We start from the raw sequence: 72,089 nt of genomic DNA, 5'->3' as shown, positions 1-72,089 counted from the left end.
GTGACACCGTTTTGTTGAGGAGTATACAGTGCGCTGAATTCATGAAGAATGCATTTATCATTGCAAAATTCGAGCATACGGTTGTTCTTGAATTCTGCGCCATTGTCGCTTCGAATTCGTCTGATCGGCAGTTTGTAAAGATTTTCCATCTTTCTGAATAGCTTCATCAAAGTATCAAACGTTCCGTCCTTTCTTTCTAGAAACATCACCCAGGAAAATCTTGAAAAGTCGTCAGTAACAACTAAACAATATAGATCTCCACTTATGCTCTTCACATTTACTGGTCCGAAAAGATCCATATGGAGTCTTTCGAGCGGTAATCTGATGGAGTTCAAGAGCTTTTTCGGGTATGATTTCTTCGTTTGCTTCCCTTTCTTACATTCAATACAATCATTGTTAAGATGGAAGTTCTTCAAATGAACACCTTCCACAAGATCATTATGAACTAAAAAGTTCATCTTTCTTAAATGAATATGCCCCATTTTAAGATGCCACATGATGGATTCTTTCTCTGTTGCCTTCGTCTTACTTACAAAGTATTGTGCCCTTTTACCTATCGTTGTTGCAACGCTCATGTCTAGAACATAAAAATCATTTTCTCGAGGAGCACGCATCAACACCATATCTTCTGGGATCTTAAATCCTGGTTTCAGAATCAGACATTCATCTTTTGTGAAATGAACTGTGAACGACTTATCACAAATCTGAGAGATGCTCAACAGATTGTTTTCTAACTCTGCGATATAGTTCACTTTATCAAACGTTACGACCCCGTTAGTAAGAATTCCTTCACCGACAATTCTACCACCTTGAGTTCTAGCAAAACCTACATAACCTCCATTGATTGATTTGACGTCGTAGAGCAGTACTAACATTCCTGTCATGTGCCTCGAGGCACCGCTATCCATTATCCATTTTGAAATGATAGAATGTGGAAGCCCCTGCACACATCAAATGACAATTACTTAAACAACGATGCCCAAGAATTTTCAACATTTGGTACAGTACCAAACACAGTATCATGAGCTACTTTGTTTACTTTTGGAGTGTTAAACACAACATTTGGAACATCAGATTCTGATTTTGATTTAAGAGTTCCTTCCTTGATAGGTGGGAATTCTTTAATCAACTTGTCTAGCTCAAACCCAATTTTCTCATCAGTGGATGCACAAATTTTTTATTCAGATTTTAAAACCTTTTCCATTTTCTTTTCTTCAAAAGATTGTTTAGGTTTCACCACCCACAGTTGACTTTGGGAAGTCTTTGTTTTTGGATAAATCTTTGAAGTCTTTTGAGATTTATAAGATTCACCAATTTCAAAAGTTGATTTTGGTTTGTCCTCCGACTTCAAAGATTCACCGCGTTTCAGAATACGCACGGGGGATACCATCGGTGATTTTTCCTTAACATCTTTTGAAATGTTTGGTTTTGGTTTTTGGAAAACTGGTTTTATCTTTTTGACACATTGTTTTGCCATGTGATCGATTTCATTGCACCGATAACAGATTCTTTTGTCATATTCAACAAAAGTGGATCTCTTGGTCTCGTCTCTTATCTTTTTGGCTGCAATGAAGTCGTCAACTGCTTGTTTACTAAAGATATAATCTTTTTCGACTTCTGTGTTATTTCCAGCCACAAACACTTCACTCAATTTTTCTTTTGGCTTAAATTCTTTCTTAGCCATTTTCTTCTCAAAACCAACACCTTTCTTTTTGTAATCATTACCCCTTTTACCCACCCATTCTTTTTTCTTTCCTGGGTTGTTTGTCGGTTGTTATTTCACAAAAGATTTTTTTGGTTTTGAAAGAAATGAGTTGTTGTTTACTTCTGAAAGATCAATTTCCATAAGTTTAAACACTTTTTCAACATTTTCCAGGTTTGCATTCTGAATCGGATACTCAAAATCAGTATACAGTTTGTCAGTTCCGCTAATTATGTAAACCTCAATGATCAAATCGTCATCCAAGACTTTATCTGATTTTGGTATGAACTTATCAAGAAAGTTTCCGTCATCTTCAGAATCTGAACTAGAATTCTTCAAATGAGTTTTAACCGTTTCGAAATTAGTGTTATCACTTTCTTCATCCAACACTTGGTCTACAACTGTTTTAACCAGTTGTGACTCGTTGTCGGTGTCAGACGGAGAGAATGTAACATCAATGTTTTTCGGTAACTCATTCTCCTCTGTTCTCAGTTTGAGATTCAAAGCCTTTTCCACCCCGTCTGGATATTTCTGAGTGTAACGATTCCACATTGGGGGTGGAACATTGTTAAAAGCTGGTTTAACATCAGGTTGTTGAGGAACGATCTGATCAATCACATATGACGATGAAAGATAACTGATCAACTTTTTGTCGACTCTTTCTGTCTCAATATGCATCAGTTCAAGTTCCTTCTTTAGAGATGCGATTGTGTGTAGATGGATGTTAATTGACGTTTGCTTATCCATGACCGTAGCTTTGAGCAAACTTACAATTTTATCATTTTCTAGACTCTCCTTTTGAATCATTTTGATTGATCGTGACAAAGTGTCATAAGCCTCTTTAACATCATTAAAATCAAATTTTAATTTGTCATTAAACTTTTTCAACTCTTGAAACTGTTTGTCTTTTTCAAGACAATCCATGCATGGTTTTAAACAGTTTTCGCATGGTTTTTCAAGAAATGGATCAACCTTTTCTAAAAACTTTTCTTGTTTGTCAGTTTTACTTTCTGGATTACCAAAGTCTTCGGACACTGACTCAAATTTCCCTCCGGATTCGGACTTCACTTTTTCAGATTTGTCGTCAGACTCTGACTCCTTTTCAACTGACACTGACTCTTGGGTTGCATCTTTGGTCTCATTGTTATCAGAAGGTGTTTTGGTTTGTTCTACCTCTTGCAGCTTGACCATGAAAGCTTTGTCTGCTATTTCTTTCAACGTTTCTTCATTGATTTCCTTTGACACATCAATAATCTCTTGAACCGGAGTTTTTTCAACTTCGTACTGTTCGCAGAAACCCGTAATCGGTTCACTGAAGAAACCTGTAAAAGAATCAAACACATTAGAAGGCATTATAGATTTGAATGTATTAGCAATAACCTCCTGTTCAGATTGATAATAATAAACCGTTGCTGCTTCCTCTTCAAGATCAGCCAAACTTTGTTCAACTTCAGGAACACATTCCTCAATTTCTGGCTCTTCAACAATTTCAGCCATCATTGCAAGCCCACTTCCTGGAATGTACTTATCCCAACTGAAACCTTCTGGAAGCTTTTCGTCATCTTCATTTACCAAGAGAGCTTTTTCTGATTGTTTGGATGGACTGTTCTCAATTTGAGGTATTGGATTGAAAGGTTGTTGACTATTTTTATGATATATGGCTTGTCGGTAATAGTCGTTGGCGAATGGATTCTGATGGTTATTCACTTCTCTATTCGGACATTCGCGCTTGAAGTGCCCCTTTTCTTTACACTTGAAGCAAGTAACCTTCGATTTGTCGAATCCGAGTTTAGGATCAGGACCCGCCAGACTGCTTCGTCCGATGATTTCCATAAACCTTTGAGCTCTTCTTACAATGCTCGCCATACCCCATTTTATATCGATGAACTCCATCTCCTCGGGATCTATTTGATCGTAATCCTCTTTCGTCATGTCTGGGTTACCAATTCGTCCAGCCACTAGACTCTCGTAAGACTCAAGCACAAAACCTAGAAGTGCTATATGCTGCTTTGTTGCTATCTCGGTAAAATCTTGACCGTTTTTGATATTCGCAGCGATATTGCACATTATCCCATGATTATAACTCTGATTGATTGACCCTGAAGAACTTTGAGAAGAAACTTGTTCTTGAGAATTCTGAACCTTAGGATTCGGTTCGTAATTTGGAAATGGTGAAAAGTTGTTGTTGGACGTGCTTTGAGGTACTCCCGATGAAGAATCTGCACTGAATGCCGTTTGAATCTTTGGACTCGGAGTAGATGTTGCAGATGAGCTTCCTTTGTAGTAAAGTTGAACATCTTGCTGTACGTTTACAGATTTCATTTTACTCATCTTCCGCATTTCAAGGTCTTGTGCTTCAATTCTCTCGATGAACGTACTCAAATTGAAACCAATATATTCCAAGTTGTTCTTCAAAACCATTAAGAACGTACCCCACACTTCTTGTGGTAATGCGTCAGCCAACTTATCAACCAACTCTTCGTCTGTTTTATCTATACCCAAACGCTTCATCTCCACTACCAAGTGATAGTACCTCTCAATCAATTCTTTCGTTGATTCCCCACTTATAGCAGTAAAGATGTCGAATTCTTTTTTTAGTAGTGCCTTTTTGCTTTTGATCATTGCAGCACTCCCAAGAAATTTGAGTTTAAGAGCATTCCAAATAGATTGCGCGTCATTCTAATGCTGTAATAGTACCAAGATATCTTCCTTAATTGCCTGCTGCAATATGCTGACCATCTTCTTCTCGGCTTTAAATTAATCTTGTTTAGCCGGAGTTAACGAGTGAATTGTTTTTGGAATACCAGCATCATTTTTAGGAACAACATATTTCGTTTCAATCTTTAGCCAACACTCAAAATGATTTGCCTGAACCCATGTGCGAAATCTATCTTGCCACCCTGAATAATCTTCAATGTTAAGCACTTTCGGTGGTTTTTGCATCGTGCCTAGCTCGTTCTCCATGTTCACATTCTGGGCAATACTTGCTGGAGTTTGAGCTGCTGTCATACTTCCTCCGAAAAACGCGTTATAAAATTCTTGATTATCCATTTTATACTTTGAAAAATTGTTTTGAAAAATTTCTAAGTTCTGAAAAATTTCACTTTCAAGCAAACTGATACTTCCACATGAACTGAATTTTCAAGTGAACTAGATTTCAAATGAACTGAACTTCAAACGATTTGAAGTTTCAAGCAACCTGACAGTTTCAAACGACCTGGAATGTTTTCAAGCGAACTGGAATGTCAAACCGTGCGAAGTGACAAGTTTTTAGTAAAAAATTTCAGTTCGTGCGAGGTGGAGGACTCACACGATCTGGACAGTCACTTCGTGCGAGTTGATCAGACAGTATGAAAATTTCACACGATTTGGTCCTCTTCGTGCGATCTGGACACAATTTTCACGCGATCTGACACATTAGGACATTTTTGAGATTTTAGATCAATTTTAGTTTGATTTATGGTCTGTAACTTTGTAGGATTGATTAAGATGGTATTTTACACGTTATATCCAAAATTCAATCCATTTTGTCTGTGAATTCGTCCGAAAATCCAAGAAAGAGTAGACGTATGAGGTTCTAAACCATTCAAAACACTGATATCAACCGATTTGACTCATACTGAGCTCTGATACCACTTGTAGGATCGAGAATCGTCCAAAACGAGTCGGTCGGAGTCCAATCTGACTCTCTAGAATGGCGGAAACAAACTAGAAACCTCGCATCAATGTTAGAATAGGAGTAGAAGCAGAGAAATACACTGTAAACAAGTTTTCCATCATATAAAACGTTTTCGTAGAGAGAGAATTTTGACAGCACTTCGTGGCAGATTCTCTGGAAAAGTTACAAATGAAAAATACAACACACCTATTTATAGGCACACCAGTTCGCTCGAAGACAACAACCCAGTTCGCACGAACTGACACATCCAGTTCATGCGACCTGATCTTATACAATCCAGTTCGTGCGAACTGGCTTACAAACATATAAAATTACATTTTAAACCCTATTTCATACAAACGAGACGACCTAGACTGATGACGTAGGCGATAGACATTGTGTACCAACACTTTAGAGGCATGAAAAAAAAAAGAACAGACGGCAGACCTTGGAGGCCGCAAGTAATCAAGGGGACGCGACGAAGAGAGGAAAGGAAAAAAAGAGGGTGCAAGCCACGATCAAGATTTAAGTCCGGGTTTGCAATTTATTAGTGTTAAATTTTGTTAAGACTTTGTGTTTTCAAACTTGATACTATGTTTTGTTTATCATATGAGACTTGTTTCTTTTTCTTAAATATGATTTTTTGCTAAACTTTTCGTGCTACTTAGGCCAAGGTGAACTATGATTTAATGTTTTGATTATTTGGTTTTGACTAATGATTAAATTGAGATGATTTACATATTCCTGTTTTGTGATTGTTTATGAATTCGTATGTTTGTCTTGGTTGTGATTGGTTGTTTGGTTAGGTGATCTTGTTAGTCTGGTCTGAAACTATTTAGATCATTCTAGGTTCGTTAATCTATTAGGTTTTCGGTCTAGAGCTTGAGATTAGAGATAATTCAAGTTTAACTAAATTAATTAAAATCAACTGAGTATAGTGTGCATCCTTTTCTAGCAACTCTAGCGACGAGTCAGGATTGCTAGGTTATTAGCTAGGCGTTGTTTGGTAGTTTGCGTGGCCGATAGCTCGGATCCGGCTTTTAGGGTTTCCTAGGTTTTCACTTATTTTACAGGTTTAGCTTCATGACCGGAGGATTTTAGCACCATAGTTGCTTCTTGCTTCTTAATTTGAAAGTCGTGGGACTCGGTGTCGATAGCTCCAGTCGTTTTCAATTTAGCACTTTATCACTTTGTTCCATCTTCTATTTTGGTTGATCATCCTTAGCGAAGGTTTTCTGGGTAGATTCGGAGCTTTAGCCATTGTTCAAGACTAGAGGTTATGGGTTGGTCATAGGGATTCGAAGCCTTGGTAGTTCTTTCTCATCATTGTCTGCTTCCCCTTACTTCACCATCTTGTTTGCTCGCTCTGTTTTCTTATTTACTCGCTTTAGTAGAATTAGAAAAATCTCAAAAACACAAAGTAAACCAATTAAGTAATTAGTTGAGTCAGATCTAGTTAGCGTCGCTAGTGTCTCATGGGTTCGATACTCGGACTTCATTACGCTTTACTACGTTCGATAGGTACACTTGCCTATCAGTGGTCTAGCATTTAGAGAGTCTTAGTTTATAAATTTAAAACTAGGGTGTCTAGATTAGGTTAGTTTTTTTATAGACCGCATTCAGCACATCAAGTTTTTGGCGCCGTTGCTGGGACACTTAGGCGATTGCGTTATTAGTTTTGACTGATCTTATTTGTTTAATTGGTCTTATTTGTAGTTTGAGTCTTAGGGTTTGTGTCTAGTAGTAGTGTGTCTAGTCGTTTTTGTAAATATATTTTTATTAGATTATTTTTTTATATATCTTTTATCATGTGTTTTATCTGTGGAGGGCCCCATTGAACCAAATACTGTCCAAACAATTCGGGGTGTTCCACGGATTTCGATGCTAACCCTTATGTGCAGACACAGTCATATCAGCCTTGGAATTGGCAACCAAAACAAACAACAGAGGACTTCCGTGACTGGGTTAAGGCTGCTAAGGAAGAAATAGATAGGGGGATTGAAGCCGCAGTTGATAATTTAAGATCACAGAGCTTGAAGAATCAAGGCCATTACACGTATGATGTTAATGGAAATTATCTAGGATATCAAACGGCTGATGGTAAGATGGACTACACAATTCCAGATCTGGGGGGAGAAATGTGCATTGAGAGTCCACTGCAAGGTAAATATTACGATTCTACTTTTAGTTATTATAATTCTCATGAATCAGATTTACCCTTGTGTTGTGAGGATGATGTCGTGCAAGTTTCACATTTTAAGCCCGTGTGTGAAGAAGATGAGGATCACACTCATGAACCGGAGACGATAATGGACGTTGAAGTCCCACCTCAGGTTCAACAAGTCGTTAATTCCAGCTATTGGTGTCCCACGCCATGGGATATTGATGATGGATTTTAGAGTGATGATGATGAGGGTGTAGTAGAAGAGGCAGAATTGGAGGTGCCCGACTACACCGCAGCCCGGAGTGAAGAAATTGAAGAAGAGCCACTTGACAAGATGGAGGATGAGAAAGGTGAGCATGTACCATCTTGAGAGGAGGAGTTTGGTGATGAGTTGGTAGGTTTGCCAACTCTTGAATATGAAGAATTTGACCCGGTTGGTGATCTCGCCTATCTAGAGACGTTACTTATAGAGACGCCGGCCATGGAGATCAAACACATACCAAACGTAGAAGAAGAGAAAGTGGCTGACGAGTTTGATAGCTGGCCCGTGAAGGATTTAGATGTTGGATTGCCACACACACCAACAAGAACATGGGAGAAGGCGCGAAGGAACTTGGATCGACAGAGTTTATGGATACGAAGATGGTATAACAAGGAGGAACCACTGAAGTTTGCACAACACCGTTCTTCTCATTACATGCCACGAATCAGGTTTGGTCCAGGTAAGTTTAAGTATTGGTGGCCTGATCCATTTGAAAATGTTAAATGGTTTATAAATTCCACCATTAAAATTTTAATTAATAACAAAGAACGGGTGGAATTGAACGGGTTGGACCGGGGTTGGATAAAGGAGAAACCTCCTAATTAAATTCAAGTGTGGGGAGGTTTTGTAAAGTTTTGTAATTTTATATATTCAGTATACTCTCACTCTCGGTAGTTTGTGATACATGTTTATTTGTATATTAAGTTGTTTATTTTGTACCATGAGTCTAAGTTAGTGTTTTTGAGTCAGTATTTTGTTTAGAGTCGGTACTGCTTGGGTTTTTGCTTGTTTTTGTTTATGCAGGTTTGAATATGTACCACGCGTACTCAATCTTCATTCGGGTGATTTCAGAGCGGTACAGCAAATTTCAAGGAATTTTCCAAGTATACCGGTCAGAATTAAAGCCGATCACGACCGAAATGCTATGCGATTGAGCTGGATTGGACGAGAGTTTTGGAACTTACACGTTATAAAACCAGCTAAGTCCTTTCCAATTTGCCCTTAGTTTTTTTACTTCTTATTTATTTTAGTCTTTTGAGTCAGTTTTCATCCTACATTGAGTGCAATGTAGAATTTAAGTGTGGGGATGGGAAACTTTCGTTTAGGTCTTAGTTTTTGAGTCATAGAAATTAAAAAAATATATATACAAAAAAAATCTAAAAATTAAAAAAAAATTGAAAAAATAGAAAATGTCTCTTGTTTAAGATGTTTTCAAAATTAAAACGGAAAATGATAGAAAAATCAAGTGTGTCTGGGTTTCAAATAATAATAATATGAGAATAAAAAGTTAAGTTTGTGTATAATTTGTGATGTGTGAGTAGGCCCGATTCGGTTTTAAGTTCCTTTGAGCTAAATATACCTAATTGTTAGTTTGCTAGTGGGTTCTCATCTAGGAAAAGTAGGGAAGCTGAAATATAAAATATTTTTACATAAATATTCCTACACTTTTGAGTAGATATTGGGCTGTTTTTATTAAATTCTACTAATGGTTCGTATTTGAAGTTTTATGATTTTAAGAGAAAACAAGCAAAACCATAAATTTATACATAAGAAAAGTGAAAATTTGAAAAACCTACAATTTAGAAAATTAAACTAATACTAATACTAATGGCAATTAATGGTTGTTGGAATCTACGTTGAAACAAAAGTTGTTGAATACTATTATTTCAATTAAAGTTATAATTAATGTAGTTATGAAATGATGAGTTCTTTTCTACGTAGGTTGAAAAACTCCTTGAGAGGCACGAAAAAAAAAAAGAACAGACGAGAGACATCGGAGGCCGCAAGTAATAGAGGGGACGCGACGAAGAGAGGATAGGAAAAAAAGGTGCAAGCCACGATCAAGATTTAAGTCCGGGTTTACAATTTATTAGTATTCAGTTTTGTTAAGATTTTGTGTTTTCAAACTTGATACTATGTTTTGTTTATCATATGAGACTTTTTTCCTTTTCTTAAATATGATTTTTTTGATAAACTTTTCGTGCTACCTAGGCCTAGGTGAACTATGATTTAATGTTTTGATTATTTGGTTTTGACTAATGATTAAATTGAGATGATTTACATATTCTTGTTTTGTGATTGTTTATGAATTTGTATGTTTGTCTTGGTTGTGATTGGTTGTTTGGTTAGGTGATCTTGTTAGTCTGGTCTGGAACTATTTAGATCATTCTAGGTTCGTTAATCTATTAGGTTTTCGGTCTAGAGCTTGAGATTAGAGATAATTCAAGTTTAACTAAATTAATTAAAATCAACTGAGTATAGTGTGCATCCTTTTCTAGCAACTCTAGCGACGAGTCAGGATTGCTAGGTTATTAGCTAGGCGTTGTTTGGTAGTTTGGGTGGCCGATAGCTTGGATCCGGCTACTTATTCGCGTTTAGGGTTTCATAGGTTTTCAATTATTTTACAGGTTTAGCTTCATGACCGGAGGATTTTAGCACCATAGTTGCTTCTTAATCTGACAGTCGTGGGATTCGGTGTCGATAGCTTGAGTCGTTTCTAATTTAGCACTTCATCACTTTGTTTCATCTTCTATTTTGGTTGATCATCCTTAGCGGGAGGTTTTCTGGGTAGATTTGGAGCTTTAGCCATTGGTCAGGACTAGAGGTCATAGGTTGGTCATAGGGATTCGAAGCCTGGGTAGTTCTTTCTCATCGTTGTCTGCTTCCCGTCACTTCACCATCTTGCTTGCTTGTTCTGTTATCTTGTTTACATCGCTTTAATTTAATTTAGATATTAGTTAATTAAAACCCCCAAAACAATTAAAACCAATTAAGTAATTAGTTGAGTCAAAGTCTAGTTAGCGTCATTAGTGTCTCGTGGGTTCGATACTCGGACTTCATTAGGCTTTACTACGTACGATAGGTACACTTGCCTGTCAGTGGTCTAGCATTTAGAGAGTCTAGTTTATAAATTTAAAACTAGGGTGTCTAGATTAGGTTAGTTTTTTTAGACCATATTCAACACATCAAGTTTTTGGTCATTTAACCGTGTGTTTTGTATATCTTTTTATTGTTTTTGAGTCGTTTTTATTTTTTATAGGTTTGTATTTTATTTTTTAATAGTGTTACAGGTCCCAATGTGAAAAATTAATCGAAACGAGTTTAAAATTTATCATCACAAGTATTGAAATTTCAAGTGCCATAATGAACAAGTGCTAGAAACTTAATTCATTCATTCACAAAAGTCACAGCAGCAAAGAAAAAGGGAAACATATTTTATACGAACAGAAGGAATCAAGAGTGGAGAAACAGATTAAAAACAAGTGGGCCATGCATGTACTCAAGAAGATTTGAATTTAGAAAAAAAATTCTATGGGCCAATAATGTGCAGTAGTCCTTCATTAAAATATGAGTAAAATTACAAGTTTTGTCCTTTATGTTTGTACCAAATTGCAAGCGGTGTCCTTTGCCTTTAAAATTGATGAGTTTTGTCCTTAATGTTTGATAATCATGCAAGTTATGTCCTTTAGCCCTAACTCGGTCAGATTTTTTTGTTAAATATGGTCATATGCTTTGCACATGAGGGTATTCTTGTCATTTTACCTCATCAGGGACTATTGTGTAAAACAAATTATAGCAAGGGATTGTTGTGTAAAATATAAAAAAAAATTTACATTTATAAAGAATCTCCAAACATCTCTGTTAAATTTCCTCTCTCTATAATCTCTGAACTCATCTGTTTTACACACCAAACAGAATACATGATATGATAAATTGATAATGATATACCTTAGAATTGAAACCACATAAGCCAAATCAAAACTAGTAGATTGTTGTTGATGATGCTTTACATACCCCATCTCTAAACTCGCCTCCGATCTCTCATGATACAACAAAAACGGGCCGGACTCTTCCCGAATCACCGTAGCAGCACTCAGCGGCGACCCAGAAACCACCACCGGAGCCGACAAACCTACTAAACCCCATCCTCATGATCCATGTTCTGCACTTTCTAACGCTAATCGCCCACCAAACTCCATCCTCATGATTCTCATAATTGAATCCACAGAAGCCAAATCAAAAGCATTTAATTGTTGTTATGATGGCTTGATTGTTTGATTTGAACTTGGGTCGATGATGATGGTGGGCGCAGTGGGCTTGTGGTGGTGGAATTGGTGGTGTTGTTGTGGATTTGGTGGTGGTAAGTAGGTAGGGGTGATGGCGAGGCTGGCTTGGGTGGTGTCGGTGAAGGTTTTGGGGGTGGTGGTGGGTAAAGTCTGAGAGAGTGAACGGTGGGGCTATGGTGGTGTGGGTGCAACAGCGGTGTGTGGCGGCGGCTGAAGGGTAGTGGTGGGGGTGGAGATGGTGGTGATAGTGGGTGAAGGGAGAGATAAGCAAATGTGTGTGTGTGAGAGAGAGAGAGTCAGAGAGAGAGAGAGAGAGAGAGAAGATTTTTAATATTTATAATTTACTCTTTATTTCTTACACAATTAACAATTAGCCCCTTAAATATCAAAGTATTTATTCAATACTCCCTAGAGAGCTAAAATGACAAGAATACCCTCATGTGCAAGACACATGACCATATTTAACAAAAAAATCTGACTGAGTTAGGGCTAAAGGACATAACGTGTATGATTTTCAAACATTAAGGACAAAACTCATCAATTTTAATAGCAAAGGACACCGCCTGCAATTTGGTACAAACATAAAGGACAAAACATGTAATTTACTCTTAAAATATAATTTGTTCTTGTGGTGTAGTATTACACTTCTAGGCGGCAATTAGACGGCAAGGAGAGGATAGTTGGACGTGCAAAAAGAAAAGTGTAGGCAGAGGAGTGGAGCCGGCTTTTATAAGAGAACCTATCATAATAAAAGGGCTCCATTAGTTGTTATTTTGTCGTTAACATCGAACGAACAGGAGGGACAATCAAGAAGGAAAAAAAGATTATACGGTTTTGATTCAAAGCCGCGATTCAAGATTCGGGTTTGGTTTGCAATTTATTATTTTTATTTTGGTTTTGTTAGGATTTGTGTCTTACAAACTATTAAATATGATTTATTTATCGTATGAAACTTGTTTCTTTTTCTTGGCTATGTTTCTTCGCTGACCTTTTATACTACCTAGGCCTAGAGCTTGAGATTAGAGATAATTCAAGTTTAACTAAATTAATTAAAATCAACTGAGTATTGTGTGCATCCTTTTCTAACAACTCTAGCGACGAGTCAGGATTGCTAGGTTATTAGCTAGGCGTTGTTTGGTAGTTTGCGTGACCGATAGCTCGGATCCGACTACTTATTCGCGTTTAGGGTTTCCTAGGTTTTCAATTACTTAGCAGGTTTAGCTTCATGACTGGAGGATTTTAGCACCATAGTTGTTGTTATTAATCTGACAGTCGTGGGATTCAGTGTAGATAGCTCGAGTCGTTTCCAATTTAGCACTTCATCACGTTGTTCCATTTTCTATTTTGGTTGATCATCCTTAGTGGGAGGCTTTCTGGGTAGATTCGGAGCTTTAGCCATTGTTCAGGACTAGAGGTTATGGGTTGTGAAGGGATATGGTCCCAGATCTAGCACCAACATGGTTGCGAGTGACCATTACCCTTATCAAAACCCCCCACCAGCAAGAACTCATTTGCGTTCGTGCGGGCACGTGCGAACGCAACGGTTGAATCCAATATGTCAAGTGATGGGAAGACTTACCTTGTGTATGAAAATGGATGGCGATGCGGTTTGGCACAACATCCTATGAACATTTTCGTCACGACAAGGGATCTGGATAAACAGCAACAGTTACCGCAAGTGGCGATGCAGCCTAGCACCTCATCCCGCACATGTCTTCACCAAAGCAAGGACGTGGAAACAACGACCATTACCACGAGTAGCGATGCGGCCTGGCACTGCATCCTACCCACAAGGCAAGTGGGACTGACACCACACAGCAAGTGGCACTTATGGCAGTTGCCTGTCAGCCCACACGTAAGCAACAGACTGACACCGCAGTAGGACGTGGCATCAACTCCATAACCGACAAGCCTGACACACCTGCATAGGGGCTGCGCGTTGTCAGTCTAGCCACTAAATTACCCTCCTTCACTCCTCCGCTATAAATACCCATCCCGGACCAGGTTTGAGGTATCGCTCATCAACTCTCTCACTATTAATACTATCACACACGTTGCTCTCAAGCAAATTACCGATTCTCACACCGGAGAGTGGTAACAAGGAGCACCACCAACCCCATCCTCCTTGTTATGAGTCACGGTGTGTTTCCCTTGTGCATGAGACAGATCAGCGGACGATCCAGCCACCGATCCTCGGAAAGAAGGGATTAACCCTACTTGACGAGACCAGTGAATTAACCTCTCTTGGTTAACCACCGTTTCATCAGGTTGGTCATAGGGATTCGAAGCCTGGGTAGTTCTTTCTCATCATTGTCTGCTTCCCCTTACTTCACCATCTTGTTTGCTTGCTCTGTTTTCTTATTTACTCGCTTTAGTAGAATTAGAAAAATCTCAAAAACACAAATTAAACCAATTAAGTAATTAGTTTAGTCAGAGTCTAGTTAGCGTCGCTAGGGTCTTGTGGGTTCGATACTCCGACTTCATTAGACTTTACTACGTTCGATAGGTACACTAGCCTGTCACTGGTCTAGTATTTAGAGAGTCTTAGTTTATAAGTTTAAAACTAGGGTGTCTAGATTAGGTTAGTTTTTTTATAGACCGTATTCAGCACATCAAACACTCAGAAAAATATAACATAAATGATTTTATGTTATTATTCCTTGAAACAATAATCCTAATCCAAGTCATATTTATGTATTTATGTCATCATTTAATTATTTACTTATTTATTTTGGTTAGGAATTTATATATCAAAAATATTCTTTTAAACAAAAGTCTCTAAATAAAAGAACCTAAGTCCATAGTCATGTTTATGTCTTTCCGTTTGTTTAAGATTTGTTGTTGTTTTTTTAGGGTAATTTCATTCGGATTGTTCTTTTTCCATCACATATCGTTTATTGATTATCTTCACAGACAATGAGTAGATATTTTGTCCATTTTACTTCAGAATATTTTGGGGTGTTTCCATGTGCCTTAAACTCATATTTATTTTATTCGGTAAATCAAGCATAAAAAATTTAATGTGTAGATTATGTGTTACGTGTTTATTAGTTGTTGAGAATTTATATGGTAGTTAAATTAATTAAGCCGAAGTCAAACATAATTATGGATCCATTAATTAACCATTTAACCATGGTTATGTGTGATTGGAACCAATCTCATTCAGTCTAACTCCTTAGAGATAGGGACACAAGCAAGCATTGGTATATTTAATTTGTTATTCATGATTTGGATTATTCAATTTATATATAATTGCATGATTATTTTTATAATAACTTATGTTTTTTTAAAATTAGATTTCCTCACCAACTCTCGTAGTTAAACCAAATGTTTTGCACGTGGTAAAGGATATAAGGTTTCAAAATGCATGGATTGAAGTCACATAGGATTTACCTTAGAAGTTAATAATGGAATTTCCTATGTAACCCACTAAATTAGTTTTAAATTTGCAAAAATGTTTACAACAGAACTAGAACTTGCACTACGTTAGGGGGACAATACCTTACTCCTTAGTACCACCATCCTACAACCTGTTGATCATCAATTATATTAGTTTCAAGGTTAAGAAATTTAATATGAGAAGAAAAAAAAGAAAGCGCATAACGGTGAACAATAAAAATAATAAATAGTTTATAACTTCTCAAATTAATTTTTTTTTTGCCTCTCACTAATTTGGAAAAAAAAAACACTTTATCTTACACATTTAAAAATTTACTCTACACGTGTTAAAATTTATCATACATATATCTATATATATCGAAATTTATTCCACACTTTATCCTACACGTGTCGAAATTTATCCTACACTTAACCTTACATATATTGAAAATTGTCTACATATTACAAGGAAAAGGTAAGGTTGTCTGCATTTTACCCTACCTTAGCTTTGCTATTTGTAGAATTTACTGAGTATGATGATGATATAGAAAATTGTCCTTCATCATAAATTAGATTATCTTAAAAGCGTATAATTTAAAAAACGAGTTACAAGTTTAATTAGTGAGGTAATCTAGGGGTACGCAATAAATTAATAAAATTATAAATTTACCTATATATCCTTACAATAATATTAAATACACCTATTAAGTGGAGTATTTCTATCGGTTTAAAATTTATTCTTTCTATTCATACAAAATTTTCCTCTCACGTAAATCCTTCACTAAATTTATATTTAAACAAAAGTAATATATCTATATTAGTTAATATAATGTTTTTAACTTAATTAATCTAAACCATATGACTCAACGACATTTAAATATAGTAGGTAGCGTGTCAATTTGAATATTTTAAAATGAAAAATTCACTAACCCACTAAATTGTATAATCCTACAAAAAGCAACTTAGCTTGCGTTTACACACCATCACAACGTTCCATTTAGAGCCACCGTTTGGTTTTAAAAACCCATCGTTTCATTTAAAGGAACCGTTTGATTTTAACAACCGGGAAAAGATAACGGTTCAACCGCTGGCTTCCCACCGTTTGAACTTATACAAGTAACACCTGTCACCATTCCGTTAAATAACCGCACTACCAACCATCACAAAACCTTAAAGCAACTGTCGCATCTCCTCCGGACAAGCATCAATACCATCATATATATACGTAAACTCACGGGGACGGTGGAAATCACCAGTAGATTTTATTTACTAGAAAATTTTCAAAAAAGTAGATGAAACTGGTAGAATAGATGTTAACCACCAATTTAAAATGACAACACAGCGGCGGTGGACCTCGAGGGCTGGCGCGGCTGGGTTTCCGACGAGTATGAGGCAGAGTACGGGTCTGCATGTCTCGATCTAAACCATGTTTCGGTGGCATAAAACAAAGCCGGGATGAGTCCGGTGTAGATATAGGGCTTCGACGCTCCGGCGACCATGGATCTGGACATGATGGATCGTTTCGGATGATGCAATGGAAATGTGACGGTGGCGGTGCCGTGGCGGATATGGAGGTGTAGGGATCGGTATTTGGGTTTAACATAATTACATAAAGAGAGAATTTTTATATTTGAGTTTTTGGGTTTGCATAAAATGGTTTCTCAAACTTTTGCCTTTTCATTTCTGAATTGATAGCTTTGCCTTTACGCATAGAAGAATGCAATTATTATTTTATCAATAATGCATACAAACGGACAAGAACATTATTGATATTATGAAATTGAAAAAAATACCTGATTGATTAATATGAAATAAAAACACATATTGCTACAATATAATTCATTTGTAGTAATAAAAACTAATTCAGGCATTAAATATGATCCCATTTTTTATGTGATTACATCTTCTTATTCGAGTTTGTAGAAGAGAAGTTATGGAGAACTAATCCATGTATTTTTTTTTTCAAATTTGATCTTCAATTCTATATCAGATTTGCTTTATTAAATCCTGCATATTTATAAAAAAAGATTGTCATTCAGGTTTTATCTGATTTTGTTTTCTTTTGATTTTTTGAGGCTCACTTCAATTTTTTTCATATTATTAAAGACAAAATTATTCATATAGATTATTAATGCCTCAAATTTAAAAGGGGAATTGGCCTGTAATAATCCCACCTAGACCTTATTGGCCATTAATAATCCCACCTCAGAATATTCCCCACACCAGTCCCACCTTTCACCTATTTTTCCTACAATGGTCCCCCGTTAAAAAAACTTAACGGAGTTAAGCTTTTTTCCAAACTACAAACAAATTTTTTAGGGCTTTTGATCAGAACGATGATACGAGTCCATTGATGTAAAACTTACTTCGAAATGGTGCTCCAAGTGACTTGATTTTGGTTAATTGGAAATTTAAACATCCGAATTGAAGCGCCGTTTTCATCGTTTGGAGCACCGTTTCAAGGCAAGTTTTACATCAATGGACTCGTATCGTCGTTCTAATCAAAAGCCCTAAAAATATGTTTGTAATTTGGAAAAAAGCTTAACTCCGTTAAGTTTTTTTAACGGGGGACCATTGTAGGAAAAATATGTGAAAGGTGGGACTGGTGGGGGGAATATTCTGAGATAGGATTATTAATGGCCAATAAGCTCTAGGTGGGATTATTACAGGCCAATTTCCCAATTTAATAATATTTTGTAGTAAAGAGATATACTATGTAGTAAGGCATGCCACTGACTGAATAAACTGTTATAAGAAACTCTTATAATGTGAATGAATACATTAAAACGTGCAAGAAATACATCATATAATATATAACATGTTGTGTTGGAAAGTAGATACATGTATTATGTTATGTAGGAAAAATTATTATACACACACTACTAGAAAATTGGGTTTTTACGACCGCATTTCTAGTCGCAAAACAGTCACAAATGCAACGTCAAAAGGTTATAGCCTACGCTTCTAGACAACTTAAGAATCATGAAGAGAATTATACAAGGCATGATCTAGAATTAGGAGCCATATTTTTTGCCCTTAAGATTTGGAGACATTACCTTTACGTCAGTAAGTTTACCATTTTCACCGATCATAAAAGTTTAAGATATGTTTTTGGGCAAAAGGAGTTAAACATGAGACAGAGACACTGGATGGAAATTCTCAGTGATTATGATTGTAATATCCAGTATCATGCAGGAAAGGCTAATGTGGTAGCCGATGCTTTAAGTCGAAAATATCATGAAAACCAAAAAGAGTACGTTCTCTAAAATTAAATCTGCAGATAGATTGAAACGAGCAAATTAGAGAAGCACAGAAATCAGTGATCAAGGATGATACTGAAAAATTGAAAGGAACGATTAAGGAATTAGAACAGGGAACATATGGAATTTGGAGATTCCATAAGAAAAGAATTTGGATACCTAAACGAGGAAACCTACGCCACCGCATATTATAAGAAGCCCATAAGTCTAAGTATACGATACATCCTGGAAGTGATAAAATGTACCAAGACTTAAGAAAGAATTTCTGGTGGACAGGAATGAAAAAGGATATAGCAGCTTATGTTGCCAAATGTCTAACTTGTTCACAAGTTAAAGCTGAACACCAGAAACCCTCAGGCTTATTGCAACAGTTAGAAATGCCAGTATGGAAGTGGGAATTGATAACAATGGATTTTGTTACCAAGTTACCCAAGATAAGAAAAGGTAATGATACAATCTGGGTGATTAATGAGAGGTTAACCAAGTCGGCTCATTTCTACCAATGAAAGAGACTTTTATTATGGAACAGTTAGCTAAGTTGTATGTAAATGAAATAGTTTTATTACATAGAATTCCTTTATCAATGGTTTCTGATAGAGATAAGCGTTTTACCTCTCATTTTTGGACTAGTTTCCAAAAAGCAATGGGAACCAAGCTAAATCTAAGCACCGCTTATCATCCTCGAACGGACGGACAAAGCGAAAGGACAATTCAGACAATGGAAGATATGCTTAGAGCTTGTGTAAATGATTTCGGAGGTAATTGGGACGATCATCTACCATTAATAGAATTTTCTTACAATAACAACTATCACACCAGTATCAATGCTGCACCCTTCGAAACACTTTATGGACGAAAGTGCCGAACTCCAGTCTGTTGGACAGAAATTGGAGAAAAGCAACTATCTGGACCTGAGATAGTACAAGAAACAACAAACAAAATTATTCAAGTAAAGGAAAGACTGAAAGCAGCACGTGACCGACAAAAGAGTTATACAGATAACAGACGAAAGCCACTGGAATTTCAGGTAGGAGATAAAGTTTTATTAAAAGTTTCTCCTTGGAAAGGAGTGGTAAGATTCATCAAAAAAGGAAAGCTAAGCCCCAGGTATGTTAGGACTAGTAGCCTATCAGCTACAACTGCCAGAGGAAATGGCAGGAATACATGATGTATTTCATGTATGTAATCTCAAAAAGTGTTTAGCCAATGAATCATTAGTAGTACCTCTTAAGGACATAGAGGTAAATGAAAAGCTTAAGTTTGTAGAGAAGCCTCTACAGATTGAAGATGGAAAAGTCAAGAACTCAAACACTAGAGACTAGTTCTAGTCAAAGTAAAATGGGATTCCAAGAGAGGACAAGAGTATACATGGGAGATTGAATCTGAGATGCAAAGGAAATATCCACACCTATTCCAGTAGACCTCGAGGACGAGTTCTAAAACATTGTGGGGAGGATATAACAACCCTCCTAAAATAATTCTGACACTCCTACAATATTTAGAATGTCCCTATACGTCCTAAAATACACCCCGTATATGAAAACCGGTCCCAAAATACCTTAAAATTTATAAAAATCAAATAAAAACAATTATTTAAGTCTTTCGCGGTGCGCGACAGACTGGTCTTGGTTCTACGCGGGCCGCGAGCGCCCATCTACGAGGCGGCACCCTAAGCTGTCACGTGGCAGCCCCGTGTCAAACCTAGTTCGATGAATCAGCATAGCTAGGCCATACCCCCTGTTGCAATCCCCGTTCCCTAATTACCTGGGAACGGGTGGCCGCGGCCAGTATCAGTGGTATCGGTGTTTATCATTATTTGGCAGCGAAAATTACATCAGGACCGTATTTAGGAAGTATTTTATCAGAGTAAAACACCTTATTTTATAATAAATATTTTGGGATAAAACCCAAGTTTTCGTTACAAACAAGGTTATAGGGATAAACCCTATTTTATTGAAATAAAACATCTTCTTTATTTAGGTAACTTTTATAGCCACTTTTCCAAGCCTTCAGTGCTGTCCAGCTGGCTTCTATTTGGCTTTCACATTTTGTTACCTGAAACGCATTTAAAAACATTTTGTCAGTGGGAAATACTGGTGAGTGAATCCCAATTTAATCAAGAAGAGTTTTATCATCTAACAGTATTGAGAGCGATTACAATGTTTACATCTACACAATTACTTATTCAGTACTGTCAATCCTGACTGGTGGGTCATATTACACATTAATGCCCATCCATAGTTTGCAATGTTGATTTTTATTTACTCTATGATTGAACTTGCAAAATGTGAATTTGATTATATTTTTGGTTAATGTTCCAAGAGAGTAGATATTTTTCCAAATGCGTGAGAGATAGGTTTGAAAGAAGAAAGAGATAAAAAGGCAGGAGTGGATGTAAGATCAAGATTTTACCCTTCAACATGGACGTCAAACTAATAGAAGTGATAGGGAGGCAAGTTGCAACGTATGAAAAACACGTGGTGATAAAACCAAAATCTTTTACAAAAAAGAGGCAAAGTGAAATCAACCCCAAATAAAGTAACCCAACAAATTTAAAGCTAGCGGCTATTGTTCTTTTTTAATGTATCGTAAATTGTATTACTTAAACTTATTAAAGTTGACAGACCAAATGTAAAACTTATTAAAGATTACGGGTTGTAAATGAAAATTATACACTAAAAAACAAAAACAAAAAACACTAATCTTATGAATACCCTTAAATGTTATATATATAATAATATATACGTGTACTTGGGCTATCAACACAACCCGGCCCGCCAAAAAAGGAATTTAGAAACAGACAAGGAAAACACAAAAGCAAGCAAGGAGAATTGGTCTTGCCATCTGTAACATCTTGAATTAACTAATTCTATATCATTTAACAAGTAAATAGTGATAACTCGTCGTCCAATGGTAACGTGTTCCACATTTTGTATACAAAACCCCAACATACCGGCAGTAATTGGAGAACTACAAACACTCAATCACTAATATTTATAATTTAAAATAATTAAGGTTTTGTAAAAACAATTTGCAAAAAGGTTTACAAAAAGGAGATTACTCACATTGCTATCTTAGGGTTTTTCTTTATGATTTCCTAGTGATTATCTATTAATTACACAATGCACACGCGTTAGTATAATAACCCAATATTTACATTAGTTATACCCTCCCCGAGACAGAACTCCAACGACTACATCGGATAGAACCTCGACAGCCATTACGGAATCCTAGATCAATCGGGCAGCGTATCTAATATGTAACCGGGGGTTATGATACTTACAACGAGGCAGAACTTCGTTATATTAGTGGGTATAACGCCCGATATTAATTCTACACTATAGAAATTGAGAGAGTTTTGAGAATTTTGAACGGTTTCGACTGACTGCCGATCCCATCTATTTATAGGGTCTGATCCAGACTTCCTCACGGCCCGTAAACCACATAAGGGGTCTTCGTGCTCCGCGACATAGGGTACGTAGGGCCTAGCTTTGATTTGTCATAGACTAGCTTCGACGTGGATTGGGACACGTGGCGGCCTAGGGGCTCGCCTGGTGGTCGAGCTGTCGCGCCCCGCGTAGCCTGAAGACTAAGTCTTCGCAGCCCGCGAGCGCCTATTTTTGTGAAATTTAAGGTATTTAGGGCCAAATCGCGTATACGGGGTGTATTTTAAGGTGTATAGGAACATTCTAAATATATTAGGGGTGTCGGAAATATTTTAGAAGGGTTGTTATATCCTCCCCACCTTGTTTTAGAACTCGTCCTCGAGTTTACTGGATCAGGTGTGGATATTTCCTCTGCATCTCTGATTCAAGCTCCCAAGTGTATTCTGGTCCTCTCTTGGAATCCCATTTTACTTTGACTAGAACCAATCTCTTGTGTTTGAGGTTTTTGACTTTCCTGTCTTCAATATGTAGAGGCTTCTCTACAAACTTAAGTTTCTCATTTACCTCTATATCCTTAAGAGGCACTACTAGTGATTCATCGGCTAAACACTTTTTGAGATTACATACATGAAATACATCATGTATTCCTGCCATCTATTCTGGCAGTTGTCGCTGATAAGCTACTGGTCCTATTCTTCTGATAATCTCAAGGAGAGACCTTCAATAACACCTTATCTCCTACCTGGAATTCCAACGGCTTTCGCCTGTTATCAGTATAACTTTTCTGTCGATCACGTGCTGCTTTCAGTCGTTCCTTGACTTGGATGATTTTGTCTGTTGTTTCTTGTACTACCTCGGGTCTAGATAGTTGCGTTTCTCCAACTTCTGCCCAACAGACTGGAGTTCCGCATTTTTCGTCCATAAAGTGCTTCGAATGGTGCAACATTGATACTGGTATGATAGCTGTTGTTGTAAGAAAATTAGATTAATGGTAGGTGATCGTCCCAATTGCCTCCGAAATCAATTACACAAGCTCTAAGCATATCTTCCATTGTCTGAATTGTCCTTTCACTTTGTCCATCCGTTTGAGGATGATAAGCGGTGCTTAGATTCAACTTGGTTCCCATTGCTTTTTGGAAACTTGTCCAAAAATGAGAGGTAAAACGACTATCTCTATTAGAAACAATTGATAAAGGAATTCCATGTAATGAAACTATTTCGTTTACATACAGCTTAGCTAACTTTTCCATACTGAAAGTTTCCTTGATTGGTAAGAAATGAGCTGACTTAGTTAGCCTGTCTACAATGACCCATATTGTATCATTACCTTTCCTTGTTTTGGATAATTTGGTAACAAAATCCATTGTTATTAATTCCCATTTCCGAATCGGCATTTCTAACTGTTGCAATAAACCTGGGGGTTTATGATGTTCAGCTTTAACTTGTGAACAGGTTAGACACTTGGCAACATAAGCTGCTATATCCTTTTTCATTCCTGTCGACCAAAAATTCTTTCTTAAGTCTTGATACATCTTATCACTTCCAGGATGCATCGTATACTTAGACTTATGGGCTTCCTCTAATATACGGTGGTGTAGGTTTCTAATTTGGGTATCCACATTCTTTTCTTATGGAATCTCCAAATTCCATTTGTTCCTTGTTCTAATTTCTTAATCATTCCTTTCAATTTCTCAGTATCATCCTTGATTACGGATTCTTGTGCTTTCCTAATTTGGTCATGTAAATCTACTTGTAGATTTAATTTAAGAGAACGTATTCTTTTTGGCTTTTCGTGATACTTTCGACTTAAAGCATCAGCTACTATATTTGCCTTTCCTGCATGATACTGGATATTACAATCATAATCACTAACTATTTCCATCCAGCATCTTTGTCTCATGTTTAACACCCTTTTCCCGAAAACATACCTTAAACTCTTATGATCCGTGAAAATAGTAAACTTACCACTGTAAAGGTAGTGTCTCCAAATCTTAAGGACAAAAATTATGGCTCCTAATTCTAAATCATGGGTTGAATAATTCTCTTCATGATTCTTAAGTTGTCTAGAGGCGTAGGCTATAACCTTTTGTCGTTGCATCAACACACATCCATAACCTAACTTAGAAGTGTCACAATAGACTACAAAGTCTTCAGTTCCTTCTGGTAACGCTAGTATGGGTGCGTTGGTTAGTCTTTGCTTAAGAACTCTAAAGGCTTCTTCTTGTTTTGGTCCCCATTCAAACTTAACAGATTTACAAGTTAGCTTAGTTAAGGGAATGGCTATTCTAGAAAAATCTCAAATAAATCTTCTATAATAACCGGCCAATCCTACGAAACTTCTAACCTCGGTTGATGACTCAGGGGTTTTCCATTTAGTAGTTGCCTCAATCTTTGTGGGATCCACATGAATTCCTTCATGGTTAACTAGATGTCCAAGAAACTGCACTTCTTCTAACCAAAATTCACATTTCGAAAATTATGGCTCCTAATTCTAAATCATGGGTTGAATAATTCTCTTCATGATTCTTAAGTTGTCTAGAGGCGTAGGCTATAACCTTTTGTCGTTGCATCAACACACATCCATAACCTAACTTAGAAGCGTCATAATAGACTACAAAGTATTCAGTTCCTTCTGGTAACGCTAGTATGGGTGCGTTGGTTAGTCTTTGCTTAAGAACGCTAAAGGCTTCTTCTTGTTTTGGTCCCCATTCAAACTTAACAGATTTACAAGTTAGCTTAGTTAAGGGAATGGCTATTCTAGAAAAATCTCAAATAAATCTTCTATAATAACCGGCCAATCCTAGGATACTTCTAACCTCGGTTGGTGATTCAGGGGTTTTCCATTTAGTAGTTGCCTCAATCTTTGTGGGATCCACATGAATTCCTTCATGGTTAACTAGATGTCCAAGAAACTGCACTTCTTCTAACCAAAATTCACATTTCGAAAACTTGGCATAAAGCTTTTCTTTTCTCAGAAAATTTAGGAGTGCATGCAGGTGCACTGCATATTCCTCTTTACTCTTAGTGTAAATGAGAATATCATCTATAAAGAAAATTATGAATTCATCCAAATATGGCTTGCATATTCGGTTCATCATGTCCATAAATGCAGCTGGGGCATTGGATAAACCAAATGGCATGATAGTAAATTCATAATGGCTATACCTTGTTCTAAAAGCGATCTTATGAATGTCCCCTTCCTGTACCTTTAATTGATGATATCCTGATCGTAAATAGATTTTAGAGAAAAATCGAGCTCCTTTCAGTTGATTAATACAAATCATCGATTCTCGCTAATGGGTACCGATTTTTAATCGTGACTTTGTTCAACTCACTGTAGTCAATGCACATACGCATTGACCCATCTTTCTTTTGTACAAACAATATTGGTGCTCCCCATGGTGATGAACTTAGCTGTATGAATCCTTTTTCCAACAGTTCGTCCAGTTGTTTCTTTAACTCTTGCATTTCGACTAGTGTCAAACGGTAGGGTGCCTTGGCAATTGGTGTTGTCCCTGGTAGCAGATGGATTCTGAATTCAACTTCCCTGTTTGGCGATAGTCCTGGTAATTCTTCTGAAAACTGAGATACTACGGGGATATCTTTCAGTTCTTTTCTTTTAGTGTTAATGATTATGGAAATTATATACACTAGTGATCCTTTTCTCACATAACTGTCTATTTTCATCACAGAGATGAATTTTGTGGTTCTAGACGACTTATCTCCTTTAATTGTGATCTTTTCACCCTTTGGTGAATTTACTTGGAGTGAATTTTGATCACAGAGAATACTAGCTTTGTTGGCTATTAACCAATCTATTCCTAATACAACATCAAATCCTGCCAGATTCATTGGATAAAGGTTTGCAATAAACTTTTGATTTAAAAATTCTATTTTTGCTCCCTGCAAGATTTTGGTGATCTTAATGGTTTCCCCATTTGCTGTTTCTACTAGACATTCTTGTGGGAGTTTAGTTAATGGTTGGTTGAGGAGTTTGCAAAATGAAATATTAATAAAACTTTGGTTCGCACCAGAGTTAAATAATACTTTAGCAAAAACATCATTAACTAAAAACGTACCGGCAATTACGTCCGGAATCGTCTTTGCTTCTTCTGCAGTCAGAACAAATGCTCTAGTATTTTTAGTAGTCTTGTTGTTCATTGCCGGACCTAATTTCGGACAATTTGGCTTGATATGACCCTGTTCCCCATAATTGAAGCATATCCTATTATTAGGTTTTTTCCTGCAGTCTTCTTCCTTGTGTCCAGATATTTTGCAAAAATTACAGTATATAGAGCATCTTCCAAAATGCTTCCTTTTACAGTACTTGCAGTATGGTGCAGAAAGAGAACCTACATTTTTCCCACGGTTGGAGTTACCGTAGCGAATTTTTTGGGTAAGCCTTTGAGCTAGGTTCTTCCTTTGGTTTTCTTCTTGAGTACGTACTAATTTATCAGTCAAGGTATTTGCGAGTTCTACAGCTTCTTCTATTGTTTGTGGTCTAGCTGCCTTAACTACATGCCTAATCTCATTTATTAATCCCCAAATGTAACGGGAGATTAGTACTGGTTCTGGTGATGCAAGGGTTGGCACTATTCTAGCATATTCAAAGAATGTAGTAGTGTAACCCTTACTATCTACTCCAATCATTCTAAGTTTTAAGAACTTATTTGCTATCTGTTCCTTTTCATTAGGTGGACAGAATTTCCTTTCCACCATATTCTTAAACTCCTCCCATTCCATGTTGTAGACCCTGTCACTTCCCCTAGATTGGAGGATATTGTTCCACCATTCTAAGGCTGAGTTCTTAAACAGATTGGAGGCAAACATTATCTTATCCTTTTCTGCCCACTTGCTTATTTTCAAGACTGCCTCAGTCTTTTCTATCCAGCGTAGAGCTGCAATGGTTCCTTCATTGCCCGAGAATTCTATTGGTTTACAGGACCAGAATTCTTTGTAAGAACAACCATAAGACGTGGTTCTTCTTATTTTTTGTTTACATTCCTTGTTTAGACTTATTTTTTTATCTACTTAGCGGTGTAGTATTCACTGTTGTATTCATTTTATCTACTTATAAATTACCAATTAACAACATGCACATGTGCATTACCCAATGCGTGCATTTTCAACATTGAAACCATAGCATCTAAACTTGTCAATGCATTGTTTTTAATGTCATTATGTTTTAAGTACATGTTTACTATTTCACTCCACATGGTTACTGTTTCGAATAATGCACATGTGCATACATGTAAAATTATTAATTACAGGTGATTCATCTTCCTTTACATATACATCAACATATGTAATGTGGTACCCCAAACATAATAGGGTACCACATACGTAATATGATACACACAAATATACAACATTTCAAAATATACACATGCATTACCGACATGTTTATTGTTTTTTATTAATGCACATGTGCATTACCAACATTAACACATTATCACACAACTTTTGTGTTACAACAAGTAAATATAACACCCTCATCATAAGAATCACATAATCCGATCAACAATCATTATTACACGTATGCAACACCAACATAAACTATAGCAAACAACATATTACATCCTAAATTAACAAATATAACCATCTGTAATACATTATACAATACCAATATGTATGCTATTCAAACTATTTATATGTGCAGTACCAACATTTCATCTTCTAAACAACATAATACATCAAATATTAACAAACATGAGCATTCTTCTCTGATAACGACAATTTTGTTACTATCTTCACCCTCATGTTCTTAAGTTGCATGTCTTGAATATCTTTATCTTTGTTGAATCTGCAATCAAACTTCTCACCACTCCCTTTAAACATCTCCATATGTCGCATAGCGAATACCTCGCAGTCTGTGAAGTAATAAAGGGATTTCGCTTACTCGTTCAATGTTTCATCGTGGTTTCGCTCACTTGTCCTCCTCTTTGTACTTTTTTTTCTTTTTGTGCACCTGCATGTGATATAAGTAATGTGTTTGCATAAATGATATCAATAACATGAAAGTAATAAAGGGATGCACATGTGCATAAACTCCCAACTGCATCATCAAATATTAATCAACCTTTTTTTACCTCTTTGTTTAACAGTTGCGTAATCATTTCCATTGCATGCGACATTTTTTTGACCCTTTATCCCTTGATTTCAAAACGAAAGTTACCTTCTTTGACTTTTTCCGTTATTGAGCTACAATAATAAAAAAAACAAAGGATTAACAAATATACAATCTCAATGAATATGTGCACTAACATTAACTTTATCATTACTATATACACTATGCACATGTGCATCACTATGCACACGTGCATCAACATAAATTACATTGTTAACATATTCTGGCAAACTATGCACATGTGCATAACTATGCACACGTACATGAATGACCTTATTACCATATTCTGGCAAATTATGCACATGTGCCTAACTATGCACATTTGCATCCATATGACTTACCATATTGAAATTGATGCGCGTTAGTGCATATATGTTTTAGGTGTATATTTTAAGCCCTTTTTACACTTTTAGCCAAGTTTTAAATTTATAAAACACGATATTTACTAACACTAAACACACATATGGGCACGTGCACCCATCGTGGACGTAGTATAGTGTTGGTAAGATACCGAGGTCGTCCAAGGACACAAGAGCTTTTAGTACCGGTTTATCCTCAATGTCTAATCAAAACAAAATGTTAGAAAAGATTTTTAAAACTAAGAAAATAAAACTAACTAAAATGCTGAAAATTAAAATAAAAATAAAAACAGATAGACAAGATGAATCACTTGGATCCGACTCGTGTATAGTGTTGCCTTTGATTATTTTCGCACTTTTGCACTTATTTAAGAGATTATCTTAGTTATTGTAGTAGGCCCCTCTTTTGAAGGTGACGTTACCCTCAACCCAGTAGTTTGAGTCAGCAAGGATACAATCCTAAAGGGTCGGATTAATGAAAGATAATTAATTTAGTTATTAATGCATATTATGGTAGGCCCCTCTTTTGAAGGTGACGTTACCCTCGACTAAGTAGTCTGAGTCAGCAGGGATACAGTCCTAAATAGCCGGGTTATAGTATTAATAGTAGTTTAACTTATGAGGGGATCAAAGAGTTTGGACCCCCACCATCCAATACCTTTGGGTATTGAAGGAGGTCCTACTAAATTTGACCCAGGTCCCTTGCAGGATCTCTAAACGCTGAACAACGGCAAGACTCTTACCAAACCGTTCACTTAACCCCCGACCAGGTAGCCAACATACCTCCATATAGACCGTGGAGATATGAATGGTGAAAATCTTTTATTTTATATAGACAGTAAAATAATGCCAAGACACCACGGACAAACGATAAGGAAGAATCACCTTCAACATAAGAAACTAGTTATTAAAGTCATTAATACAAAACCAAATAAAAAGTGCAAAAGATTAAAAATAAAAAGTATTACACTAGACACTTGTCTTCACCAGGTGATGTAAGAGACTTAGGCAAACATGGCCTTTGATTGTCAAGAACTCTTACGATCAATCTTGGATCCCGATACGACTCACACACTCTATGATGGACAATGGATGATGGTGGTGGATGATGGTGTTGTGATGGTGGTGGGTGGTGGGTTAAGTGTGAGAGAGGTGGTGTGCCAAGGGATGAGTTGAAATGGCTCCAAGAACTCCGATTTATAGGCTGAACAGAAGCCTGGGCATGGCCCCGTGCCCGTTGGGCACGGCCCCGTGCCTGTCTGACACTCTCTCTCTTCATTAATTGTAATTCGCAATTACAATAAATGCGCCTGCAGTACTCTGACCACGCCCCCGTGTCCGCTGGGCATGGCCCCGTGGTGGGCAATAGAAGCTTCTATAGGTTTGTCTTTTCTGCTGCTTCTTGGGCACGGCCCCGTGCTTGCTGAGCACGGGGCGTGTTCAGTCTTCTGTCTTCTTTGTTTTGCTTGGGAGGATGCTGTCGAGGGGTCGGGCAATCCACTTTTGTTCCTTTTCTTGTATTTATGTTAGATTTTGCTGTCTTTTTGCTTCTTTTGTTAATTTGAGCTCATTTAATCTTGAAAATACAAAAGGAAGACAAAAGCACACTTTTTCCAACATTAGTACTAAAAAAGGTTAGTTTTGTGCCACAATTGATATAATTTATATGTTGCATTTTGCGCGTATCAAATACCTCCACACATGAATCTTTGCTTGTCCTCAAGCAAAACTCTTTATAATGTGGCTTTATTCACTCCCAAATGGAATGGGTAGAAGAGAAGGTTTTTGGGCTTGTCATAGAGTGTCGGGATTTTCCAAGATCGTTTAGGTTTTATTTTATTTATTTACAATCCTATTTGTCATGATTTATTAAAAACATCGCATAAGATAAATTATTTATTTAGGCATAACATACCTTTCTAAAATTCCATTTATATACAAGTTCACATACCTCACGGGGGAAATCACTCACACTCGGCCGAAGGTGTATTTTTAGTGAACTCACTCGAGAGCGGCATGGAACTTATTTCTACCATAAGCTTGCCAAGCAATCAATCCTCATCCTTTTTAACTTTATACCTGTGTAAATATCAAGAGGACCTTTTGGGTGAAGGGTTAGGCTTGGGCTAAAGGTGGGTGGTTGGGTTAGTAGTTAGTTGAAAAGGGCGAAAGGCGTAAAAAGCGTCGGTTTTCGTAGAACATTTTGTTTTTGTAACTTTTTATTTTTAATGAAGTATTTATTTAAACAAGCTTTTGTTTGAGGAGCTTTGTTTGTTTATTTCCAACTTCATCATCAAAATATATATATATATATATATATATATATATATATATATATATATATATATATATATATATATATATATATATATATATATATATATATATATATATATTAGAAGAGTCACACGAAAACCAAGCTTTGTTACTAAATAAAGGGTTAAAAATGAAAAAGGGGTTTTGGTGGTGAAGGGGTATGGTCCCAAAATGACCATTACCCGCATCAAACAAACCCCTACCAGCAAGCAAACCGCACCCATGCGGTCACATCCTTCGAACCCATTCGGTTCGAAGATGAATAGCTTGACCCAAGTACGAAAGAAGATGAGCATATCGATGCGGCTGGCACCGCATCATATGGCCATTTTCGTCACGACAAGGGAAGCGAGCAAATAGTCTCCACATACGATGATGCGGCCAACACCGCATCTCGCGTATTTCTTGATCACAAGTAGGAGACGCGGTAACTTCAGACGTTACCGCATGCAGCGATGCGGCTCGCACCGCACCCTGCATATCCAACAAGTGGACTGACACGCCAGGCAAGTGGCTGACACCACGAGGCAAGTGGCGCCGGCGACAGTCCCCTGTCAGAGCTATTAAAGCAATGGGCTGACGTGGCGTAACCCCCACGGCCGGCGAGACTGACACACCTGCAACGGTGCAGCTCGTCGTCAGCCCATCCATCAATCTCCTCCTTCACTCCTCGGCTATAAATACCGACCCCAAACCAGGTTTGAGGTATTATCTCTTCACAACTCTAACTACTACTATAATCTTGCTTTGCTTCCCAAGCAAACTACTGATTCTCACGCCGGAGAGTGGTAACAAGGAGCACCCCCCACCCCATCCTCCTTGTTACGAGTCACGGCTTGTTTCCTTGTGCAGGAGATCATCCACCGGTGACCCAGCCAGCGATCTCCGAGAGGAAGGGATTAACCCTTCTTGACGAGACCAGTGTGTTAACCCTGCCCGGTTAACCATTGTTTCATCATTGGCGCCCACCGCTACTCTTAGCACTTTTTAATCCATCCCTCTCCCTCTCAAGATCATGACTGATAACCAAAACACCAATGCGGATAACCCAAATCCCCCGGTAACAACAGGGGTCCACCCTTCGACCCCCCAACCCGGACACATTGGCACGTCCACCCAAAGGATCCCATCCTTTGCGCTCGGACACGACTTATCACAGGCCCCAACTGTGCTTCCACCAGGCGTGGACTTACACTCCTGGTACCAACAGCAGACTGATCTGCTGATAGCGACTTACAACCGCGCTTGTACGGAAGCAAACGTACAAGCTGGGCCTACTCCAATACAACACACACCTGCCAACCGTATACTCCAATACGATGGCAGGTTACACTCACGTCCGGCTTCCAGAAGCCGACATGACGACCGTGGATCATCTTACTGTTCGATCCATACACTCAATGAGGACACTTCCTCATATGAGTCCCGCTCCAGAGGGCCAGTGCATACCCGCCTGGGCCCCTATGGGGAAGATAGGAGGCGGTCAGCCTCCAGGCGCGGCCCAGGCATCCAGAGCCGACTGGGCCCGCAACCCTACACGGAAGGGTACGGTCATACCGACCCTGACGATCAAACCTACCGCGGGGAGTCTCACGACACCAACAGCAGACCGGGGGGACGCAACTATGTTCCTCCCAGTCACCCCCGCACTACATACCTCAGGGCGGCAAAGCGCCCTGTGCACGAACCATACAGGCCAAGGGCCGCGGCCGAAAATTCAAAATTCGTCCCGCACATCGCCAACGCCGATATCACAACGACAAAATTCCCAGTCAACATTGGGAAATACAGTGGCTCGACCGACCCGGACGACCACATGAACATCTTCACAGGCGCAGGCGTCAATGGCAGGTGGGACGAACCCACCTGGTGCAATTTTTTCCCCCAGACCCTTATCGGTCTGGCGAGGGCATGGTTTGATTCTTTGCCAGTGGGATCACTGGATTCTTTCGAGGACTTGCGCGCCAAGTTCCTCGCCCATTTCAGCCAGCAGCGACGCCACGAACGCGATTCGCTGGACGTCATGAACATCTGGCGAAGAGATGACGAATCGCTCGAGGCATTCGTCATCCGTTACAATAAAGAATGCCTAGAGATAGGCGACGTGGCAGACCAAATGGCGCGAAACCATTTTATTCGGGCCGTCAAAGACAGAGAGATGGTCATGACCATCTCTGGCAAGGAGGGTTTGCCTAAAAAATGGGAGGATGTCATGACCGCAGTCAAGACATATGCCCAGACACAGCGGTCGCTCGAACCGCACGTCAAAAAGGCAAAACCCCAAGCCGAAACATCCCATCAAGGGTCCAAACGTAACAACAAACGCAACCGGGATGCGGGCAATCGGGATATTACTAAACCGTATTTCCCGCAACCCAACACGTTTGACCCACAAAGCTACAACCCGGCCCGAGACACTCGGGCACCAAGAAAAGAATCTCGGGACCGCAAATGGACCGAGATCAACCAGTCGCCAAGAGAGGTCCTCCTCGCGGACCCACAATTCTTGCGACCGGCCCAACCAATGAAGTCCAAGAAAAGTCAGGACCTCGCACTATACTGTGAGTACCACAAGGACTCGGGCCACACCACCAACAACTGCATCAGTCTCCGGCTGGAGATTGAGCGGGCGTTGAAAGAGGGCAAACTGCAACACCTTTTACCAGGTGGACAAAAGCCCACCAAGCATATCACCCCTCACAACGAAGGTACCTCCTCCGGAAAGAAAGCCATGTACGTGGCTTCCACCCACATGATTTACGGAGGCAAGGGTAGGCCGCGAAAAGCGGCACGAAGACCGGACAATGATTGGAAAGACGAGCAAGTCGTCTTCCCAAAAGTCCGAGGCGGACCGCGTGACAGACGCGCCGTCGTCATTTCAGGCCAGCTGGCCCATTACTGCACCGAGCGTCTGTTCATCGACCCGGGCAGTACATCCGATATAATCTACGAGCAATGCTTCAATCAATTTGACCAAGAGGACAAAGATCGGTTGCAAGCCGTAGATTACCCGCTGGCCGGATTCGCAGGGGAAACAGTCTTTCCCCTAGGCCAAATTACATTTCCCGTGCGTCTTACCAATGGTAAACACACGCGGACGGAGGAGGTAAACTTCATGGTTTTACCCCACACCTCCAATTATGATGTCCTCCTTGGGAGAGAATCCCAAGGAGATTTCAATATGATCACATCCGTCCCCCACTCCGCGGTTGGTTTCCCAACCGCATCGGGGGTTGCAATCATCTACGCCCGCAAGGACGTCATGATGACGGACGAAGCACGTCCGACAAAGGTCGCAAGGCCCACCCCCGTCGACCAACCGGAAAAATGGGTTCTCAACCCAACGCATCCGGAACAGAAGGTCACATTGGGTCACGCCTTATCCTCGACCACCAGAGCGCACCTGAAGGAGCTCCTCTTCAGGAACCAAGACATCTTCGCGTGGACTCCCGCAGACATGACAGGGGTCCCACGCGAAATAGCGCAGCACTATCTGAATACCAAACCAGGTATCAAACCAGTGATCCAAGGCCAACGCCACCTTGGGTCAGCTAAAAATCAGGCGATGCAAGAGCAGATCGAAGAACTGCTCTCCGCAGGTATACTGCGGGAAGTCAAGTACCAGACTTGGTTATCCAACCCTGTCATGGTAGAAAAACCATCCGGGGGCTGGCGCATGTGCGTCGATTACAAGGACCTTAACAAGGCCTGCCCCAAGGATTGTTACGCGCTTCCGGAAATCGACGAAAAGGTCGATAACCTCGCACCATTTAGGTGGAAGTGTTTCCTCGATTGCTACAAAGGGTACCACCAGGTACAAATGGCACTTGAGGATGAAGACAAAACGGCATTCCGGACCCCAACCGGAAATTACTGCTATACAAAAATGCCGTTTGGGTTGCGCAACGCGGGCTCAACCTACCAGAAACTGATGAACGACACTTTCCGCGGTCAAATAAGCAAAAGTGTCGAAATCTATATGGACGACCTGGTCGTCATGAGCATGGAGGAAGATACCATGCTCACTGATATAGAAAGAACATTCCAAACTCTGCGAAGCGTCAACATGAAGCTCAATCCAGGGAAATGCTCGTTTGGAATGGAAGAAGGCAAATTCCTTGGGTTCATCGTCACCAAAGATGGATTCAAGGTAAACCCGGAAAAAGTGCAGGCGATCGAGCGCATGCCATCGCCTGCATCGATGAAAGATATGCAACGCCTGGCCGGAAGGCTGGCGGCACTCAACAGGTTCTTGGCTAACCACGCAGCCAAGTCATACCCTTTCATCAAGACCCTGCGAAGCTGTTCAAAGAAGGAACAATTCCAGTGGACCACAGAGGCTGAAAAGGCCTTCCAGGAAATGAAGGAGTGTTTGATACAACTCCCAACACTAACCGCACCATGCAAAGATGAGCCACTCATCTTATACCTATCCGCTGCAGACAACGCAGTGGGCGCGGTATTAATAGTGGAACGAGCGGGGGTTCAAACACCCATCTATTATATCAGCAAAATGCTCAACGACCCGGAGACGAGATACTCAATAATGGAAAAATTGGTACTAGCACTGGTACATGCTTCAAGACGGTTACGACGCTACTTCGTAAACCACATCATCACAGTGCTAACCAATTACAGGATCGGCCCGATCCTGTCCAAACCCGACATCTCTGGGAGATTAGCAAAATGGGCAATTGAGCTGGGCGCACATACAATACATTACAAACCGCGCCCTGCCATCAAAGGCCAAATCTTAGCTGATTTCGCCGCTGAAGTACCAGCGGATCGCATCCAAGAATGCGAAGAATCCCAAAATCCTGCGCCCCCACCACCCTCCTCAGAAGTATGGGCACTATTTACCGATGGTGCATCCAACGAGGACGGCGCGGGCGCAGGTCTGCGACTCGTCAGCCCTGACGGCCAAGAGCTTACATATGCCATCCGCCTCGATTTTAAAAGCACCAACAACGAGGCAGAATATGAAGCACTACTAGCCGGGCTACGTTTAGCAGTCAAAATCGGCGTGCAACATCTGGAAGCGCACGTCGATTCCTTGTTAGTTGCGGGCCAGGTACGCGGCGACTATGCCGCCAAAGGGGATATCATGATCCTCTACCTCGAGCAAGCCCTGCAGCTAAAATCCAAATTCGCTTCATTCAATATTCGACACATTAATCGAAGCGAAAACAAATCTGCGGATGCACTATCAAAACTTGCATCCACCAGCTTCCAACACTTGGCAAAGGAGGTACGTATCGAGATTTTGCAAAATCCTTCGGTTCCTCTACGCCAGGTCAGTGTCATCCAATACGGAACAACGTCATGGATGACACCAATTATCGCATACCTTCAGTCAGGTGTGACTCCCGAGAGCAAAACAAAGGCACGTAAGTTGCAATACAAAGCGTGCCACTATCAAATGGGAGACGGTATCTTATACCGAAAGTCATACCTCGGACCGCTCCTCCGATGCGTTAATCCACAAGATGCCACATACCTTATCCGAGAGATACATGAGGGCATATGCGGCATACATGCCGGACCACGCATGGTCGTGGCAAAAATCATGAATGCCGGGTATTACTGGCCCGGCATGCACCTGGACGCCGTCAAAGAATTACGCAAATGCATGGACTGCCAGCGCCATGCACCAAAAACTTTGCGGCCAAAAAACAATCTGGTCCCCGTCACTACTGCATGGCCTTTTCAAAAATGGGCGATCGACGTAGTGGGACCATTCCCGGACGCACCAGGTGCAGTTAAATTTATCATAGTGGCGGTTGATTACTTCACAAAATGGGTAGAGGCGTGTCACACCCCCAATTTCCACGTGTCACCGGTGGGCCCGGTGTGGGGTACAGTGACGTAGTTGGCATCGTCATAGACAATCAACACAATATAATAATGCACAGCGGAAGCAGAATAGAAACATTTCAACTTTTAAATAAAGTGTAATAATAATATCACAGTAGTTGAAATGGATCCACAGGCGGATCAAATAAAATAGAAATAAATAGTTCAACAGATAAATGTCGTCCAAGTTTGCGAGACTATTGTGGACGCTCTCTAGGAATCAGCCAGCCTATTTCCGTATAGTACCTGCACTTAATCTTTTGGAAAAAATACGTCAGTTTACACTGGTAAATACAAATCGACTGACTCATTTTGAAAATGATTTAAAATTTATTTAAATGCACAAGGCATAAATATTTTTATTAACTTGGGATAATTATAAAATATAAACTTGTGAACGATTTACATGCACTTATATCTCTGGTGGCCCGGGATCTACTGTCCGGGCTAGAGATTTAATTGACACACCACATCAAAGAGTTATACACGACGGGTGTACGCCTACACCCCGTGCTCTGGTCGTGGCCATCTCGTAAGATAATGCCAAGGATATCCGGGACATGGTCAATAACCCCCCAAAGCCTTTAAGTAAAACAAGACTGTTTAAACGAAGTCGCACAAGCTATTCAAGACTGAACACCTATAAGGAGCAGGACTTGTGCGCCCGATCAAGCGGTATTTTAAATACCGTACCCCAAGCCCGTATAGGGAAATAAGTCAAAATGTATTTACCTGAGCAAGTATAAGTCACAAACGATAAGTGGTGGTAGCTTTTACCGGGCTTCCTAATCTGGAACAAAGGTTTATAATTAACCTATTAGATTCCTAACGGCCTTTTATTTAAGCTTAAGCTTTGACCGGTTAGTTTTAGGAATGATACGGTTTACGCACGATTAAGCGAAAGACCGGATAGAATGTGATTTAGACCCGACAAGTTTGAATACTTGTATAATACGGGTATACTAAATACATTCTGGATTTTGAAGCAAAAACGATATCGTTTGACCCGTTTCGGTCATTTTACGCAAACTAGTTACGTAAACCGAACCGAACGCGAAAAGGGCGATACGGGTAGCCAAAAGATTCAAATGCAAGTTCCCTGAATTAATATGCTTAGAATATGATATTATATCAGTAAGTTATGTCCTATATTGCCCGGGATAATTTTAAACTCAATTTATGCCTTAGAAGGGCATTTTGGTCATTTAAAAGATAATAAAAGGGTAAAATTAGAAATCTGAGTTTCGGGTCTGGTTCATACAGTAAATATACTTAATATAACATATTATATCAGTGGGGTATGACCCATATATCAAATATATCATTTAAAACCAAACTATGCACCGTAGGGGCAATTTAGTAATTTCACAAGGGCTAAAAATGCCAAAACTGGAAACCTGAGTTCAAAATATTATACTTACTGTTATTATATGAAAATATGTAATTTACATCAGTAGGTATAAGTCTTGTAGGTATAAAACAAGTACAACGCTTACTATGCGCTTAAAACGCTAAAAAAATACGATTTAAGGGCGTTTTTGGGTTTTCACAGTAAATCTGAGATTTTTATATTTCCAGAAGTCTTATAATAATTTATTCATCATACAAAATCAGTAGAAAAAGGTTTCGGGTCAAACGGATGTGTAAAACTCATTTTATGGCTAAAACGGTCAAAACCGACATAAGCCGAAATGGCTAGGTGATCGAGGATCCGTTCAGCCAAAAATTAATTAAAAATCATCAAAATTCCCAGAATATTATATATAATCAGTTGGTAAAAAGTTTTGTACCAAAACGTGGCCAGAAACGGGTTCTACGCAAAAAGGACCGTTTATGTAAATTTATAATATAGTTTTACGCTAATGGCCATAACTCACAAACTGGACCACCAACTGATCCGAAACTTTCGGTGCAAGTTTATATAATAAAAATAAAGATTTCTATCCTTTCACTTTTCCAAAAATCCCGTTTTAAATCAAAAAGGGCAAGATAGTCAACTTTATGCATAAACCGGAAACAAGCATTCGAATAGGCTAAGCATAGACTTAATCAACGAAAATTCCAGAAAGTTTAACTAAAATAAAAATAGTCAAAAATACTTTCCAATACAGATCTTGTACATGCATGTACGAATCCGAATCGATAGTCTACGAAATAATCGTTTTACAAGACTTTCGGTTCCGATTCGTGGCTATACTATAGATTGTCGAGTTGATGATGATTAAAACACATTCATATATATACTACAAGTTATTTTCAATGATCAATCAGGTTGCATGTCATCTATATCATTAATCATGTCATTTTTCGCAAAAATCACTTCTGTTGACTTTTTAGAAATAGGTTTGACTCGACATTAAGCATGCATGTAGTGGGAATCAGTTAGTACCCTTTAGAGGGTTTGTTTCCCACACAAATACCAATCTATAACAAGTTTCAATTCGAGAAAATACTGAAAGAAATCCGTTTAATCAGAAAGTCAAAGGTTATGAACACCCAGTTTGACTTTTAGCAATTAACACAACAAGAATGGATCAAAGAACGAATTGAAGGCTTACAAGAGTCCTATAGATGTTAAATGGTCACTAGGAGTCGGCCTTGTTGATCAGAATCCCTCCAGAAAGCTTGCTTGAAGTGTTCTTGAGAGCTCTTGAGAGAATGCTCCTTGTTCTTCACTTGCAAATGATCAAAATGAGATCAATTCTTGTTTTAAATCAGTATTTTCGAGCTTCCTGTAGTTGTAGGCATGCAAGGCATGCTATTGGGCTAAATGGAGGCGAGTTACAACTGTAATGCACTAAATTTCGGACTCAAATCAACCAAAATCCGAATTCTGGTCGCTGGGCAACCCACGCGGCCCGCTTGGGCAATCCCAGGCGGGTCGCCTGACCCTGGTTCAGCCCAAACATCTTTCAAATGTTGACAGCTTTGACCCCTGAACTTGTACGCGATGTTTTGGCTACTTTTCTCGACCCGTAAACCCCCAAGCTTGGTTTTTAAGGACCTTAGGACTTTTACCAACATGGTAATGCCCTCGGATAACTTTGCGCTCAACCGAAAAGCCCTGAATTCGACGTTGACGCTTTTAGTCCCTTAAGTACGGTTTTGGCCATAACTTTCTCATACGTTGACGAAACTTCATGAAATTTTTACCACATATTCTAGTGAGTATATTTTAGCTATACAAAGCTTCGGGTCTGCCAAAAGTTCACTCAGAGGTATAAATTAAACATGTTGACACTTTTGGCCCCTATAGTTTACGATACTTCACTTTTGGGCAATTTCCGCGTCGTATGATCCATGAACCATCCGTTAAATGTTATAAACATTATGTGGGGTTATCATAGAGCCTATTTATCCATTGTTGACACTTTGGACCCTTACGTTCCATAGTTTTCACTGTTTGTCACTTTTAGTCCCTCTAAAGTATGTTTTCACATAACGGAACCTTATGACACGTGTCAAGACATTATTGGACGAAATTTTTTCGAGGTGTTACATCCTCACCCCCTTAAAAGAAATCTCGACCCCGAGATTTATTCAAACAATTGGGGATATTTTTCTTTCATCGTGGATTCCACTTCCCACGTGTATTCGGGACCTTTACGGCCATCCCATTTGACCTTAATAATAGGCACTTGCTTCCTTCGAAGCTTCTTTACCTGTCGATCCTCGATCGACAAAGGTTTTTCGACAAACTTTAGGCTTTCGTCTATGTGTATATCTGTATGCGGTATAACCAGTGAATCGTCAGCGAAACACTTCTTCAAGTTACAGATATGGAACACATTATGAATAACACTAAGCTCTTCAGGCAATTTTAACTTGTAAGCGACTGCCCCGACACGTTCGATTATCTCGAAAGGTCCAATATATCGCGGGCTCAGCTTGCCTTTCTTTCCAAATCTCATCACACCTTTCCAAGGTGATACCTTGAGCAATACTTTTTCACCCACATCGAAGTGAAAATCTTTGCGCTTAGGATCCGCATAACTTTTCTGCCTATCCCTGGCAGCTTTCAAACGATCACGGATCTGAACGATCTTGTCTGTCGTCTCAAAGACGATATCTGGTCCAGACAACTGGACATCTCCAACTTCTGCCCAACAAATGGGCGATCTACACTTCCTACCGTATAGGGCCTCAAAAGGCGCAGCCTTTATGCTGGAATGGTAGCTATTGTTGTAGGAGAATTCAATCAGTGGTAGGTGCTTATCCCAACTACCACCTAAGTCGATCGCACATGCACGAAGCATGTCTTCCAAAGTTTGAATAGTACGCTCACTCTGACCATCGGTCTGAGGATGGTAAGCCGTACTAAAATTCAAACGAGTGCCCAACGACTGTTGGAAACTTTTCCAAAAATGTGACGTATATCTAGTATCTCTGTCAGAGATAATAGATATAGGTATACCATGTAGCGCTACTATCTTATCGACGTATAATTGAGCTAACATATCTGAGCTATACGTCTCTTTGATGGGTAGAAAATGAGCTGACTTAGTCAGTCTGTCAACTATGACCCATATGGTATCATTTCCCTTGTTCGTCTTTGGCAACTTGGTGATAAAATCCATTGTCACCATTTCCCATTTCCATTTGGGAATTTCAGGTTGTTGAAGCAAACCTGACGGCTTCTGATGCTCAGCCTTGACTTGCGCACAAGTCAAACACCTGGCCACATACTCGGCCACGGACTTTTTCAAACCAATCCACCAGTAGTTCGATTTCAAATCCTGGTACATCTTATCAGCTCCAGGATGAACGGAATATTTAGAGCTGTGGGCCTCCTGGAGGATAACATCCCGAAGTCCTCCATATACTGGAACCCATATTCGTCCGTTTAGTCGTAGCATTCCATCTTTGTCGTGGGATAACTGCTCCTCAGTTACTCCCAACTTTTCTGCAGGATAGTTAGCTTCCAGCACAGCTTCCTTCTGTGCAGCTAACACCCTTTCATTCAAATTATTTCTTATTTCAATGCGCTTAGCATTGATTCTGATCGGTTTAACCCTTTCCTTTCTACTTAAGGCGTCGGCAACCACATTTGCCTTGCCTGGATGGTATCTTATCTCACAGTCATAATCATTGAGTGTTTCCATCCATCGCCTTTGACGCATGTTCAATTCCTTCTGATTGAACAGATGCTGAAGACTCTTGTGATCCGAATAAATGATACACTTGGTTCCATACAAGTAATGTCTCCATAGCTTCAAGGCAAATACAACCGCACCCAATTCCAAATCGTGGGTGGTGTAGTTCTTCTCGTGCACCTTTAGCTGGCGAGAAGCATAGGCAATGACTTTGCCTTTCTGCATGAGTACACAACCCATGCCAGTATGTGACGCATCACAATACACCACAAATTCATCTATACCATCGGGCAATGTCAACACTGGCGCATTGCTCAGCTTCTGCTTCAGAATGTCAAAGGATTCCTGCTGCTTAGGGCCCCAATCAAACTTAATCTTCTTACGGGTCAACGAAGTTAGGGGCGCAGCAATCCTTGAGAAGTTCTCGATAAATCGCCTATAGTATCCTGCCAATCCGAGGAAACTGCGAATCTCGGTAGGAGTCTTCGGCTCCTGCCAGTTCATGACTGCTTCTACTTTAGCGGGATCTACTTGGATACCACGCTCGCTCACTACATGTCCAAGGAATTGGACTTCTCGAAGCCAAAATTCACACTTCGAGAATTTGGCATAAAGCTTCTCTTGATACAGAAGTTTGAGAATACAACGAAGGTGATTCTCATGTTCAGCTTGGCTCTTCGAGTAGATAAGAATGTCATCAATAAAGACTATGACGAACTTATCTAAATAAGGTTTGCAGACACGATTCATGAGATCCATGAACGCGGCTGGTGCGTTAGTGAGTCCAAAAGGCATCACTAGGAACTCGTAATGTCCATAACGAGTCCTAAACGCGGTCTTGTGTACGTCTTCATCCTTGACCTTCAACTGATGATAACCTGACCTGAGGTCAATCTTTGAGAAGTAGCTTGCTCCTTGCAGTTGATCGAATAGATCGTCGATCCTGGGTAACGGATACCGATTCTTGATAGTGACCTTATTAAGCTCACGGTAATCGATGCACAGACGCATCGATCCATCCTTCTTTTTAACGAACAAGATTGGCGCTCCCCAAGGAGATGAGCTAGGTCTGATAAAACCCTTAGCTAATAGATCATCCAACTGCGTCCTCAACTCCTTCATCTCCGTTGGTGCCAATCTGTATGGTGCTCTTGCTACAGGTGCAGTACCTGGAATGATATCTATCCGAAACTCTACTTGTCTATCCGGTGGCAATCCGGGTAGTTCTTCAGGAAATACCTCAGGGTATTCCGAAATAACAGGAATATCTTCAATCTTCGGCTTCGGCTCATCTATGGTAACTTGTGCCATATAAATGACACATCCCTTCTGCATGCATCTGGATGCTTTGAGCATGGACACTTGCTCCGGCAATCCATGCTGGGTGTCTCCTTGAATAGTAAGTGACTCACCGGACGGAGTCTTAACTATTACTTGCTTTCTGTTGCACAGAATCTGGGCTTGGTTACTAGACAACCAATCCATGCCTATCACTATGTCGAATCCAGCTAGCTTAAAGGGAAGCAAGGATAACGGGAAAGAATGATTCCTAATGGATATAACACATCCATCTAGAACAGTTGAGGCGGTTTCTAAGGTTCCATCGGCTAATTCCACCTCATATTTCACGCTTAAGGTTTTAACAGGAAGGTTCAACAGTTTACAAAACTTATTGTCTACAAATGACTTATCAGCCCCCGAATCAAACAAAACTCTAGCAAATATATCGTTTACAAGGAACGTACCGGTAATGACGTTATCATCAAGGACGGCTTCCTTTGCGTCCATTTTGAAGACTCTCGCATTAGTCTTCTTTCCTTCCTCGGCCTTCTTCGCAAACTTTGGACAGTTGGGCCGAATGTGACCTTTTTCGTTGCAACCAAAACACGTTGCATCCTTCATCTTCTTGCAATCCACAGCCTTATGATCTGTGGATTCGCAGATTCCACATCGTTTCTCTGAAGACTGGGATTTTGTTTCAAACCGACACCTCCCAAAGTGGTGTCTCCTACAAAACTTGCATCTGGGTTTTTCACCCGACTGATGATCACTTTTCCTAGACCCCGACCCTTTCCTGTGGTCGTTGTTCCCTCTATGTCGCTTTTCAGCTCTTCGTGAGGTGTCATCCTCAGGTTTTCGTTTGTTCTCCTCAGAGCTCTTCATGGCTCTCAATCTAACCACGTCTTGAGTGAGGGAGAGGGATAGATCCGCTACGGATCGAAATGTTGTAGGTCTTGAAGCTTTGACGCTGGCTTTAATCTCCGGTGCCAGACCCCCAATAAATCGAGCAATCCTACGCGGCTCCGGGGTCACCAAGTAAGGCACTAAACGAGACAGCGTGTTGAACGTAGTAAGATACGTTTGACAGTCGAGGTTCTTCATGACTAAGGATACAAAATCCGATTCAATTCGCTCGACCTCGTGCTGCGGACAGAAGTTCTCTTTAATCAGGGCCACGAACTGTTCCCATGACAAACCGTACAGTGTGGCCTTACCGGCAGCTTGTAGGAGTGACCTCCACCATGCTAACGCATCTCCTTTGAATGACTGGGACACGTACTTAACGACGTCCCTATCAGCACACCCGCTGATATCAACTACAGTATCCATCTCGTCAATCCACGTCATGCAGTCGACGGCTCCTTTTTCCCCAGTGAAATCCCTGGGCTTGCAGGATACAAAGTATTTGTACGTACAGGACCTGCTGTACGTGTCACGTTTCAGCTCAATCTCCTGCTTCGGGACGCTGCTGTGGTTGGAGGAATGATTATCATCCTCAACTTTCTTTGGCTCACTCTTTTTAGACGGCGGCTTACTATGAGCCCCAGAATGAGTCTTAGCCTTTACATGCGTCACTGAACGGGTTCTACTCTGAGTACCACTAGATTCTCTGAACTGCCTATCCATAGCCTTGGCGACAGCATTATCAATCAGTGCTTGCAATTCTGCACCGGTAACGTGAATCTTTGCATTATCTGAGCGTTCCCCAGAATGACTGTTGGTTTCTTCCGATTTGGCCATCGTAGCTTTAAGCTACAATAAAGGACAAGGTCTTATTTAGAACCTAACAGTATTATCGTCCTAGACGATTTATTAACCATGGTATCAAAAACCTTAGCAGTTAATTTAATAGATTTCATTCAGGCTCTTATTAGCAATCAAGGAATGAAAATATGTATATTGGCACCATAGGCCTAGTCACAAGGACAATCACTAAATTATAAATTTAGATTTTTATAGGACTATAAATTGTATAATTAAACAAATAATCCTTTACTAGACAGAGAGTCATAAACCACAACTGTCATTATATAACATAGTTATAACCCGTAGGTATCAAGCCATTAATAGACTTGTGTACAGATATAATCTGTAGATATTTCTTTACTAGGCAGGGAGTCATAGACCACAACTGCCACTATATGACCTAGTCATAACCCGTAGGTATCAAGCCATTAATAGACTTGTATACAGATAGAATCTGTAGATAATTTATTAAAAAGGTGGGTCGTGTGATTCTACAGATCACGCTTAGCCCAGAATGTTAACATGTTCTCAGATGTTAACAGGGAGTTGAATCCTTTCAACCAGGTTTTACTATCAGGGCCAGGCCTGTTAATAAGGCATTCAAGCTAGGTTATACCTTACTAAGATTCTTATAAAATGGCAAATCAAATAAAAAAATAAAAAAATTGATATTTTCCATTATTTTAATATTCTTCATGCATATAAATAAAATGATAATTTCAAATTAATCATTTCAAATTTCAAATAAAATACCAGTACATAGTTGCCCTAAACGGGACTTTGAAATAACATAACTAGCATGAATAACATGCCCGCGCAGGGGCTAAACAAGTACAACAATAACAAAATAAAATAAAACAAACCCACGCAGGGGTTAACAAGATAACATACCCACACAGGGGTAGAGAAAGATAGATATACCCTCGCAGGGGTAGAGTACTGGAATAAATGTCCACGCAGGGACATGAGTACATGCAATGATAATCGAAGGATTCAACGATCCTTCTTGCCCTTACCCTTGAGCAAATCGAATACCTTCTTAAACAGGCCACTGGTGCGTCGGCGATCCTCTCGCATATTGTGCTGAAACTCGCGTCGCATGCTATCAATCCCCTGCAGGATCTCCTGAACCTGCGGTGGCGACATCATAGGCGCCGGTGGTGGTGGCTGGTAGTGCTGCGGCTGCGGCGGCTGGTATGGCTGCGGCTGCGGTGGCTGCTGGTAACCCGGAGGGTAACCAAAAGTAGATGGGCCAGCAGCCCAAGGGTCTCCAAGTGGACCACTATGCGGAAGTGAGCTGTAGTTCACAGCTTGCCAATAAGGGTCTCCCGTGTAATCATAACCCTGAGGGAACACCTGCTCGAACGGGTTGAACTGAGCGGCACTAGCATAAGCCGGGATCGGCTCTCCAAAATTCTGCGGCGGCAGAGGCGGGATCGGAACAGAAGTAACCTCCGATACGGGATGCTGAGACTCCCCTGTCTCGGACTCCCCGGGTAAAGACGTGTAGCGGCTGCTACTAACACGTGGAGGGGTGCCTATGCGAATCCCTCCGCGCGTAGACATGCGCGCATTCCTCCTAGGCCTCTGAGGCGGAGGAGGTAAAACTGGCGGCGGCGGTGGTGACGGAGTGATCACGTCACGCCACAGGGCCTCAGATAGGTCCTGCGGTAGAGGCGGCTGCTGCTGGAGCTGCTGCTGCTGCGAGTGGTGCTGTGAGTGCACCGGCGAACCATGGAGCGATTGAAGCATCGGAGTACCATGGAGTGATTGAAGCATAGGAGAGTTGTGACTAGGGGTGAAGTACCAATCATGCTGCTTGAACCTCTCCTGGAAGCTGTCCACACCATTAAATGGTGATCCTGTGTAAGGCGACGCATCCGATATCTCAATCGGGTGGTTTGGTGTGCCTGATGGTGGGAGCGAAGGGTCCGTCTCCTCGTCTACGTCCATCTCGTGACCACCAGGAAAGTGGTCCTCCTGTCCAAGTGGGTTATGGCCCACTGGCTCCTCCACATAAGCATTAGGGTTATACAAACCCTGGTAGGCTGGCGCTGGGTGCTGGTGTGGTGACTGGTGCAATGGTATGTATGATCCAAGCGAATCATGGGGCCCGTTCTCCGAATGGGGCCCAAACGAGTGGGGTAATGACGGAGAAGTGCTCGCGGAAACCGAATGCCTAGCAGGCTCGGCAATAGACCTCCAAAGGTCGTTAGCGGCTGTGTGGTGTGTAGCAGATGGGGCCCGCCTATGCGAGGGACCAGCCTCATGATCGTGCGATGTAGGAAATCCTCCACGACCTCTCATCCTTGGCGGCATCCTGATCCTGTCAAAAATCAAACAAGTTGCGCAACAAAATATATAAGACAATGCATTAATAAATAAAATAAATTAAACGAAATGTCGAACATTTCCTAAGTTCTTTGTCTAGACTCGAAAATCGAGGAATGTGCAATCGTGTAACTGAGATTAAACACATTAGGATAGTGTTTAATTCACTCAGCGTTGGCTCTGATACCAACCTGTCACACCCCCAATTTCCACGTGTCACCGGTGGGCCCGGTGTGGGGTACAGTGACGTAGTTGGCATCGTCATAGACAATCAACACAATATAATAATGCACAGCGGAAGCAGAATAGAAACATTTCAACTTTTAAATAAAGTGTAATAATAATATCATAGTAGTTGAAATGGATCCACAGGCGGATCAAATAAAATAGAAATAAATAGTTCAACAGATAAATGTCGTCCAAGTTTGCGAGACTATTGTGGACGCTCTCTAGGAATCAGCCAGCCTATTTCCGTATAGTACCTGCACTTAATCTTTTGGAAAAAATACGTCAGTTTACACTGGTAAATACAAATCGACTGACTCATTTTGAAAATGATTTAAAATTTATTTAAATGCACAAGGCATAAATATTTTTATTAACTTGGGATAATTATAAAATATAAACTTGTGAACGATTTACATGCACTTATATCTCTGGTGGCCCGGGATCTACTGTCCGGGCTAGAGATTTAATTGACACACCACATCAAAGAGTTATACACGACGGGTGTACGCCTACACCCCGTGCTCTGGTCGTGGCCATCTCGTAAGATAATGCCAAGGATATCCGGGACATGGTCAATAACCCCCCAAAGCCTTTAAGTAAAACAAGACTGTTTAAACGAAGTCGCACAAGCTATTCAAGACTGAACACCTATAAGGAGCAGGACTTGTGCGCCCGATCAAGCGGTATTTTAAATACCGTACCCCAAGCCCGTATAGGGAAATAAGTCAAAATGTATTTACCTGAGCAAGTATAAGTCACAAACGATAAGTGGTGGTAGCTTTTACCGGGCTTCCTAATCTGGAACAAAGGTTTATAATTAACCTATTAGATTCCTAACGGCCTTTTATTTAAGCTTAAGCTTTGACCGGTTAGTTTTAGGAATGATACGGTTTACGCACGATTAAGCGAAAGACCGGATAGAATGTGATTTAGACCCGACAAGTTTGAATACTTGTATAATACGGGTATACTAAATACATTCTGGATTTTGAAGCAAAAACGATATCGTTTGACCCGTTTCGGTCATTTTACGCAAACTAGTTACGTAAACCGAACCGAACGCGAAAAGGGCGATACGGGTAGCCAAAAGATTCAAATGCAAGTTCCCTGAATTAATATGCTTAGAATATGATATTATATCAGTAAGTTATGTCCTATATTGCCCGGGATAATTTTAAACTCAATTTATGCCTTAGAAGGGCATTTTGGTCATTTAAAAGATAATAAAAGGGTAAAATTAGAAATCTGAGTTTCGGGTCTGGTTCATACAGTAAATATACTTAATATAACATATTATATCAGTGGGGTATGACCCATATATCAAATATATCATTTAAAACCAAACTATGCACCGTAGGGGCAATTTAGTAATTTCACAAGGGCTAAAAATGCCAAAACTGGAAACCTGAGTTCAAAATATTATACTTACTGTTATTATATGAAAATATGTAATTTACATCAGTAGGTATAAGTCTTGTAGGTATAAAACAAGTACAACGCTTACTATGCGCTTAAAACGCTAAAAAAAATACGATTTAAGGGCGTTTTTGGGTTTTCACAGTAAATCTGAGATTTTTATATTTCCAGAAGTCTTATAATAATTTATTCATCATACAAAATCAGTAGAAAAAGGTTTCGGGTCAAACGGATGTGTAAAACTCATTTTATGGCTAAAACGGTCAAAACCGACATAAGCCGAAATGGCTAGGTGATCGAGGATCCGTTCAGCCAAAAATTAATTAAAAATCATCAAAATTCCCAGAATATTATATATAATCAGTTGGTAAAAAGTTTTGTACCAAAACGTGGCCAGAAACGGGTTCTACGCAAAAAGGACCGTTTATGTAAATTTATAATATAGTTTTACGCTAATGGCCATAACTCACAAACTGGACCACCAACTGATCCGAAACTTTCGGTGCAAGTTTATATAATAAAAATAAAGATTTCTATCCTTTCACTTTTCCAAAAATCCCGTTTTAAATCAAAAAGGGCAAGATAGTCAACTTTATGCATAAACCGGAAACAAGCATTCGAATAGGCTAAGCATAGACTTAATCAACGAAAATTCCAGAAAGTTTAACTAAAATAAAAATAGTCAAAAATACTTTCCAATACAGATCTTGTACATGCATGTACGAATCCGAATCGATAGTCTACGAAATAATCGTTTTACAAGACTTTCGGTTCCGATTCGTGGCTATACTATAGATTGTCGAGTTGATGATGATTAAAACACATTCATATATATACTACAAGTTATTTTCAATGATCAATCAGGTTGCATGTCATCTATATCATTAATCATGTCATTTTTCGCAAAAATCACTTCTGTTGACTTTTTAGAAATAGGTTTGACTCGACATTAAGCATGCATGTAGTGGGAATCAGTTAGTACCCTTTAGAGGGTTTGTTTCCCACACAAATACCAATCTATAACAAGTTTCAATTCGAGAAAATACTGAAAGAAATCCGTTTAATCAGAAAGTCAAAGGTTATGAACACCCAGTTTGACTTTTAGCAATTAACACAACAAGAATGGATCAAAGAACGAATTGAAGGCTTACAAGAGTCCTATAGATGTTAAATGGTCACTAGGAGTCGGCCTTGTTGATCAGAATCCCTCCAGAAAGCTTGCTTGAAGTGTTCTTGAGAGCTCTTGAGAGAATGCTCCTTGTTCTTCACTTGCAAATGATCAAAATGAGATCAATTCTTGTTTTAAATCAGTATTTTCGAGCTTCCTGTAGTTGTAGGCATGCAAGGCATGCTATTGGGCTAAATGGAGGCGAGTTACAACTGTAATGCACTAAATTTCGGACTCAAATCAACCAAAATCCGAATTCTGGTCGCTGGGCAACCCACGCGGCCCGCTTGGGCAATCCCAGGCGGGTCGCCTGACCCTGGTTCAGCCCAAACATCTTTCAAATGTTGACAGCTTTGACCCCTGAACTTGTACGCGATGTTTTGGCTACTTTTCTCGACCCGTAAACCCCCAAGCTTGGTTTTTAAGGACCTTAGGACTTTTACCAACATGGTAATGCCCTCGGATAACTTTGCGCTCAACCGAAAAGCCCTGAATTCGACGTTGACGCTTTTAGTCCCTTAAGTACGGTTTTGGCCATAACTTTCTCATACGTTGACGAAACTTCATGAAATTTTTACCACATATTCTAGTGAGTATATTTTAGCTATACAAAGCTTCGGGTCTGCCAAAAGTTCACTCAGAGGTATAAATTAAACATGTTGACACTTTTGGCCCCTATAGTTTACGATACTTCACTTTTGGGCAATTTCCGCGTCGTATGATCCATGAACCATCCGTTAAATGTTATAAACATTATGTGGGGTTATCATAGAGCCTATTTATCCATTGTTGACACTTTGGACCCTTACGTTCCATAGTTTTCACTGTTTGTCACTTTTAGTCCCTCTAAAGTATGTTTTCACATAACGGAACCTTATGACACGTGTCAAGACATTATTGGACGAAATTTTTTCGAGGTGTTACAAGGCGAAACCACTCGCTTCCACCACTGCTATGATAACAAGAAAGTTCATTTGGGAGCACATCATCTGCCGTTTCGGTTTACCAATGTACATTGTTACCGACAACGGCACCAACTTCGCTGCCGACGAGTTCCAAAAATGGCTAGAAGAGCTGAACATCAAACACATATTCTCGTCAGTCGCACACCCGCAAGGGAACGGCCAAGTCGAGAGTATAAATAAAGGCCTAGTCGACGGAATCAAAGCACGATTGGGAACAGCCAGGCGTGGCTGGGTCGATGAACTCCCAAGCATCTTATGGGCTCACCGCACTAGCCCAAAAACAAGCAACGGGGAAACACCTTTCAGCCTCGTCTACGGGTCTGAAGCGGTGATACCCGCGGAAATGGGCCTGCCATCTCCTAGAATGTTGGCTATCGAAAAGCTAGACAACAACAGGGAACGTAGGATCGATTTGGACCTCCTAGAAGAAAGGCGCGAGAACGCCGCCATCAACGAGGCCAAATACAAATCCAAACTGGAAAAGTAATACAACGCGCGAGTTCGCGTTTGTACTTTCACTCCAGGGGACTACGTCCTACGTGACAACGAGGCATCTAATGCCGAGCGCCCAGGAAAACTTGCCCCCAAGTGGGAAGGACCCTACCTCATCAGCGAGGTCTTAGGGAAGGGCGCATACAGGTTACAAACACTAGAGGGCGAACCTATCGCCAGAACATGGAACGCACAACAGCTTAGACGCTGCTATATGTAAGCTATGTTCCTACACTCTCTATGTAACCTATTGGGCCGCAGGCCATTTGCACATAAATAAATAAGCAATTTTCTACATTATTGTTTGTTATTACTATTACAAATGCGTGCTCCACTTTGCGGTATCCCAAAAACAGATTGGCAAAATCTTCATTCATGATACCCATACAAAGTGGTAACCACACACAACTATTGTAATAGGCCAGCAAAAGACAAACAGACTTGCATGTTTTATCCGGCCGGATACACAAGTTTTTGTTAAACACAATTCCTGAGCCCCAAAAAGGCAAACAATGGAATTGACGCGGACTCATACGACAAAGGTATGGAGTACACTCGACCCCATTCACAAATGGGTAGAGTTCCGGTAATACAAGCTTTTACAAAGCTTAAGCAATTCTAAAAACCCTCACACGGTAAATAACAGAATTGATGCATACCCATACAACAAAAGTATGGAGTATACTTGACCCCGTTCATAAATGGGTAAAGATTACGCATACACACGTTCAGACATGCAAGAATTAAAAACACTTGTACAAACTGAACAAAGAAACTTTATATTCAAAAAATTCAAGTATCTACATGATGCTTACTGAATTTACATAAAGTTCCTATTCTATACAAGAGGAATACAAAAAGGAGGCACACTCGCCAACCTAAACCCTATTTTGTACCGCTGGTCCCCGCATCTTCTCCGGCACCACCAGCGGGTTCTTCCTCTTCCACATCAGGGTAAAGCATCCGCAAGCGGTCAACATAGTCCGCAACCTCCAAACACTCGTCCAGCTCCCCTACACAGGCAAGGGGCGTGTCATAAAAGGAGGCTACGGCCGCTTTCAGACGACCCTCGGTATCCACATCACGGAACCCGGATGCTTGATCGGTATAACCGCCTGCGGATAGTACATTGATGTGCCCAATACAGCGGTTAAAACCAGCCTTGAAACCCGCATCACGCGCACGTTCCTTAACCAGGTCCAAACCTGATGAGGTCTCAGGGGCATTCATTATGGCCTCGACAATCTGCAGTAAAAAGATCATAAGTCTTGCGTGCTAATCCAAGCAAATGTAAAGGCAAAGGATACTTACACGCGCGATACCGTGAGTCCGCAACCACTCACGGTCAACTTCCAGTTGGTTCAAAGAGGACACCAAGGCATCCTTGGCCTCAGTAGCAGCGTCGGCCCGCTGCTCCGCAGCAGACACGCGGGCAGTAAGGTCCGTAACCGCGACCTCCCGCGCCTGCACCTCAGCCTGTTACAAGAACAGCAAACAGTTTACTCGGTAAATACTTTCAAAACAACAAAGGAAATATAAAACAGAGGCAACGAAACATACCTGAAGGCTGGAAACAACCTTATCCAAACGAATGCGCTCCGCATTCAGCTCTTCCAGAGCCTTGGAAGAACGGCTCTCTTTCTCCGCGGCCTCTTCAAGGGCCTTTGAGGCACGAGCCCCGGCCGCTTTGGCCTCTTCCAGCGCCTTCAGGGCCTCATCCTTTGCCTGCAGCGCTTTAGCTGATGCGGCCTCAGCCGCAGCTTTTTCATTGCCCAAGGCAACATTTGCCGCCTTGGCGTTTGCTAGCTCCTGCCGAGTATGAAACAGAAGATTGTTCTGCTTAGCCCAAGATTCGTTCCACTTCTTGCGCTCGTTGGATGAAATTTCCTCCCAACGCTTACGCTCATCAGCAAGGAGTTTAGCAAGGGAACGCACCTGTTTTAGCTGGGCAGCGGCAGCCCATTCCGAAGTCTGCTTCTGCTTCTCAAAAGCAGCTTTATCCTTCTCGAGCTGCTCCGCACCCGCACGGGCAGCCTGGACCAGCTTCTCCGCTTCTGCCCGCATGCGAGCAGCATCTTCCTCGCGGCGGCCCAGCACCTTATAATCTTCCAAAATGGCATTTGCCACAATGGAAGTCCCTACCAACATGGTCGAGAGCTGGTTTATACGCAGCTCCCGCGGTGCGGCACGAGCCCGCTCAACTTCAAAGGGGGTCCCAAGACCGCCCAGGATCTCCCTGCAGGCCGCAGGGTCGTTAGCAATATCATCCCCCTGCAATACAGTCCAGGGGGGTCGATGGTACAGCGTACCGCGATCCTGGGAGTAGGTGCGGTAGTAATACTCCAATTCAGACTCCCCAGGCTGAATTGGAGGCCCGTCATACCCCGCACCATCGGCCGACGAACTGGTACCCTTATCAACCGCAGACTTCCGCGGCCCAGCATCATGCTGCCGCGCTTCATCGCCAGTTTTTTGCGGTTCAGCATCAGAATGTTGCTTTCCGGTAGCAGTGAACCGCAAACTCAAATCGTCTCCCTCATTGGGAGAGATCAGGTTGTTGGACGAGTCGACAGTATCAAATATCTGGGTCGCAGCATTCTCTGCGGTACCCTCCTTCTGCACGGTTGACTCAGGTACCACCTTGACGGGAGGTGTCGATGGCACCTCCGCTCCACCCGCATCCATGGCACGCGGAGGGGACTCCGGAGCATCGAAGATAGAAAAATCTTCATCTTGACGCTCTGCAAAAAAGTGAAATAGCTATCAGAACCAGTTACACAACAGTTAACACTAGATAGCCTACACTTACCAACGACAACCGCAGGTTTCTTCTGCGCCGGAGCAGACCTTTTGGTTACTAGCCTCCGACGTTTGGTTTCAACACCTCCAGCAGCTTTCTGCTCTGGCCTCCTCTTCTCACCAATCACAGGGGGACCCGCAGCTGTCCCTCCCGCAGCCACCTCTTCTGCCTGCTTCTTCGCAGCACCAGAACGTGACTCCGCGGCTGTACTCAAACCCTCAAGGGTATCAGATACTATCACACAATCCTTGTGTCGACGAAAAGAGGAATGAGAGATACCTGCTTCCTGCGGCACCAGGTGAGGCACAGTAGTGACCTCCTTTATCTTCTTTTGGCGGAAGCGCACGCCCTTCACAGTTTGCCTCTTTGGCACACCTTTCGCTTCAGGGTCCCCCAAGGCCCCAAGATCACCTGCATGGAATCAATACGTCAATAACACAACATGATCAACACAAGTAGCAAAGCTTCGATAATATACCTTTGCCTACTGGCAACTCAACTGCCAGTGCAGCCGCAGTAGGCACCCGGAAGTTACTACGGATGATAGTGTTGTGATCCTGTTCACCATCCGCACAAACTACGGTCTCAACCGTACCCTCGAAATCCGGAGCAAACATCCTCCATGCGGGGGCATCTTCTGATAGTAGACACAAAGGTCAGTAACACACGTAAGGATAAAGAACGTGAAACAACAAAAAGTACGTACCACCGCTCTTTTCCCGCACCACGGGTTTCGAGTTCTTGCCCCTCCTCAACATCATACGCAACAACCATAGTTGCGTGTTGGTCAACTTCACAGACTCAATAGTCTGCAGTTGCGGGAACCATTGCACTGATTTCAAACTGGGCATCGCAATGGTCTCTGCTATGATCGTCTCGGTCACATTCCGAAACGTCATATTCACAGCAAGGGCAGCAGACTTGATATAGAAGAACTTCTTCTTCCACATCGTCATCCCCTTAGGGGGAGTCATCAGCTTTGGGGTACCGTCTCGTAGACGGAAAGAAAAGAACCCCATGGACACTGTCATCTGATAAAACCGTCGGAAGTCTCCAACGGTAGGCTCTATGCCAAGAGCACGGAAGGTAAACTCAAAGTTACGAATCCGAATCATCCCAAACGGACTCACTTGAGAAATGTGGACCTTGTACCACTCCAAGATATCCACAACAAACACCGTCAACGGTAATCGGAGGTTACAATCTCCGAAGAAATCGGACCACATGGTCACATAACCGGCCGGAGCGTCGGCACCAGTATCACCCTCTGATGGGTACCGAGCCCCATATTCCGAGGGCATTTGGACCTCCAGCATAAGGCGATCAAAGCTTTTTCTGGTCCACTTTAACACCGGTAACCCACCACCGGGAACATTAACATCATCATCCTCGTCTTCTTCCTCAGCCACTATCGGCTGTTCAGGGTTTTCACCCTCCACATTGTGTGGATTCGATGGTTCAGCCATCAAAAATGTCAAAGAAACGGAAGATGATGAACAGAAACACTAGAAACCTCACCAGAAATTCAGAAAAAATCGTCGGAGAAAACAGATGACAACTCTCTCAAACGGCAAATTTTTTGAATTTTCGACAAAGTGAGAGGAAACCACAAACGGTTATCCCCTTATATACCCATCGCAATTAATGCGGAGGGAGAAAGCAAATCATCACGTTCAAAAAAAACGTATCTTGCAACAACACGTGTCGAGCGCCGTTTTAGCTGACGGTTATCACGCGCGCGTGGCCGCCCACGCGCCTGACAAAGAAGACGTTTACACTCCCTGCTACAGTGCATTTAATGCCTCGGGCAGTGCAAATGTCCTTTCATTTCAGCACATGCAGAAACGTCTCACCAACTTCTACCAACTCACACGTGCGATCAAGCCACGTAGGCAAGAAAAAGCGACAACATTATCCAAAAAACATAAGCGGCATGCGGTTTTTCTGGTTTACCGCACCATAACCCATACCGCATGTCGTTTTTTTATATACCCTAAAAAATAGGTAGAAATATATCTATCTATGCTATAAAGGGATATATTACCTTTTCCGCATCACTCACGAGCACACGTGAAATATGCGGAAGTGACACACATGAACCCATTCAGATGTGTCAGATGCTCAGAACCAGTGTTGTTCTTTGGACTGAACCGCATCTCAGGAACAGGCAAAGCGCATTGCCTTCCTTTTCTTCAAGCTTCAAATCCCTCCTGTCCGGTTCACAACCACAGAGGGTACATGCACAACTTCTTCAGAAGAAAGAACGGAATCTACGCGCCCGCACATCAGCAGCCCTGACTCCTGAACCTTCAAGAGTTACATCCGTGCAGCAAGCACACTTTGAGCGAATATGGGACTGCAACATCGCAGACACCCATAAAGAGCTACAGACATAACCATAGCTTCCGCAGAGTGGTTGCTACGGAAACGCAAAGCTCACTCCACATCACCGAACGAGGCTACCTCGTTGTAAACTCGGTATTGGAGCATGAAGGTAAGTGGCTCCAGAAAGAACGCAGATACGTGCTCTAAACAAGCACTTATCAAGCAGCAAGTGTCCGAACAGCGATAACAAGTCTGCCTATGACTTTGTTTACCTGCCAACGGACCGCGGTAACAAGTCTGCTTACGACTTTGTTTACCTACCAATGGATCGCATGGAATAAACAACGATGGGCATCCTCTTGCCTATGACCATGTTTATTTACCCATAGTCTAGATCCACATTGTTCGACCAAACACGGCCAACAATGACGCAACGAAGTAACCGCAAAGAACGTACGGTTACTTGAGAGCTATCAAGATGAATACGAACACCCAACAAAAAAGGGATGGTCATCTCATCATAGGATGCTGAACATAGAACTTGAGCAAAGTTCTAACACAACATCCAAAACCTTCAAACCTGACCGCGAAGGTTGGTTTACAAGTTTTTCTTTTCTTCTTCGTGCACCATTCTGGCAAATGGTTCGAAGAAGAAACCACCTCCAAGAGGTTCGAAACATGTGCAAACCTTCGAACCACCATCCAAGAGGTTGGTTCGAAGTTTGTGCAGCATTACTATGAAGGTCCCTAACAGGCCTTCAACACAACAACAGGTGGCAACCCACCTGACGACATGCAACGGCTGAGAATTTCGCATCAAGCGAAACCCCTTCACCGGTACGGAAGAGGCATAGCCGGATTTTTTACCAGATCACCAGGTTGATCTGGCCTAAAATTTTCTCCAGACTGCCACACTACCTTCCTACACCATAAGTCCAGTACTCCTCCCACGTGCAACTTGCACAAGGGAGCAACACTAGACTGGGGGGACTTGAAGGGGTATGGTCCCAAAATGACCATTACCCGCATCAAACAAACCCCTACCAGCAAGCAAACCGCACCCATGCGGTCACATCCTTCGAACCCATTCGGTTCGAAGATGAATAGCTTGACCCAAGTACGAAAGAAGATGAGCATATCGATGCGGCTGGCACCGCATCATATGGCCATTTTCGTCACGACAAGGGAAGCGAGCAAATAGTCTCCACATACGATGATGCGGCCAACACCGCATCTCGCGTATTTCTTGATCACAAGTAGGAGACGCGGTAACTTCAGACGTTACCGCATGCAGCGATGCGGCTCGCACCGCACCCTGCATATCCAACAAGTGGACTGACACGCCAGGCAAGTGGCTGACACCACGAGGCAAGTGGCGCCGGCGACAGTCCCCTGTCAGAGCTATTAAAGCAATGGGCTGACGTGGCGTAACCCCCACGGCCGGCGAGACTGACACACCTGCAACGGTGCAGCTCGTCGTCAGCCCATCCATCAATCTCCTCCTTCACTCCTCGGCTATAAATACCGACCCCAAACCAGGTTTGAGGTATTATCTCTTCACAACTCTAACTACTACTATAATCTTGCTTTGCTTCCCAAGCAAACTACTGATTCTCACGCCGGAGAGTGGTAACAAGGAGCACCCCCCACCCCATCCTCCTTGTTACGAGTCACGGCTTGTTTCCTTGTGCAGGAGATCATCCACCGGTGACCCAGCCAGCGATCTCCGAGAGGAAGGGATTAACCCTTCTTGACGAGACCAGTGTGTTAACCCTGCCCGGTTAACCATTGTCTCATCAGGTGGGTAAAAGGGTTTTGGGTTAAGAAATGAAAAGGTTTAGGCTCAAAGGGGTTAACTAGGGGGAGTTTTTGGGTAGGTGAAAAGAAAAATGAAAATAATGGTGTTAGAAAGAAAAAGGGTTAGTCCTAATGCCTCCATCATTTTCTTACTTGAGTTTAAGTTGGTAAGGACCGAGAATGAATTGTCGTGGCAAGTTCTAGAGTCGTAAGAACCAAGCGGCTATTCACACAAGAAACGAAAAATGAGCATTTAGCGTAAAGATGTATATTTGTATGCTCAATAAAGGCTCAAAACTCAGTTTTGTGGGAATGGGTTTTTACGTGATCAAGTATATATAATCAAATTTTAACTAAGCTTGTCATGCCGTTTCATAATTTTCTTATGTTGGTTCTTTTTATCACGACGCTATCGGTTGTAAATTTGTAAAAATATAACCTTGTTAGAATTAGAATTCCCAACTTAAACTTAGACAAGTAAAAAAAAATTGAAATTTTTTTGAAAAAAATTTGGGGTGATTAGCGGTTCCAATAGAGTTTTGTGTAAGGCTTGTTATTAGGACTTGCAAAATTCAAGGTTTTAGCATCCCCCCCATACTTAAATTACACATTGTCCTCAATGTGTCCCAAAAATAAGTTTTTAGGTTGATTGAATATGTAAAATGGTGTTAAAAGCAAAATTTCATGTTACTGGCAGTCTGTACACGGCCCCGTGGTGACCGGGCACGGCCCCGTGTTCAGGTGCCAGTAACAAAAATTAAAGAAAAGAAACAGAAGCCTGGACACGGGGGCGTGTTCAGCGAACACGGCCCGTGTCCAGTTACCTGAACTGGGCAATTTTCTGCAGGATGTTCAGCACGGGGCCGTGTTGGCTTGACACGGTCCGTGCTGATCTTACTGTAATGAAGAAATTGTTGTCGGATGGCCCTGTTTTCGTGCACGGGGCTATGTTTCTCGTTTCCCTTGTTATCCTTTACCATCCTGAGTGTGTTTTATTTATTACAACACCATCCAAACCTTAAAACCATCATTTCACTAAAAACCATAGAGAGATACATAGTCCTAAGATGCTATTAAGTTAGATAAGAAAGCACAAGAAGCATAAACCATGGGGTTCTAGCCTACAAGTTATTTTAATTAGCAAAATTTCCAAGAAGCTAATAGTCTTGGTTGGATGTGGCTTTATAGAACTCCTTCTTCCGGGCATGGTCTCCTCATATGTCGGCGAGCTACTCCTCTATCTCCCTTGGGAGGAGAAAAGAGGGCTCGCTAGCGTTAGTTTGAGGAGTTGCGACTTCCACCGGGATTTCTTGTAGATGATCAAGGGGAGGTTCCGCCGGAATGTCGTCCCACCCGGTAGGGTTGTTAACTTCAAGCGCTAGGTTCCAATCCTCTTGAGGGAGGACGGGTTCCATCAGAGGTGTTACAAGAATATTTAACCTCTGGTGCAAGAGGTTAATTTCTTGAAAGCTATTCTCCAGCCCCACCGTAAGATAGTTGATACGGTCAATTAGGACCTCCTCCGCTGAAGTCATTTCATCGAGAGCCTCCCTTAATTCTATGACATAGTGTACAAGTGTAGCCTCAATGGAAGGCCTTCTCCCTCTTCGACTGTTTGATGAATGCACGGAAGATGTCTCGCTATTTTCACTCGACATTCTACGAATATAAACTGAAAATAGCTTATTTTGCTGAAACAGTGGTCTGGACACGGCCCCGTGCTCAATGAGCACGGCCCCGTGTTCATCTTTCTGCAGAGTTTTGAAACAAGGAATCTTGAAGTTCTAAGTTATTTTCTAAACTTGTGAGGCCTTTTTGAGAATTAGTAACTTAAAACAATATTATACAACTTATTTTTAACAAGATTCTTTGAACAAAACTCAATAATCCTTGCCATAAAGCTTGAAACTTCAAACTTTAATGGAGGTTTTTGGAGAAAGATAAAGAAGAAAGAAATGGATAAAAGAGGAAAGGACAAAATGGTTGTTGGAACCTTCTTTTAGAACATACCTAGGATAGTTGAGAGAAGATTCCTTCAAATCTCTGTCCCTAGATGGTCCAAATGTGCAGAATTCTTGGCTGCATTTATAGAAAACGACAGCGTGCTGGATACGGCCCCGTGTCGGCTGGACACGGCCCCGTGTGCAGATAGAATTCTGACACAGTTTGTCCGTATTCTGACGTAAGAGTCAGAAGGGAATCTTTTGGTGGACACGGGGGCGTGTTGGCTGGACACGGCCCCGTGATGAGGGGCTGATTATGAAGTTTGTCTGTTTTTAAGGAACTTATTTGTATCGGGTGGTTCCTTACTGGTTGGAACAACCCCAAAGTGCCTAAGATACCTTAATTGCTCTAGACTAAGACGAGAACGCAAGAGGTTGTCGGTGAGGGTAATTCCTATGTTTATTTTAGGTGGACAAGTCCAACCCTTTTCCGGGCTCTCCTTAAAGAAGGTATATGCCGAATCGCTCAGGTCTATGTATGCACCGAACGAAGTCGATGGAGAGTCCTTCACGGCACAATCGGCACAGGGACGACTATCGTCCATGTCTTTGCTAGATATGAAGGTAAGATTGGAAACAACGAGGTTGTTTTCATGCGATCCCAACACTTCTTCTTGATTATCGTCTTGGGATGAATCAATGAAATCCTTCCTAAGCTCTTTTAACCAATTAAGAATTAGATTTTCTAATTGAATTAACTCGTCAAGGAGCATTTCTCCTAAAATATCCGGTTAGGCGCATTCGAGGGAGAGATAGTGATTATTTTTACTTTCGCCCCTCTTAAGGTTATAGGGAGACGATGGGTCTAAATAGTGGGGCTTATAATTTAGAAAATAACATTCTAATTCTATATGGTTGCCACCACATAATCGACACCACGTACCATAAGAGTGCCGAAAGTAAAAAGAATTACCATCACTCATGTTTGTGTCAGAAATTACCAACCGCCAGGATCTAACGGTTCTGTTTTCAGTAACTGAATCTTGGGCACGAGGGCGTGTTGAGTGAGCACGGCCCTATGTTCAGCTTACTGTCTGACTTAAAACAAGATTGCCAGTTCCAATGATTGGGCACGGGGCGTGTTCAGCGGGCACGGCCCGTGCTGAGTTCTGCAGAGGCTGAAAAACTAAGAAAATCCAAAAAAAATAAAAAGAAAATAAAAAAAATGATTAGGCCATTGATTCCTAACTTTCTTAAAATCCTTGTGTCCCCGGCAACGGCGCCAAAAACTTGATGCGCGTTAGTGTATATATGTTTTAGGTGTATATTTTAAGCCTTTTTTACACTTTTAGCCAAGTTTTAAATTTATAAAACACGATATTTACTAACACTAAACACACATATGGGCAAGTGCACCCATCTTCTTGGACGTAGTATAGTGTTGGTAAGATACCGAGGTCGTCCAAGGACACAAGAGCTTTTAGTACCGGTTTATCCTCAACGTCTAATCAAAACAAAATGTTAGAAAAGATTTTTAAAACTAAGAAAATAAAACTAACTAAAATGTTGAAAATTAAAATAAAAATAAAAACAGATAGACAAGATGAATCACTTGGATCCGACTCGTGTATAGTGTAACCTTTGATTATTTTCGCACTTTTGCACTTATTTAAGAGATTATCTTAGTTATTGTAGTAGGCCCCTCTTTTGAAGGTGACGTTACCCTCAACCCAGTAGTTTGAGTCAGCAAGGATACAATCCTAAAGGGTTAGATTATTGAAAGATAATTAATTAAGTTATTAATGCATATTATGGTAGGCCCCTCTTTTGAAGGTGACGTTACCCTTGACTAAGTAGTCGGAGTTAGCAGGGATACAGTCCTAAATAGCCGGGTTATAGTATTAATAGTAGTATAATTTATGAGGGGATCAAATAGTTTGGACCCCCGCCATCCAATACCTTTGGGTATTGAAGGAGGTCCTACTAAATTTGACCCAGGTCCCTTGCAGGATCTCTAAACGCTGAACAACGGCAAGACTCTTACCAAACCGTTCCCTTAACCCCCGACCAGGTAGCCAACATACCTCCATATAGACCGTGGAGATATGAATGGTGAAAATCTTTTATTTTATATAGATAGTAAAATAATGCCAAGACACCACGGATAAACGATAAGGAAGAATCACCTTCAACATAAGAAACTAGTTATTAAAGTCATTAATACAAAACCAAATAAAAAGTGCAAAAGATTAAAAATAAAAAGTATTACACTAGACACTTGTCTTCACCAGGTGATGTAAGAGACTTAGGCAAACATGGCCTTTGATTGTCAAGAACTCTTACGATCAATCTTGGATCCCGAGACGACTCACACACTCTATGATGGACAATGGATGATGGTGGTGGATGATGGTGTTGTGATGGTGGTGGGTGGTGGGTGAAGTGTGAGAGAGGTGGTGTGCCAAGGGATGAGTTGAAATGGCTCCAAGCACTCCTATTTATAGGCTGAACAGATGCCTGGGCACGGCCCCGTGCCCACTGGGCATGGCCCCGTGCCTGTCTGACACTCTCTCTCTTCATTAATTGTAATTCGCAATTACAATAAATGCGCCTGCAGTACTCTGACCACGCCCCCGTGTCCGCTGGGCACGGCCCCGTGGTGGGAAATAGAAGCTTCTATAGGTTTGTCTTTTCTGCTGCTTCTTGGGCACGGCCCCGTGCTTGCTGAGCACGGGCGTGTTCAGTCTTCTGTCTTCTTTGTTTTGCTTGGGAGGATGCTGTCGAGGGGTCTGGCAATCCACTTTTGTTCCTTTTCTTGTATTTATGTTAGATTTTGCTGTCTTTTTGCTTCTTTTGTTAATTTGAGCTCATTTAATCCTGAAAATACAAAAGGAAGACAAAAGCACACCTTTTCCAACATTAGTACTAAAAAAGGGTTAGTTTTATGCCAGAATTGATATAATTTATATGTTTCATTTTGCGCGTATCAGAATTAATCTGGCAAAATATGCATATGTGCATAACTATGCCCATGTGCATTAACATGACTTACCTTATCAACAGGTTTGTTTCAATAAAAAAAACCCTAACCCTTACCAAATCAAATTTCATATTACCACCAATCATAATTAACATTAATCACTGATTAAACTATTACGGAAAATTCTGCACATGTGTATAACTATGCACATGTACAACGAAAAATGACCTTGTTGACAAATTCTAGTAGACTGTGCACATGTGCATAGCATAATTATGCATATGTGCATCAACATGAATGACCTTATTAACCTATTCTGGAAAAATTATGCACATGTGCATAATTATACACATTTGCATCAACATGATTGACCTTATTAACCTAATCTTGCAAAATATACATATGTGCATAACTATGCACATGTGCATTAACACGGCTGACCTTATCAACAGGTTTGCTTCAATAAAAAAACTCTAACCCTTACCAAATAAATTTCGTATTATCACCAATCATATCTAACATTAATCAGTAATAAAACTACATAAAAAAACACATAAATACCACATTACATATAGTTCTATCACAACAGTCACCTCTAATCTCTCAAAAATCATATATATCGAACAATTTTCATTAGTGCAGATATGAAACAACGATTTAAGCGTCCTATTAACATATAAAAATCTAAATCGACGATTAAGCGTCATGTTATCATATAAAAGTGCAAAACAAGGAGTATAAAGTTACAAATTCACGAAACGGTGTAGCGACACTGAATAATCCGACAACAACTAGATTACCGCGAGTCCGTTGGACGTCTGTTCTTCAGATTCTCTCTAATTATGTCACAGTCTTTGATGATTATGTTCTTATTGCCCTAATTTCGAGCAGATAACGAATATATGATCGATGATTCTGTTCTTATTGCCCGAATTTCGATTATACGATGAATACACCATGAATGGTAAGATTGAGATGACGAATTTTGGAGATTTTGGTGTGTAGACGTGAACTGAGATGAAGAATTTTGGAGATGTTGGAGGATCGAACATGAACTGAATGAAAAATATGATTTAATTGTTCTTTGAAGTCCAGTAGGAAGAGGATGGACATGTAATTTAATTTTTGTTATGTATTTACACTAATGCCCTATGTTCACATTGCTTCTCGCGGTTCTCGCAATAAAGGTGGTTCTCGCATGAACCCTAACCTATATATATATATATATATATATATATATATATATATATATATAGATACTATTTCTTAACAATAATTCCAATAAAAAATCATATTTATTTATTCATGTATTGACTTATATGTTTATTTGTTTGTTTAAGTATTCATATATTTATTTATTAGTTATGTTTAGAAATTATTTATCAAAATTTAGCACTCATAAAAATATAATAACATAAATGATTTTATGTTATTATTCCTTGAAACAATAATCCTAATCCAAATCATATTTATGTATTTATGTCATCATTTATATTTACTTATTTATTTTGGTTAGGAATTTATATATCAAATATTGTTTTAAACAAAAGTCTCTAAATAAAAGAACCTAAGTCCATAGTCTTGTTTATGTCTTTCCGTTTGTTTAAGATTTGTTATTGTATTTTTTAGGGTAATTTCATTCGGGTTGTTCTTTTTCCATCGCGTTATCGTTCATGGATTATCTTCGCAAACAGTGAGTAGATATTTTCTCCTTTTTACTTTAAAATATTTTGGGGTGTTTCATCGTGCCTTAAACTCATATTCATTTTATTTGATAAATAAAGCATGCAAAATTCATTGTGTAGAATATGTGTTACATGTTTATTAGTTGTTGAGAATTTATGTGGTAGTTGAATTAGTTAAGATGTGGCACCTGAGCAAAATCTGCAGCAATCTTGATTGCCATCCGATCCACTGCAGCTTGGTTATTGTGATTTAAGGCTCAATCGTCGAATGGCAGTTCGAATGAACTGACATCCGTTCCATAGCACTTTGTTTGATTGTTAAGTGTCAATTATCGGATCACCATCCGACACTTAGCCTGTTGTAAACTCTCGGATCACCATCCGACACTTAGCCAATTCACTCATTATTATGTCTTTAAATCTGATCCGATCCATGTGAATTATTTGAGCGGCCCACTTATATCTCATTATCAATCACGTGATCATTAATTGTGAATTCAGAGTTGGACGGTCCAGTTATTATACTATACGGTCTGCACAAAATAGTCAAGTCCACTACAGTACTCGGTCCAATTAGATTTTGGTTATATTGACTGTTGTCGACCATTAAGTGTTTCAAGTTTATAAGTATTGCATGTGTTGGTTCATTAATCAAGAAGTCAGCTACACGTGATAAAGTGATCCACTGCATGTGATAATCAATCGGTCCAATAGCATTACAATAAATTGATTCTCGGCCCATGTGTTTAATAAATGACAACAGGAATTCGGCCCAATGTATGACTAAATTTAATTAGGCTTGGTAGAGCCCAAGTGGTTATTTAATTAGGAGCCGGCCTTTGGCTTAGCTTATATACATACATGATCTACGTATTATGATAACACAATCATACCCCCAAACCCTAGACTTCTCTAGTCGCACATGGCAGTGGTAGACTCCCCCCCCCCCATCGAAGTAACCCTATACTTGTGAGGCATCACTTGTATATTGCAGTTGATCGGTATGTGAGTTGTTACTTTACATAAGTTATGTTTAGATATGCTAGTGATTATATGTATTAGGACTAATTTCAACATGCTAGTAATTGTGAAACATGATCTTGTATGTGACTGAATAATTGTGAATCATGATTCTGCTTATACGCTAGATTATGACAGTGAAGTATATGATATATATTCATGGATCGGCTGTAATTACTACTATGTTGTGTAGGGTAGGGTATTGTTGGCATGTGTATGTTTATTAGTGTGGTTTGCGAATGACTTATATAAATGGTGATGTTAATATCATACGCTACTAATGATGTTAACGTTAAACCTGGTTAGGGTTGGCCGATCCATATGATATTTGGGTTATGACTTATGTTATTAAGATTATGGGTAATCATTGTTAGTCAGTGACTACGGTGTATAATATTGTTGATTTGGGTGCTACGGTTTGATAATGTGAAGAATATAATTGGTATGATAAATTGTTATGTTGTCACGTAATTGCAATATAGGGAACCGATTAATTGAGTTAGGCATATGGGGTTCACTGTTAGAAACGAAGCAGTATGTTAATGGGATCACACAACATCACTAATGGGCCGCGCGAGTCAAAGATGGATCACTAGTTTGTACGTTGCACATTTTCTGGTGTCAACAAATTAACTGTTGCGTGAATTGTATATACGAATTTATGTGACGGATTGGTTTATGAACTAAGTATACACTAGAGACTATTTAATTGAGTGTTATGGCTTGAACTTTACGTGTGTGCGACATGTATCTTGACTGTGTGATAAGTGAATAAGGAATACGTGACTTGTTGTACGTAAAACATGTGGTATATATGTGCGTAGAACTGACTGTTATCGGTAACCCTTTTAGGGCGTGTTTGTTCAACTGATAAACAAGATACTTAATCTTACTGAGCAAACCAAAAGTGAGTTCACTGCTCTTTTCCAAGCATGCATCCTGGGGAGGGATAACGGGTAATGTTCCAGGGAGGAATGTCGGGTTAATGGGATGTTTGTTATTACTCATTTCTATCATATAAGACCCCTTACATCTACTGATAGTTGCCGGGGAGGCAACGAGGTTATTAGTTGATAGCGCTATTAGGTTTGGCACCCTCACATCGTACCGGGGAGGACGGGCGTGAACTAATTACCTTAAAGCATGACCAATGTTTTGATAGAGACATTGGGGTTGGGCAAATACATCTTGTAGCCATCTACGGTAATCGAGTTAATAACAACATCAAATTGAATTATTGAATTATTGAACTGTTGAACTGTTTTATACACATACCTGGTAACTAAACGCGTTAACAAAACATTGAACTCACCAGCGTCGTCTGACACACTTGTCTACATGCTTGTAGGTCGTTAGATGTCTTGGATTGGAACTTGCTGTCTGGAGTAGCTGGAGTGGTCATGGGTCGACTGGAGGGATTCATGTGATTGAACTATTGATATCATACATTGGTTTTTGAAACAGTTTAACATTGGTTTATTATTTGCTTCCGCTGGAAATGTTGGTTTTCATTTAAACTCGTTGATGGTATTTTACATTAATAATTAAGGATTTTATTTTGAAACTTGTACGCGTTCAATGTAATTAGTGGCTCGTTATTGGTACGTCACACACCTAACAGGGACATTCCCTAGGTGGTATTTTGGGGGTGTGACAAGTTAATCAAAAGTCAAACATAATTATGGATCTATTGGTTAACCATTTACCCATGGCTATGGGTGATTTTTTATTACATTGAAAATCCGGATGTTACAACTTGAAAATCCGGATGTTACAACTTTTTTACGGGCAGTTTGGGTTTCGACCAGGTCCACCATAGAAAAAGTATGTGCCCCAGAAGTTATCAGTAGTGTTGCGCGTCAAAATATCATAGCAATTTTGCTCATGGTAGGTAGATACTTCTGCGGTCCTTAAAGCGTTTGATTGATCAACTGTTTCAATCTTTCTTATATAACTTGCTTTACGATACCATAGTTTAGGGAACTGACCACTGCCCATTTGGGTAGTTGTATGACGCCCTTGTGAGCGTGTATTTATAATCTCTCCACCCCATTGTATCATTGACGCACTTTTCCTTAAGTGTGTAAACAACGAGGATGGCCAATACCCTCACTACTACAAAAATAGGCATTCGCTACGGCCGAAATCGTAGCAAATCCGTAGCAAACACCCAGTTTGCTACCGATTTGCTACGAATTTAGTCCGTAGCTACAAGTCTCGTCGCGAATTTATTTGCTACGAATTTTAGCTATGAAATCATATTTTGCTATAGTTTCAGCTACAAAAAGAAGCGTCGCTATTTCAGCTATGGATCTTGCTACGAAAACTTTTGCTACGAAATTTGCTATGTAATTTTAGCTATGAAGTTTTTAGCTAGGATTTTTGCTACATGTTTTTAGCTACGAAACTTTAGCTATTGTTTTTACTACGGATTTTTAGCTAGGATTTTTGCTACATATTTTTAGCTACGAAACTTTAGCTATCATTTTGCTACAGATTTTTAGCTATGATTTTTGCTACAATTTGGCTACAAAAAATTTACTACGATTATCCTACAAAATCTATTTACAAATTCAAATATAGACCTTTGCTATGGATTTTGCTACTAATTTAATTAGCTTTTGTTATTCCTCTTATTCTGCAATTCATTGCAAAAATTTGTTTTTATATACAAATATTTCCAAAATCATATAAAAAGTGACAACCACAAATAAAACCGAAGTATCTATAAATTGATTAAAAAATCAAAATGTATATTCAATAAAATTGTACAAAATATTTAACAATAAATAGCCATAGTTTCCAAACTTTCTATATCCCAAATGAAAAAAAAAAAAAAAAACTACTCCATCCCATCAAGAACAAAGCTTCGTATGGATGCAACACCATATAGAATGTATATAAACCGCATAGTTTTCTCTTGATCTTCATAACTACTAAATCCCCATTGCCATCTTTTCTGATCAAATGATTCAAACCAAATAATATGTCCAAGCATATACATGTTAGGCTCATAATAACTAATTACCAAGAATATAAAGCAGAGAACAAAGAAATGTAAAAGTATACCATATGTGCTGGCAAAATTCATGAAGATTTTTAGCATAAGTTTCCCAACTTTAGTATTTTTATCATGATGTTCAATGTGTGTGTTTTAAGCTTGATAAATATGGAACACAAAAGAAATTCTGAGATGTAAATGCACGAGGGCGTGAACCTGAAAAAACATTAGGTGTTTGGTTATATATGAATGAAAAAAAATATTAAACTAATTGTCATGTCAAGCATAAAAAACTTTTTTTTAAACTATGCTCATATCAACTTGTATATCATTTTTTATGTAGAAGTCTGAAGGCTTTCAACGTATGTGAAAGAGTTCAAAATTTTACACCCAAACATAGTATACAAGTTGGTATAAGCACTAGTTTTGAAAAAAAATTCTGCAAAGGACCCATCTAAAATCTCAAAATAAATAAATAACCTAAATCTCAACCCCATCCTCGACAAAGTGTACCTGAGTAGTTGTAAGCCTGTGAAGCATTCAAAACCATCAGAAACCTTAAGGCCATCATCTATAAATCATTGAGAACAAAAACACGAGAGAGAACAAAACACAGTTAATTGAGATTTCTAGCTATGTAATACAATGTCCATTTGAGCTTTAAATAAACACATATCAATAGTAATGATGATTAACTATGAACGGAGTTTAAAAAAAATAAAACGATCAAGTACCCAGTCACGCCATCCGAGTAGTACGTTTTGAATGAGTCAGTTTTGGGGGTGAGTTTTTGAAATGGGTGTATTCTGGAAGACACAAACTTGAACGGTTGGGTAATCGAAACCATTCTCTTCTCTTCTCGGTTGTGCCTCTTGAGAACTCCATAAACCATCAATTCGAATATACCTAAGATTTGTATTTGATGTGTAAATTGTAATTACTTAACATATATAAAGAATTAGAAAAGAGGTACATATGTAAATAAAAAGAGCATGTTGAGGAAGCCAATCAATTATCCATCCATACCTGCGTTACCAGAAGCTTCCATTCACAGCAATCACGGAATTTTTTGGTAAAGTGATGGAGCAACCACTATGGCGAATTAAGGGGGGAGATGTGCGATTTGGAAGGAAAGATATTAGGCAGGGAGATGAGGGAGGGAATTATGGGGCGGGAATTTTGATTTTTTTTCACTTTAAATGAATTATGTTTTTTATTATTTTATAACAATATACAAAATTAAATAATATAAGAAGAAACCGTATAGAAATAAAATCATATTTTACTTTTTTTTAACGATGTACGGTTAGGATGTCGCTCACCGGGTTAGCAGTTAGTATGTTAGTATCATTAAATTAGTCAGGGCCGGCTCAAAATTTTCTAAATTTTTGTAGGCCTAAAGCGAATAGCAAAATTGGTTCCTATTATTCATATATCATCTATGTATACGCATAATTATAGATCATAATTCATAAACCTCAATTTAACAATCTCAAAGCCAAAATTACCAACATATAATATATTTTTTTTAGAATTTGAGGCCCTACGAAAATGAAGGCCTAAAGCTCTTACTTTATTTCACTCCCCCTTTAGCCGGCCCTGAAATTAGTATTAAAATCTTTCTTGCCTGGACTTGAACCCAGGACTTTCAAGTGAATGAAAGTTTCCCACCTCCTCCTTGACCACTAGGCCATAAATACTTGGTTACGTATATATATATATATATATATATATATATATATATATATATATATATATATATATATATATATGTATGTATGTATATATATATAGGGTTAAGTTAACGTACACATGCCCTTATCGTACATTAAGTACGCTACAATCTCAGCCGTCAGATCATCTTTCCGCATTGAAAATCGCATGTTGTTTTTTAGTAACAATTTCGCATGTTGGTTTTTTAACATGCGATTTCATCAAAATTACCACATGCGAAATTGTTACAAAAAACCAACATGCTATTTCATCAAAAATTGTCACATGCGAAATTGTTACAAAAAAAACAACATGCGATTTTCAATGCGGGAAGATGATCTGACGGCTGAGATTGTAGCGTACGTAATGTACGATAAGGACATTTGTACAGAACACTTTCTCTCTCTCTCTCTCTCTCTATATATATATATATATATATATATAGTTTAATAAATAATTTTTTATTTAGTTTTAATAAAATAAAAGTTTTTTTTATCTCTAGTTAGTCTTAGTGTGCCATATGTGTTTTAATAATCTATATTGGGTTTAGGGGTGGGCAAATTGTTGGCCGATCGCTCGGTTGTAAATAAGTCAATTGGTTCGGTTTGTCAACAAGCCAAACATGAGCAAAGGTCTGTTTAGCACGAATTAAATTTTTATTAATTTTTTATATATATAATTGTATATATATACATATACAGACAAATTACAATTATATTTATAATGTCTACCACTTTATTGGGTTTGGCCCACTATATGCAAATATACAATTATATTTATACTTACCAGGCCAATCAACCCAATAAAATATTTAACACTATGTTTTATCAGCAAAACACAAAGATTATTAGTCGCCCGTCGTCAATCGTCTCCCCATATCACCCTACGCCACAATGCAACAATTGTTCACTGTAGTATGCTCTCGCCTCAGTGGCTTCAACCTGAGTCTCATTCTTGGACAGTCGGACCTTAGGCTTAGTGTCATCGTCAGACCCTTGGACATCAGTCGTCACCCGGCAACCGAAACTATTCGTCGCACGCTCGAAAATGCTTGTTCAACTTTCATCTCGATTGTAGAGGAGTTAATTGACTCGATTGGGTTTGTCCGCTCGGTTCGGTTTGGCTCGACTCAATTCATGAACAACCCTAATTAAGTTTTAACTCTTAAATTTAAATGGTCATTATGGCCATTAATGTAACAGCCCAAGTGAACCGTGCTAAGATATTGTCCGTTTTGCCCCAGATGGGTTACCCATCCAGAAACTCATGGTTTTGTTTCCACCCGACGAGTTGCTCGCCCTCAAAACGCGTCTTGGTAGAGAAGGTTTCCACCCCCTTATAAGGAAGGCTTCGTTCTCCTCCTCAACCGATGTGGGACTTACATCTCGTTGTAACATCCCACATTGGTTATGAAGGGGAACGAAGGTTTCCTTATAAGGGGCTTGATACTTTCACCATCATGGCGCGTTATAAGGAAACCTTCAAAAGGAAGCCTTCGTTTCCCTTCAAACCTTCACAAGGAAACCTTCATCGGTCAAGGAGGAGAACGAACCTTCCTTATAAGGGGGTGGAA

General features: G+C 40.2%; 1 protein-coding gene and 1 long non-coding RNA gene across 2 annotated transcripts; both read right to left on the bottom strand.

Annotated features, from left to right (window-relative positions):
* Window positions 1-27,407: 27,407 nt before the first annotated feature.
* LOC118485010 lies at window positions 27,408-54,709 on the bottom strand. The gene is made up of 8 exons (XM_035981210.1): window positions 54,531-54,709; window positions 53,862-54,463; window positions 52,873-53,061; window positions 52,589-52,728; window positions 28,053-28,078; window positions 27,846-27,932; window positions 27,587-27,747; window positions 27,408-27,479 (listed from the first exon to the last, which is right to left on the bottom strand). Exons 1-8 carry the CDS (start codon window positions 54,667-54,669, stop codon window positions 27,408-27,410), a joined length of 1,416 nt encoding a protein of 471 aa, XP_035837103.1. The 5' UTR covers window positions 54,670-54,709.
* A 13,892-nt stretch (window positions 54,710-68,601) lies between these two features.
* On the bottom strand, window positions 68,602-69,942 carry LOC110896500. Its single transcript, XR_002567946.2, has 5 exons — window positions 69,830-69,942; window positions 69,538-69,709; window positions 69,317-69,374; window positions 68,872-69,019; window positions 68,602-68,761 (listed from the first exon to the last, which is right to left on the bottom strand). It is a non-coding gene; the product is annotated as an uncharacterized LOC110896500 (long non-coding RNA).
* Window positions 69,943-72,089: the final 2,147 nt, after the last annotated feature.

Source organism: Helianthus annuus, chromosome 12, assembly GCF_002127325.2.
Source record: "Helianthus annuus cultivar XRQ/B chromosome 12, HanXRQr2.0-SUNRISE, whole genome shotgun sequence".
In the NCBI taxonomy this organism is placed as follows: domain Eukaryota; kingdom Viridiplantae; phylum Streptophyta; class Magnoliopsida; order Asterales; family Asteraceae; genus Helianthus; species Helianthus annuus.
This window is presented reverse-complemented; position numbering and strand designations above follow the sequence as displayed.

Excerpts from the sequence above, each read along its gene's own strand:
- LOC118485010 (XM_035981210.1), bottom strand. The coding sequence starts at position 54,669 with ATGTTTGCTCCGGATTTCGAGGGTACGGTTGAGACCGTAGTTTGTGCG. Across the intron at positions 28,079-52,588 it reads CTGGAAGTTGACCGTGAGTG|CTCAATAACGGAAAAAGTCA; the intron begins GTTGCGGACTCA and ends TTATTATTGTAG. Across the intron at positions 27,933-28,052 it reads AACGGAAAAAGTCAAAGAAG|TTGGGAGTTTATGCACATGT; the intron begins GTAACTTTCGTT and ends TTGATGATGCAG.